The following is a 72,089-nucleotide window of genomic DNA, read 5'->3' as shown; positions in this document are numbered from 1 at the left end:
TTCCTCTAGGAGTGAGGGTTGAGTGCTTGTTATATATGTTCTTCACTAGGGTGTTGTGGTGATACTTGATATAAATATGGGTAGGTGTGGTGACGAGACATGCTAGGAGCAGATCCAGGTTAGGATCGGGAGCAGGAGAGCGCGGTCAGGGTGGGTCAGTACCACCCGAGGTTATTGGTCAGATGAGCACAGGCGAGTTGGATGCTAGGATTCGTGAGATCCTGCATGATGAGGTTGTTGCGTTGTTCCAGGCCTAGTTTCCGGAACTGTTTGGGTCGATCAAGACCACCATGGTTGAATATTTTGATGAGCTCTATGCGGCTCTCATAGAGACGGCTGCCGCGGCGGCTACAGCGGCAAGGGGAGGAGCCGGTAGAGGTTTTCAATATCGAGACTTCGATAATACGAAGCCCCTACCTTCGATGGGGTTTAGGATCCGATTGTTGCTATGAGATGGTTGTCGTATGTGTAAGGGTGTTTTTTCACGTGTTCATGCCCTGCTGATAAGAGGGTGAGGTGTGCTCTGAACCTGTTGAGGCTCGGGGCGAAGGATTGGTGGATATTGACCACGGGCTCATATTCGGATGCGCAGAGGGCTGCGGTTTCATGGGATCAGTTTCGGGATATGTTTAGCACTCGTTATGTTCCGCTGGTTGAGAGAGAGAGGTTGGTTCAGGAGTTCCTGGAGCTGAAGCAGGATTCGAAGTCGGTGACGGAGATCACCAGGATGTTCACTGAGAGGGCGATGTTTTGCCCTGAGTTTGCTTCGGAGCAGGCTCAGATGTCCCGATATCTGAGTATGCTTAAGAGGGATATTAGGCAGTTTGTGTCTACGCAGAGGTGCGAGACCTTGTTAGAGTTGCAGGAGGCCACCAGGCGGTGTGAGTTGGAGATTGAGTTGCAGTTGAGAGAGCAGAGGCAGGCCCCGACACAGTCGTAGCCGACGCCGAAACGGTCCAAGACCGTTGATTCTAGATTGGGAGATTAGAGCAGCCGCGCTTGTGGGAAGTGTGGGAAGGGTCACACCAGAGTTTGTAGGTCCGGTGGTGCATGCTGCAAGTGCGGAAAGGAGGGGCATTATGCGCGGGATTATCGGCAGTCAGCCCCAGTTCAGGATTTGAGGATTTGTTATCACTGCCATCAAGTTGGACACTTGAGGGTCAACTGTCCTCAGCTTGCTGCAGGACCGGTGCAGGCTCCAGCACCGGCAACTTTGAGGATTTCGGGTGGAGGTCAAGGTGGAGCGGAGCCCCCGAGGGCTCAGGGTCGTGCTTTTCAGCTTACAGCAGAGGAGGTCAGGGCAGTGCCGGATACAGCTGCGGGTATGTTTCCTTCTTGATATTTTGTTATCTTGTGATTATTATGGAGTATTGTATATGTGCTAGTCTCGTTGTGTGATTTTTGGTATTGGGAATTTCATTGGTTATCCAACACAAGCACTTATAGGCAGTGTACCTAGTCGGATTACAGTATAGCTTGGGTAAGTCGGGTGTCGATCACAGGGAATGGTGTTACTAATTAATCTATTTGCTATCAAATTAACCTAATTATTAACAAGTTTGGAAAGGGTTTTATCTAGATTTTACAATATCAGACGAACTTAACTCAAATTCAATCAATAAGTAAAAACACACTCTTGTCTAGTTTGAATCCACTTCGTCCTTATGGCTAGCTAATAATTATGGATTATCAAGTTGGTTTTAAATTTATTAGTAATTTAAGTCTAACTTTACCAATAATTAACTAATTCATGTCAAACTATGTATGGTCACACACAATTAAACACATAACCAATTATGAATATGAATATGCTATGTAAGATTTATTATGTAAACACAATTATAGTCATAATCTACGTTCTCTAGCACAGCTAAATTTATTTACTCTAGTTACTAACTAAGATTGGTCAATCCTAGCTCTAACAATTTAATGTTCACTAAATCATTAGGTAAAAAAGTTCATGCAGTTAATGGTCAATCCGTCCTTTGGTCTGAATGTCGGGGAGCATCTGCAGTCTGAGGAGTGGTTAGCTGAAGGACGGGTTTCTTTCGAGCCCGAGATGATCAGTGTTGATATGTAATTTTGTGAAGGTTGCTCGTTCTAGTGGGAATTAGTTCGCGTGTAAGGGATTGTATTGTGTAGGGTTGTTAAGGGAGGTCGGTGATGGCGACCGGTGTTGATAGTCAGTGCTCTAAGTAGGGAGAATTAGAAAATTCTCCGGAAGATCGATAAGCATGATAGGTTGATGTGCGCGAAAGTACCCACTAATTTTAATATTTATAACCTAACAAACTTAAACTAATTATGCACTTACAGGCAGTGTACCTAGTTGGATTACAATATAGCTTGGGTAAGTCGGGTGTCGATCACAGGGAACGGTGTTACTAATTAATCTATTTGCTATCAAATTAACCTAATTATTAACAAGTTTGGAAAGGGTTTTATCTGATTTTACAAGATCAGACGAACTTAACTCAAATTCAATCAATAAGTAAAAACACACTCTTGTCTAGTTCGAATCCACTTCGTCCTTATGGCTAGCTAATAATTATCTGATTATCAAGTTGGTTTTAATTGTATTAGTAATTTAAGTCTAACTTTACCAATAATTAACTAATTCATGTCAAACTATGTATGGTCACACTCAATTAAACACATAACCAATTATGAATATGAATATGCTATGTACGATTTATTATGTAAATGCAATTATAGTCATAATCTACGTTCTCTAGCACAACTAAATTTATTTACTCTAGTTACTAACTAAGATTGGTTAATCCTAGCTCTAACAATTTAATGTTCACTAAATCATTAGGTAAAAAAGTTCATGCAGTTAATGGTCACTAAGCTACACACAACATGACATTAAGAAACTAGAGAAACAAACACAAGCATGCTAGGTAACTATAAATCCAACACAAGCAATTCCCCAACTAAATAAATCCATAAAAATTAAGTTATTCATAACAAGGTTGTCAAGATCGGTATCCTACATATGATCGTTTTTGGGTTTGCAAGATCGGGATCGAGATCCTAAGATCCCACAAAATAAAATAGAATTTTAATTTATAATTTTTAATCATGAAAACTATTTCAAACAATCAATTTTTTGTTCAAAAGTTATAAAAACTTCAAAATATTAGTCATAAGTCACAATACAAATGATAAATGGTAAATTGGTAAAGGGTAAAAGACCTAAAGTGGTAAAAAAAATTCATTTGCAAAAAAATAAAATAAAAAAATAAAGGAAGGTAGGATCGGATCAGATCTCGATCCTGCGATCCTACCCCAAATACGATCATTTTACGATCCGGATCATTTTTCATACCTAGGATCGTAGGATCGTACGATCCTACGATCATGATCGCGATTTTGACGACAATGATTCATAAGTTGGAAGCTTCATCTAGCTAAAAAAGAGTAGCTAGATTCAGTTGCTCATAATAGAAACTAACACACTAACACAAATCAAAGTAATATGAAACATGTTCCTAAGTAACAAATAAGTAAACTAAATTATGGACCTTCACTCTTTTGGTGTTGAAACCCTCTTTCCAGGACTTTTCTTCTGCTCAAAATCGCCTTCTGGAATCCCTTTCTCCAGCCAAAAGTCTCTCTTATTCGTAATGGTCAAGGGTTTATATAGTTGCTGATTTTTATAAATTCACGTCGTGAATAATAAGATATTCACGTCGTGAGTTCCAGATAACCGTGCCCGTCAAGGATTCCTTCACCCGTGTACATATCTTTTAGAACTTATTCTCACGTCGTGAATCTTCAAGTTCTCACGACGTGAAGACGCTTTTTCCAGATTTTCTTTTCCTTTAATCTTTTAACTCCCAAAATTTCTTTCTTTAACGCTTTTAGTCCATTTTCTTCAAAATGTCTTCTTTTTTGCTGCAAATAACATTTAAACTCATAAGTACCATTATTCTAAACAAATTACCAACTTATTAATAAAAATGTACTCAAATATTGCCTAAAAATAAGTATAAATATGGCAATATCAAAATACCCCACATTTGGGCTTTGCTTGCCCTCAAGCAAATTTAAACTTAACCCTTTATTACTAACATCACATAGAACAATCCGACTCCAGCTCAGCCATTATGCCAAGACCTCAACACATGCATTTGTGTCTAAAATTTTCCTAAAGTACCCCCATACTTTAAATACTCACAATCTTTATAAACACTCGCCCACATGATGTATCTCAAAATAATAATAAAACACTGTGCGGAAAACTGTATCATATCCATGTCATATAAAAATCAAGAACTAAATCAACTCCCAGGCTAAAAGCTGAAGCTGTGGTGTGTGCGATGCCATCAACCCGAGCTCTTCCCTCTGCTAGCGGAAGTACCTGAAACCAAAACTGAAACTGTAAGCACGAAGCTTAGTGAGCTCCCCCAAACTACCACATACCATACAATACATATAAAGCACATACTGGGCCTTGCCCACTGCATCAGACCAAAGTCTGGAACTGGCTGCATCGGACCGAAGTCCGGAACTGACCGGGACCTTGTCCCCTGCATCGGACCAGAGTCCGGAACTAACTGCATCGGACCGAAATCCGGAACTGACTGCATCGGACCGAAGTCCGGAACTAACTGCATCGGACCGGAGTCCGGAACTAACTGCATCGGACCGAAGTCCGGAACTGACTGATCATGACATAGCATAACACATAACAACTATTATAATCACGTATACTGCATACTACATCAGACCGAAGTCCGGAACACATATCACAAATATGCTTGAATCACAAAGACATCAAGCACTCTAGCTACTGCATCAGACCAAAGTCCGGAACTACTGATAATTAAACGGGCCGGCATTGTGGCCGTAGACCCGTTCCTACTAAAGGGAAACTCACCTCGTGAACTGGCTGCTGAGTGAATAGCTCTGAGGGCTAACTGCTGCTGCTCCGGTATCTCCCCGGCTACAAGTCCATAAACACACTCAATCAAATACTAAACACTGCGCTGGGTAAAATGACTCTTTTACCCTTGGTCAAAGTCAACTGTTGGTCAAGGTCAACTCTCAGTCAAAGTCAACCCTCAGTTGACCTGACTCGCCGAGTTGGGCCGCCAACTCGCCGAGTCCCTATTCTCACTCCTCGACCCTACTCGCTGCTACTCGTCGAGTATGGCATCGACTCGACGAGTACTCATTCGATCCAGAACTCAGACAATCTTCATCCGACTCGCCGAGTCATATGAACAACTCGACGAGTTGTTCTTGAGCTTAAGAAGATTGCCTTGGACTCGCCGAGTTGTATGAACGACTCGCCGAGTCCCTCCATTACTGAGTCTACCCTCAAACTCGCTGAGTCCACTCCACTACTCACTGGGCCCACTCGACACCGCTCAAAAGGAAGAAATCGGGGACTAGCGACTCGACTCGCCGAGTCGTTCTTCCGACTCGCCGAGTCACCGCCATGCAACTATTCTACACTCGATTCTGCCCGAATCCAATACATACAAATGATAGATCTGAGTCCAATAAGCTGATTTACCACGTAAAGTTTCCAACTTTACGTGTACAAACACATGAACAAGGGAATAAAGGCTAAAAGATGCTTAAAAGGGGTAGATCTAGAGTTAATATGCAAAATAGCTCCATAAAGGCAATAGATCTGGGTTCTACAACTCCTAAATGAACAGATCTAAGGTTATCTTGGCATAAGAGAGCTTCCATATCAACATAAGGCTTTGAGAAAGGCATTAACAAGATCTAGAAAGGGTTTTAAGGCGTAAAAGAGAAGGAAAACGGAAGAATACCTCAAAGAGCTCTTGCTTTCCCTTGAATCTCTGCTCTACAGTCCTTCTCCTTGCTCCTTTCTTCTTCTCCTTCTTCAAGCCTTCACAATAGCATACAAAATCACTTAGAATCACTCAAGAACGAATTAGGGTTTTCTCACAGCTTTTGAGGGTGAAGGAGGCGAGATTGGGGGCTATAAGGTGGCTTAAATAGTGGGCAACCCGGGGATTTAGGGTTTCTCCCAGACGGACAGACTCGCCGAGTCCAGAATATGGACTCACCGAGTCGCCAGCTAACACGTGCTCGAAATCCCGACCCTACTCGGCGAGTCAGGCTATGAACTCGCCGAGTCCCTCCTGCAAAAATTCAAAATAAATACCAAGGAATTATCATACCGGAGACGGTTCGTTACAATTCTCCCCCACTTATCTCAGACTTCGTCCTCGAAGTCTGCTACGGCTGAATCTGTAAATATCTCTGGGTAGTGCTCCCTCATCTCCTCCTCAGCCTCCCACGTCCATTATGATCCCTTCCGGTGTTGCCACTGCACCTCCACTAACTGAATTACCTTGTTCCTCAAGGTCTTGGTCTTCCGGTCCAGAATCGCGACCGGCCTCTCAATATAATTCAGGCTACTATCAACCTGAATATCCTCTAGGGGAACGACTGCTGACTCATCCACCAAACACTTCCTCAACTGAGACACATGAAAAGTGTTGTGGATCTGACTAAGCTCCTTCAGAAGGACCATATCCCCCACCTGGAACTCCAAGTCTGAACGCCTCCTATCGGCGTAGCTCTTCTGCCGACTCTGAGCAGTTTGCAGTCTACTACGGACCTGCTGGATCAACTCAGTCGTCTTGAGCACCACCTCCGTGCTCCCGATGACCCGCTGACCGACCTCGCCCCAACAAATCGGGGTCCTACACTTCCTCCCATACAGCATCTCAAAGGGAGGTCAATCAATGCTCGCATGATAACTGTTGTTATACGAGAATTCCGCTAACGGAAGATACGTATCCCAACTGCCACCAAAATCTAGGACACATGCCCTAAGAATGTCCTCGAGAGTCTGAATCGTCCTCTCGCTCTGCCCGTCTGTCTGAGGGTGGAAAGCGGTGCTGAAATGGAGACGAGTACCCATCTCGTCGTGAAACCGCTTCCAGAACCTGGATGTGAAACAAACATCTCGGTATGACACCACCGATACCGGCACTCCATGCCGTGCCACAATCTCTCGCACATAGATATCGGCTAACTTCTCCGCCGATATACTCTCCTAGATCGGGATAAAATGGGCACTCTTCGTCAACCGATCCACTACTAACCAAATCGAATCCACTCCCCGTTCAGTCCGGGGAAGCTTGGTGACAAAATCCATGGTGATGTCCTCCCATTTCCACATGGGAATGTCTAACGGCTGCATCCTGCCGTGAGGTCTCTGGTGCTCTGCCTTGACCTTCCGGCAGGTCAGGCATCTCTCGACGTACCAGGCGACGTCCCGCTTCATGCAGGGCCACCAATAATCAGGTCGAAGATCTCGATACATCTTCGTCGCCCCTGGGTGGATAGAAAACCGAGACTTATGAGCCTCATCCATCAACACTTGCCGTACTCCACCCCAGTACGGTACCCACACTCTCCCGTGAAGCGTCAGCAAACCACGACTATCATAATCAAACGAGGCTACTCGGCCCACGATCCTCTCACACTTCTGTCTCCCTTCCTTGAGGCCCTCCACCTGAGCCTCCTTGATCCGCTCCAACAACAGAGTGATCACTGTCATCCTCAAACATAGATCTCTGATAGGGGCCGCCGACACTTTGCGGCTCAGGGCGTCGGCCACCACGTTGGCCTTCCCTGGATGGTAAAGGATCTCACAGTCGTAATCCTTTAGCACATCCAACCACCTCCTCTGCCTCATGTTCAGACTCGGCTGATCCATAAGGTACCTCAAACTCTTGTGATCCGTGTAAATAGTACAACGGACCCCATAAAGGTAATGCCTCCAAATCTTGAGGGCAAACACAACTGCCCCCAGCTCCAAATCATGGGTAGGATAATTAGCCTCGTGAGGCTTCAACTGTCTCGAGGCATAAGCTATCACATGACCTCGCTGCATCAAAACTGCTCCCATACCTGTGATCGAGGCATCACAATAGACTACGAAGTCCTCTACTCCCTCTGGCAAGGTAAGGATCGGAGCCTCGCACAACCTCTGCCTGAGGGTCTCGAACGCTGTCTGCTGCTTCGGACCCCAACGAAATACCACTGACTTCTTGGTCAGTCGGGTGAGCGGCACTGCTATCTTGGAGAAACCCTGAATAAATCTCCGATAATACCCTGCCAACCCTAGGAAGCTCCGAATCTCAGATGGAGACTTCGGGACCTCCCACTGCATCACGGCCTCAATCTTGGCCGAGTCTACCAAAATACCCTTCTGGTTGACGAGGTGACCAAGGAACCGCACCTCGCGCAACCAGAACTCACATTTGATGGAAGTAGTACGTAAGCACAAAGAAAACTTGTAGAGTTTTCGGCTAAAATCGGAGCAATGGGGACCAAGGGGGGACCAGATTTCGCTTCCACTTCGTGCGGTATAAACAAATGGAGGGTCAATTGGTTTTTTAGGGCTTTATTCTATGGTCCCGTGTCTTTGAAAACTCACGCCGTGAATTCGTAAAGATTCACGTCGTGAATTTCATCTGTGCTAAAATTGGGCCATGCACTCACGTATTGATCTTGGGCCTCTTAGTCTAATGGCTAAACTCTATTATTGAGTATTTATCCAGTTTTGATCACGATTCACGGCGTGAATTCCTAAAAATTCACGTCGTGAATATGGTCTGGAAGGAAAAATTTATACTAAATCAATTTTGGCTTTCAACTAAATTTTCAATTATTACTACTTCCATTTTAGGGTCCCCACATTCAGTGTTTAATTATGTTATAATCGAGTGGATGACATGATCTATGTTTTTAAGACTAAAATGCAAAAAGAAAAGAAAAAAATGCAAACCAAACTCGGGTTGCCTCCCGAGAAGCGCTTCTTTTTCTTGGAGTCTTGAGCTGGACTCCGTGCCTCCTACGTTGAGTCCTCGGAAGAATCCACCACTAGGATCTTTTGTTCCTTGAATCGCCTCTTGTAAGCTTGAACTCGTCTTTTGTACGTCTTCTTTGAATTCTCTTTTTTAGCTTTGACATCTTCTTCAAGCTTGCGTTTGGTCCCTTTAGTTTCTTCCCTGCACTTCATAGCATCCTCCTCCTCTTTCACTACTAGCTTTTGCACCCTTGAAGTAACCTCTTCTTCATCACTTGTTATCTCATCTTCCTTGCTTACCTAAGAAGGTGGACTCTTGTAAGCAATGACTTCAACCAAATATGGAACAAATTCTCTTGGTTTTGTTCTTTTGACTTGATGAACTGCCTTAATCTCTTCTTCCATAAGCTTTTCTAGTTCTTCTAGTTCATTTTCTTCATTAATTATGAACACCTCTTCTTGAACATGATTCCTTTGAAAGCCATCTTCTATCCCAAAAATTTCTTTTTCATCACCAACCCTCAAGGTGAGCTTAGACTCGCGAATATCAACAAGAGCTCCAGCAGTGTTAAGCAATGGACGACCAAGGATAATTGGAACATCAGGATCTTCTTTCATATCCAACACGACAAAATCTATTGGAAAAACAAATTTTCCAATTTTTACTAAAATATCCTCCACAATGCGCTGGGGTTGTGTCACTGAACGGTTCGCCATGTGAATAGTCATTCTTGTAGCCTTCATCTTCTAAATTTCCAACTTCTGATAAAATGAATAAGGCATCAAATTAATGCTAGCCCCAAAATCAGCTAAAGCATTAACCTTCATTTTGTTACCAAACTCACACGGAAGAGTGAGGCGTCCAGGATCTCCCATCTTCTTAAGTGTCTCTCCCAACACAGCTTTTGAGCTTTGTTCACTTAGAATCACCTTAGAATGCTTCTTTAATTGTTGGCGAGTGTCTATCAAATCTTGCAGTAATTTCTGATGCTCGGGAATTTTGGATAAGGACTCGACAAAGGGAGTATTAATCGGGATTCCCTTCACATGCTTAACAAACTCTATATGCTCTCTTTCCAGTGGACTAAGGGTAGCTCGGGAAGGAAAAGGCAAAGGCGGCTGATAAACCGAACCAGCTACATAATTTTTCTGTTCATGACGGGCTCACGTCGTGAACTTACATTGCTCACGTCGTGAATTCTGCAATTCAGCAACATCTTGATTTCGAGCTTGGGCTTCTTCAACTTTGGATCGGGCTGTTGTTGTTCAACTTCTAAGGCTTCTAAGAACTCAGAGATGGCCTCTTCTTCAGTATCTATGGCCATTACATGAGATAGGGCTTCGTTTCAGGATTTTTCGGGAACAACTTCTCATGAACCAGAGTGGCTAGTTGACCAAATTGTACTTCAAGGTTATTGATGGAGGCTTGTTGAGTCTTTATTAAAGTTTGTTGTTCATTAATAGCATAATCAGTAGCATCGTGTCTCTTTTTCGAAGCTTCCATAAACTTCATCAACATGGTCTCTAGATCGGGTTTCTTCTCAGCTGGTGGCTGCTCCTTTTGATAGAAGCCTCTACCTGTCTGCCTATACTTCTCTTCTTATTGCTTCTTATACTCTTCATATGGCAGCCACTCCTTCTTTGGTTTCCTCCAGTCTTCATCAAACTTATCCCCACTCGAGTAGCACACTTGAGCTTTTCTGTTCCCAAACTCATCTAAATTGTAGTCCTTGGTCAAGTGCGGACCACTACACCTCTCGCAACCCACTCTTATGGCATGAATTGAGTGGTCCATCTGTGTCAACCTCCGGTCCATATTATTTAGCATAGCCATCATGGTTGTTATTTCTTCAGTTTGGGCCCCTCCACCGCCTTTGATTCCATCTTGCCTAGGGTTGTGGTATTCGCGAGAGTGCTTCGCGAATTCTTTAATCAGCTCCTTGACCTCCCTTGGAGTTTTCTTTGTCAAAGGTCCTTGAGAGTCAAGGAGTTGTTTTGTCATAACGTTGACCCCATCATAGAAGATTGACACCTCTTGTTGCACATTTAGATCATGCTGAGGGCAATTTCTGAGCAAGCCCTTGTACCGCTCCCATGCTTCGTATAATGACTCCCCCGGCTGTTGCTCAAAGTTGGTTATTGCCTTCTTGAGTTTAGCTATCTTGGATGGCGGGCAAAACTGGTCCATGAATTGCTCACGCATTTGAGCCCAAGTGGTGATTGTACCCGGTGGAAGTGATTTTAACCACTCTTTAGCAGCTCCCTTGAAAGTAATGGGAAGCATCCTAATCAAGACAGTGTTTCTGTTGACATTTGGGACATTGAAGTAATCCGCAATGTCGTTGACTTCATCTAGATGCTTAAAAGCATCCTCATGATCTTTCCCAAAAAATGGGATATCCTTCAGTGCAGTCAAGATGTGCCCCTTCAGCTCAAATATGGCATTGGCAGGTATTGCGGGTTGGACTAAACCGGGACCCACATCATCTCGGACCCGCTTCGTGTAAGCTCCCAAGGACATCTCTTCAATTGCTGCCATCTCGTTCTTTGCCTCGTTCTCGGGTTCGCTCGTATGTTCTTCAAATTCGGGCTCGGTATCGTATTCGGATTCGGTTTGAACGGGTATTTGATCCAAGTGTTCAAAATTGCTCTTGTGCCTTGAGGATGAACTTGACTCTCCTGTCTTCTTTCCCAACTTTCTTGAAAATATTGACTTTAATTCTTGCAGTGGCGTCTTCTTAACAGTCTTCTTGTGAAGTGCAGCTTCGGGATCTTCAATTGGTGGCACCAAAGATGTGGTAGATCCTCTGGTCATGAACTCCTGCAAACTAAACACAATAAAAAAACGTAAAACTAAAATAGAAAAATAAACTAAAAACTACAACTCTCACGTCGTGAGTTTATAAAGCTCACGTCGTGAATTCTGTGACAGGAACAAAAATAAAAAATTTTGCTAAAATAATATGCTACTAAGCTAATAAACAAAAATAAATAACTAATTAACTTTTTGCAGAGTTTATCCCACAAAAAGGGTCGATTAATCTAATGCAACTAAATAAACTAATAAACGCGTCGTTCCTCGACAACGACGCCAAAAACTTGATGTGCACGAAAGTACCCACTAATTTTAATATTTATAACCTAACAAACTTAAACTAACTATGCACTTATAGGCAGTGTACCTAGTCGGATTACAATATAGCTTGGGTAAGTCGGGTGTCGATCACAGGGAACGGTGTTACTAATTAATCTATTTGCTATCAAATTAACCTAATTATTAAAAAGTTTGGAAAGGGTTTTCTCTAATTTTACAAGATCAGACGAACTTAACTCAAATTCAATCAATAAGTAAAAACACACTCTTATCTAGTTCGAATCCACTTCGTCCTTATGGCTAGCTAATAATTATGGATTATCAAGTTGGTTTTAATTGTATTAGTAATTTAAGTCTAACTTTACCAATAATTAACTAATTCATGTCAAACTATGTATGGTCACACACAATTAAACACAGAACCAATTATGAATATGAATATGCTATGTACGATTTATTATTTAAATGCAGTTATAGTCATAATCTACGTTCTCTAGCACAACTAAGTTTATTTACTCTAGTTACTAACTAAGATTGGTCAATCCTAGCTCTAACAATTTAATGTTCACTAAATCATTAGGTAAAAAAGTTCATGCAGTTAATGGTCACTAAGCTACACAGAACATGACATTAAGCAACTAGAGACACAAACACAAGCATGCTAGGTAACTATAAATCCAACACAAGCAATTCACCAACTAAATAAATCCATAAAAATTAAGCTATTCATAAGTTGGAAGCTTCATCTAGCTAAAAAAGAGTAGCTAGATTCAGTTGCTCATAATAGCAACTAACACACTAACACAAATCAAAGTAATATGAAACATGTTCCTAAGTAACAAATAAGTAGACTAAATTATGGACCTTCACTCTTTTGGTGTTGAAACCCTCTTTCCAGGACTTTTCTTCTGCTTAAAATCGCCTTCTTGAATCCCTTTCTCCAGCCAAAAGTCTCTCTTATTCGTAATGGTCAAGGGTTTATATAGTTGTTGATTTTTATAAATTCACGTCGTGAATAATAAGATATTCACGTCGTGAGTTCCAGATAACCGTGCCCGTCAAAGATTCCTTCACCCGCGTACATATCTTCTAGAACTTATTCTCACGTCGTGAATCTTCAAGTTCTCACGACGTGAAGACGCTTTTTCCAGATTTTCTTTTCCTTTAATCTTTTAACTCCCAAAATTTCTTTCTTTAATGCTTTTAGTCCATTTTCTTCAAAATGTCTTCTTTTTGGCTGCAGATAATATTTAAACTCATAAGTACCATTATTCTAAACAAATTACCAACTTATTAATAAAAATGTACTTAAATATTGCCTAAAATAGGTATAAATATGGCAATATCTGTCACACCCCGGCCGTCGGTGGAAACACCGGGCAGTGTAACGTCATTTCTCGTATCATAGTTATCAACTTCCTAAAAACACATGCAATTTAAAATACGTCAACATAAAGTTGGCGAGTCCACAGGTTTTGACTCCATATAAAACAATACATATTCCGAGTTTCAAAAGTATAGTTTTGAAAGTATAGTTTTGACTCTCCAACGTTTACTATATGTATCCAAGGTATAAAAGTTTACTTACCAAATAATTAGTTTGCCTATAAGTCTCATATACTATGGATATAAGTGTTTGTAATTCCATACAAACGAGAGTTGCTACGTATAAATCTTATTTCAATTCTATACGAGTAAAACCACTACGTATAAATCTATTTTAGTTCTATACGAGTATGTGTGATAGGTATAATTATCTACTTAATATACAAGTAGTACCTAGGGTATAAGTAGGGGAAACTTATACTTAACATTAATACTTGTATATCGATGAAGTATAATGTTTCTAACAAGTTGCTACCATGAGTCTGTAACCGCTGCTTGACAACAAAATCTCTGACAAAACAATACACTCATGATTTACCATGAGAAACAATACACTCATGATTTACCATGAGAAACAACACCGCGCGCTTCATCGACGCCGGAATAAAAATAAAAGGAACGAATCGTCACTCGCTTGTCTTGGGTTGTAATCAACCACGAGTGGGGTCGTCAACCCGTATCTTATTCATACATGACTTCCTCGCTCACATGGGATTAACGGTTACAGGTCAGAGGACTTCCACTAAGATCCCCAATCTTAGTTGATGAATGAGGTAGCTCATGTAGACTTTGACGACTTCCTATAGCTCTAACAACAAAAGCATTTTCATGTCTAAAACCTTAAGTTACTAGACTTTGCTTTTAAACATTACTCGTAACTTCATAATATTTAGGCAGTATAACAGCTATATCTTGAAGTAAAAACCAGGTTTTATCTTGACCTAAAACCAATAATAACAACATATAACGTTTCTAGTTTTATCTTGACATAAAACTAACAATAACAGCATATCCAGTTTTATCTTGACATAAAACTAAGAATAACAACATATAACATATCTAGTTTTATCCTGACATAAAACTAATAATAACAACATATAACATATCTAGTTTTATCTTGACATAAAACTATTAATTGCAACATACTATGTAACTTAACATATAAAACTTCCGAATATAACTTCGGAACTATATCGCACACAAAATATATATAGAATCCTAAGTATAACTCAAGATCTACATTAATATATTAACATACCGATAAGGTTATAATAGTTGTATATATTCAAAATATTATATTTAGAACAACTATACCCTGGCTATTATAACTATATACTATCATATAGACATAATAATAACATATACATAATATCTAGCATGCGTTTTCTCCCGAAATATTAGAAAGTGGGGCCGTGAAACTCACCTTAGTAGCGTGATTTTTATGATATCTAAGCGAAACAGTCAGCGTGCGAGTTTGTCGGGGCTCGGGATGCAAGAGGGCTTCAGCAAGTAAGAGAGGAAGAAAGGAAATGGTGTAAGGAAGTGAATGGGTCGAAGCCTCTATTTATAGTAAGATTTTATGACACTCACGTCGTGAGTGTCATAAAACTCACGTCGTGAGTCTCGTGACTCACTCCGTAGACTTGCCATTTGCGTCACTAGCTTCGAAAGGTGGCCATGTGACTCCTCACGTCGTGAATTTTGGATCTTATCCTCTCGCAGCTTCTGGATTCCAATTTATGACAGAATTATGCCTCACGTCGTAAGTGTCATAAAACTCACGTCGTGAATTCTGGATCCTATCCTCTCGCAGCTTCTAGATTCCGAATTATGACAGAATGTCGTGAGCGTCATAAAACTCACGTCGTGAATTAGCTAGTTTTGGGTTTTTTTTTAAAAGCTAAATTTTCGGAATGCCATAACTTTTGCATACGAACTCCGTTTTTGACGTTCTTTATATGCACGGATAGGTATTTATGAGTACTACAACTCTCTTTTAGACTTAAATAACTAGTTCTAAGTCTATTTTAACTTCCTCTTGTTATAGAGATTTATAGTGTTCGGTTTATTATAACTTCTTCATGCGAAGTCAGATTTAGATGTTCTCTATATTTTTTGGAATCGTGTGGATGTATACTTTGAGTTGTTTCATAAATTATGTATGAAATTTCATACTTTATCATGAATTACATAGAAAGTTTGTCACTTTACTCGTTTAACAAAATCACATTACATGATTGGCATAATCACACGTGATTGTTTTTGACCTATTTTGACTGGTGTTACAATATTAGAGGTTGATTAGCTGTTGGGATTCAGCAGTGGTTCTGTCAGCCAAGAGCGTAGGCTGGTATGAGTAAGTGACAAGCATACGAGGTGGGATACAGACCAAGGGTTTTGTGAAAAAGGGTGATTGATTGTGGAATGCCTGGGATCGGGCCGGGATTGAGTATGTAGGATGGAGATAGAGTTCGTAGCCTCTAGAGGGTTAGAACAGTATGCATGGGAGAGTTTTCCAGAAGGGATAATTCGGGATAATGAATGCTTGAAGAGCGATCCGGATAGACTGAAGGCCGGTGGGCGTACCAGTCAAACTATAATACCCTATTTATTTATTAGATAAATAAATAAATTAATGAACAAATGGTAGCCCTAAAATAAATAATTATATATCAAAGGATGGTCTCGAAGAGCTAATTGTCACAAGTTTAGAAGATGGAGGTTAAAAGTGTAAAATCTGGATTTAATTTATAAGTATTATGAAAGGTAGGGGCTAAATGGTAAATTGTGGGACTTCATTTGAAGAGATTATGAGGATAAGGGGCTGTTTGGTAAATATGAGATTAAAGTGAAAAGATTTTATGGGTCGGGGGCTAAAGTGTAAGTTTTGGGCTTGATTTGAGAAGAATTCTAGAGGGCATGGTGAAAAAGGTAATTTATGGATTTATTTTGAAAGAGAATATGAAGAGAGGGATTGATTGTGGCATTATGGAAATATGCTTATGGGCATTGGGTATATAGGGAACAAACCCTAACCCTATGTCTCTGATGTTGCAGCCGCTATGGTGGGGATCCTCCAGCCACCACCTCTCTTCTTCATTTTTTTTTCTCCGATCAGTCGAGTCGCCAAGAACCACCGACCACCCTTGCTCCTCCGACCACCAAGCCATTGTTGTATTGTCGACTCCCCATCTCCAGCCGCCGGAGCCAACCTCTACGTCGGAAGCAAGCAAGGCTGTCAAGAGGCTGCGATGGATCTTCGCTGCTGCCGTTCGCTGCTGCTATGCCGCCAAGGACCACCAAATATCCTCCTTCATTCTCTCTTGAAGCTGTCTTCTGCCACTGCTGCCGACGTGAACTGAAGCTGATGAGCCAAATGCCATGATAGCGAGAAGTCGGAGGAGCGTCGGCGGACGTCATTGCTGCTGTTCCGGTGGGTGTCGCCACTTCCTTCCTCCTCTGCCCTGTCGACCATACACCCCATCGGTACCTCCGAGCATGTACGCCGCCACTGATGTGGGTTGCTGCCAAGCATGATGACCACCAGTCGTGCCACCACTGCTGCCGTGGTTTTGTACTTCAGCCGTTGTCAACCGCCACCAGGAGGGTGGTTGGACCTGTGTGCAAGCAAGAAAAAGAGTGTGGGTGTTTGTTCTTTCTATAGCATGAGTTGTGTGTAGCTTGTTGGCCGGAAAAGCCGTTGCCACCACCCTAGGGTGGTGGCTGCCACCATAAGCCGCCATGGATGCGTGTTGATATCAGGAATTTGTCATCTAGCAGCTGGGGTTGAGTCTGTGGGACTTCAGCAGTGTGAGGTGAGTTACCTTCCAGTAGCGGTGGGTCTACAGCCATAATGTCGGCCCACCATTAGGAGTTGTTGTTAGATGATTGTCTTTGTGATAATTGTCTATGTTTGCTACTACCTGTTATGTTTATGTGCTAGCATGATATGATGTTATGTGATAGTGGTAGTAGGGGGTGAAATAGTCCCAGGTTACCGGTCGATAGGGCCGAAGGGGTAGATTAGTACCCAACTATGCTAGACAAATTATGATATATGTGATATGATATTATGTGGTAGTAGTAAGGGTGAAATAGTCCCCACTTACCGGTCGACAGGACCGAAGGGGTAGGCCAGCACCCAGATATGCTAGGCAGTATATGACTTATGTGTTTATGCTATGCTTTTACGTGGTAGTGTTAGGGGGTGAAATAGTCCCCGGGTACCCGGTCGAGAGAACCGAAGGGGAGCCCAGCACCCAGGTATGCTAGGCAGTATCCGGTCGAGAGGACCGAAGGGGAGGCTAGCACCTAGATATGCTAGGCAGTATCCGATCGAGAGGACCGAAGGGGTAGGTCGGGCACCCAGATATGCCAGACAGTATATGTATGTTATATGATCGTATGGTATGCGGTATGATGGGGGAACTCACTAAGCTTTGTGCTTACGGTTTACAGTTTTGGTTTCAGGTACTCGTTTTCAAAGGAAAGGAGCCGACTTGATCGCAGCGCATCACACTATGTTTTCCGCACATGAGATATTTGGGATTACACTCTGATATGGTTTTATGATAATATGTTTTGATTATTGACACTTTGGTTTTGACATGAGATATTAATATGAATGTTTTTATACTGATGGTTTTATATAATAATGTATTTAAAAATGAAATTTTTGGCCTTGAATTTTGGGATGTTACACAGACCAAAGGCTCGGAGGACGGTCCAGACAGGCTGAAGGCCCTGGAGGGCGGTCCAGACTTGCTAAAGGTTCTGAGAGTGGTCCAGATTAGCTGAAGGCCTGATAGGGTGGTCCAGTCATGCTGAAGACTCTGCATGTGTGATAGGTCTGTATGAAGAAAAGGAATGAGTTTGTCGCGATGTGATAACATCAGAAGGTCTGGCCCTGGGTATTGATCGTGATTAGTGGAAGGTAGTGCATGGACTCGAGAGTCCTTGCAAGCGGATTCAGAGCATGTGTGGTGCATGGGATAGCAGTTATGCTATAAGGGAATGGTGTAGTATTTGGTGAGCACCGTGGCACTTGTTGTAGCGACAAGGCGGCCAAGTAGATTCCTTGGATAAGGAAAGGGAAAGGAATGTAGCTCTGAGAGGGAGTGTAAGTTCACGGAAGTGAAAACAGTAGTACAGAGGTATGATTGGGGTGTTCCAATTATGGTCATTGAGCAGCGTGTTTACGGAAGTGGTATGGAATCACATCCGGATTGGATGTCTGCTGAGGTCACGGAAGGAATTCTGAGGGTGTAGAGCCAAGAGGCTCGGAAGGGATGCAGGGATGGAGTCTTGGATTACCAGTTTGGTTTTGATCAAGGAATTATGTATGTAGTGGTAATTCATCATGGGGGATGTTTGGAGGTGTCGTCAGTGTGTCGGGTCTTCCCAACCCGAGGATGCTAGAGCCAGTTCAGCATGTGTATGTGATTGCGGAGGAGAACTCATGGGAGTTGCTATGAAGCTGAAGGATGTGTCATCCTGTCAGCATGGAAGGGATAGAGTTGGACTCAGGAAAGGAGCAGGTTAAGCCTCGACAGTGAATTCGGTGAAAGATATGTCTGGAGAGGAAAATGATAGCAGTGTGGTACCGGGTCGGGATCCCAATGGTCCAGGGTTATTTCTAGCTCGTATGAGTCAAATGATTGTTGTGATCGGGAAAGGGTGAAGTATCATGGAGTGGTACTCGGTTGAAAAGTGTGGTATCAGGACACCGCAGGGGGAAAGTTGGGTTTTGGGTTTCGGTGGTTGTGTTTTGAGGAACCTGGTCTGGTTAATGCTAGGTGGTGCATTGCGAAAGTAGTTCTGGAGTTGTGTTGCCGCAGGCTTCGAGGACGAAGCCTAATATAAGTGGGGCAGAATTGTAACATCCCGAGTTCAGGAGTGCAAGTTCAGGGTTCAAAGTGAAAATGTGAATGGGCAACTCGGCGAGTCCATGGGTGGACTCGGCGAGTAGGGTCGCGATTCTGGTCGCATGTTAAGTGGCCAACTCAGCGGCTGGACTCGGCGAGTTGGTGCTGTGTGGAGAAAACCCTAATTTCGGGGGTTGAGCCCTATATAAAGGACATTATACCCTCTCCCCAGCCTCCTTACTCTCCCTTGAAGTCCAGAAAACCCTAATGCGCGTTTGTGAGTGATTTGAGAGCATTTGAACCTTGGAGGAGTGTTTCTGGAAGAGATCTTGGAGAGTTAAGAGGCTTGGAGCAAGGGGCTTTGCAAGGATTTGGATTACTCTTCTATTGGGGCTTTCTTTTGAGGTATTATTTCTTTGCTTGTGCTGTTATTCATCTAGATTCATTCATTTTGGGGTTTTTGGAAAGCATGGCTTGTGATATTTTGAGTTTGGAGGTTAGATTTGAGGTTGATACCTCAGATCTGGAATGGAGGAAGTCTAGAGTGCATAAAAGTCCCTGTTCTTGAGTGATTGGTGAAGCCATCTTGTCCCAAACACTAACCCTAGAGTGTTATATGCTTAGATCTCTTTGGATTCACGTAAAGTTTTCCACTTTATGTGATGGATGGTTTGTAGAAGGGTAGATCTGTGGTTTGGATCATCTGCATGGCCTGGAAAGCCTCTGTATGGAATAAGACCTAGGGGTACTCGGCGAGTCACAAGGGTGTACTCGGCGAGTTGCATGAAGATGGGCAGGAACTCGACGAGTTGGAAGAACAACTCGGCGAGTTGGTTGAAGATAGCCTTGGTCTCGGCGAGTCTGTTCTTGGACTTGGCGAGTCTGGTCATGAGGTCCTAACCTTTTTCTGGTTAAGCTGTGAATCGGTGAGTCAAGGGATGACTTGGCGAGTTGAGTGAGAAAGGGCTCAGAGTTTGTTGGACTCGACGAGTCTTGGGGCGACTCGACGAGATGAGTCGCAGATTGGGAAGTTCTGAGCATGGGGACTCGACGAGTCATCGGGTTGACTCGGAGAGTTGAGTCAGTCAGGAGGTTGACTTTGACCTTGACTTTGACCAAGGGTTGATGGTGGTTGTCGAGGCCAACACAAATAATAACCCTAAATATTACACACTAAAATAGTGTATAGTGGTAAAGGGATCGAATCCACGGAGATTGATAAAATTTATAACTCTATGAAAAATCTCTTTGTAAAAATACTTATAAAATAACAATAAAAATAAAATGGGGGGATTTGGTGTTTTGAAATACTTGAAACAAACTAGAATTAACTATGAATTAAATAGACAATTTCAACAAAGATAAGGGTTTGATGTAAAATCAATAAGGGAGAGATGGTTGACTTAAAGTTTCCTCACTTTGACTTTTGATGAACATATCATTAGAACCCAATGGTGCAATACTTTGATTTAAATCCTTAATTTGGCTATAGTAATCCAAGGAGCTTGAGATTACCTAGACTTTTCTTAATTGTTGAAATGGCTAGAGAAGCTCATAACAATTTCCTTAGTTAAAGTCACTAATTCCAAATAGCATGTAATTAGTGAAAGTCAACTAGCATTAAGAACCAAAAAGTCACCAAATCCAAGAGGGGTCAAATGCTTTCACCACCATGTTGGAGGAAATGTTTTTATGATTGTGTGAAGCAAAAACAACACAAAAATCATTTGTTGCTTGCTAATTTGAGGATCATTTACTTAATCAAGAAATTAGTCAACTAATCACCACAAACACATTTAAACTCATGAATAAAAACATACTAGTAGTGATAATATAATAAAGCATAAAACATTTCCATAAAGATTTAAGAACAAGTTCATGGATTCTTCAACATTCAACAAAAGTTCAAAGGATTCAACAAAAATTCAACCAAGATTAGTTTAGCCAAGCATGACTAAACTCAAAGAAACAAAGTTAGATGAAATTGTACCAAAACATTTTACAATAATCAAGAGGTGAAATCAAGATGTTCTTCAGGTGTTCTTGGCCTTGAAAAGCACTCCAAACTCCAGAGAGAACAAGTCAAACTCGGATCTTCAAGATAAGGCTAAAGAGGCACACCCACCTTCCCAATATAGAGCTCTTAGCAAAATCCCGAAATTTCCCTTGTAAGGAATCCACGCGGGCCGTGGGGAATTTTACGCGGGCCGTGGGATCTGACGGGTATTTTTGGGCTTCTTCAAGTTTTGGGCCCCCACAGCTAATCCATTGGCCCAGTTCGAATCCAATCAACTCCTAGCCCATTTTTCTTCAATATTTCTTCAATTAAAGCCCAATTTGTCTATCCACATCACTCTAAACTTCCGCAAACTCCCAAATATTGATCTTGCACACTCAAGAATTCTCCCGCGTCTTTCAAATTTAAAGCTCACTTCTTCCAAGCCTTCAAGCAATTGACAAGTCCACCCCATGAGTCACCTTCATAGCCATCAAGCATGAAATCCCCAATTCCCTTCAAGCCCAATCGCCTCCCAAGAGTGCCGCCCCGCTAGTTTCCAAGAAAATCTGCAATAATGCTCAAGAAACTAGAAAGTACCCCGAAATGGTCATAAAAATAACAAAAGGGAAAATATGCATGGAAGTTAACTAAAATGCGAATGAAATGTACTAAAATAAACTATAAAAAGAAGTAAATAAAATGAAGCTATCTAATCACCCCAAGCTTAAACCTTACTTGTCCTCAAGTAAGACAAGACTAAATGAACTTGGGACGAACTACCCTAGAAATAAAAAGAATGGATAGAACCATGGAACCTGTTCGATGTTAGTCAACATGGTCAGAATTGATCTCGCTGTTGTCTCACAACTTTTTCATCCGATGACAATGGGACCATAAACCACAGCCATGACAACTCCTCTAGGTGAATAAGGAGGGATGGTCAGTGGTAGTCTTAATGGAACATGCATACAATGAAGAACATCTGTAGTAGGGAGAAAGCAACTGGATGGGCTCGGGTGGAGCTCTTCTTTAAGTGCACACTCTGTTCTCACGTTGTAAATCCCTAATATGCCTGTGTATCAGTCGAATCCATTTGATGGTGTGGAATCCCAATCAAACGGATAATGTCAGATTAAATAAGAAGAGAAGGTGAAGAAGAATATTATGAATCTTGAATATATTGATAATATGAATTGAGTTCCTTACACAAGATTCACCCACACAATAGTTCTTCTGTCTCTCTGGCCGTAAACTCTCTAGGGTTCATCAATCACTACTCCTCACCCTAACACCTCTATTTATACTTATAGAACACGGGCCGGATAACATGGGCTGTAAACTCATAAACATTACAGAAAAATACAATTTCCTAAGTTCAACTCTGCCTAGTCATGTCCATTTAAAAATTTTCGTGCCTACCGACGCATCAAGTCAGAGCATAGACCCTTCAACTTCGGGTACGTTACGCAGACTCAGGTTGCCTGTTATCACTTGATAATATCACTTCCCAAAACATCTCCCTCAAACACATTTCATAACCAATATATTTTTTATTTTCTGATTTTCTGATGTTTTTGGATTTTTGAAAATTTTCTAATTTTTGTTTTGTTTTAATTTCTCCCCCTAAATTTGTGCATAGGAGAGAAACGAAAGTAAATGTGCAAATTTAAACTATCCTAAAACAAAAATTAGTCTTTAAAGCGAATCAGGTTAAGAAAAACTTAGGAGTATAGAGAAGAAAACGCAAACCGTAAGTCACCGATTGAATCTGCATTCAGAAGGTCTGAGAATAGCACGCGTAATCTCAGAACAGATCCGAAAATTCTTCATGTCATTAAGCACAAACCCCGTGAGTGATCTCTTCCTTTCTTCCCTTCCCGAAACAGACACATACTCTCAAATAATGTTCTGAGTGTTGTACAGTTGAGAGATGTCCCCAATCATATGCCAGGAGCAGCCACTACCAACAAACCGAAGTCTGATGATATGCCTCCATAGCTGCTCCAGCACAGAGCGGGATCAGTTGGTCTTCGGAACCCAATCCATTTTGAAACTGGGTCGACCTTTGTCATCCTTGCACGTTACTCTCTCCCATGACATATCCTGCTTGTCACAAACAGAAGATGTAGAAACGTTAGAAGCATTAGGAGATTTGGGAGAGTGAGCCTTTGGAACCCATTTGTAGTTGGGTTTAACCCATTTCTTTTTCGATCCGATGGGTGGCTTGGTACTTCATTTGGAACTTGAAGCCGTCTGCCTAAATGACTTTGACCTAACCGGTCTTGGCTTCATAGGAGCATGTCTTGAACTAGACTTCTGGGCCGACATTTCCTTCTTTCCCTTGGCATTTAGATGCTTGTCCTTTGGAGTTTGATTCTTGGCATTGGGAGTTACATTCTTGGCCTTCTTGGCATTCCAGTCGTCAATGTCTGAGCGTTACCTTGAGGGGTTTCTTTTGGAATATCTCCCTCTTGGCGCGTTCTGCCAGCCTTGCGCATAGTAAGGAACGTATGCGCGATTTGGACAATTTCGAGCAATGTGACCAGGTGTTCCACAGTGAAAACATGTCTTTTTCTTCACTGTGAAGTTGTTTCTTCCTGCCCCTGGTGGCGTATCCTTGCCTTGTCTCTTACTTTTCCCACACGCACAGTTGCAACAGGCACTCTGTTTAGCTTGAAATGGTGGCCTATATTTACCAACGGGAGGTTGATTAGAAGCAACAGATTCAGAGTTCAAGGGGTCGTTTGTTTGTTCAGAAGAACTCTCCTTGTTCTCATCCTCTGCTACTTTACCTGCACATGTAACAGAAGCATCAGTATTTTCAACATTAATAACTCCTCCTGACACAAATCCAGCTCGTTTGCCATATCGAAGATGTGGCTCCCTGTCAGTTTCGTCATGTGTTATAGGGAGGGATGTGTAGTTATGATTATAAGGAGGAGGTACACTATCATATCCTAGACCCTTGTTTTGATTTTCTTTGAATTTTAACTGGGTTTCATATAAGGACTCGACTGTCTGACTTGACGCAGTATAATTTTTGAAACTGACATCAGTTTTTCCACACTTGATTTTTAAAGCGTCAAGTTCTTCAGTTACAGTAGCAAGTTGACTCTTAACATAATCATAATTTTCACACTTGTTGCTATACTCTTCCTGAAGTTTCCTAAAGTCCTTGGTTTTTGCTTCTAATTCAGCCTTCAGGGGTTTCTGTCCTTTCCTGAATTGATATCCTTCTTATCTCAGGTCTTCAACTTCTCTTTTAAATATATCAATTTGTTCCCGAAGAAATTTAATCGTCGCCTCACAAGCTGGAGCACATGTAACTTCAGTGACCAGAATGTTTTCAAAACTCATTGTTTCTCTACACTTTAAAGCATCAAGTTCTTGAATAACATCAGCAAGACTAAGATGATTGAGATCTTTTGTCTTCTTGATGATGGCCACGTTCATATCCCACGATTTTGGAAGTGAATTTAGCAGCTTTTTGTTTATTTCGGATTTAGTCAAGAAGATTTCGGCTATATTCATCTCAGTAGTGAGTGTGGTAAATCGCTGCAACTGAGCTTCCAGGGTTTCTCCAGGGATATAATCGAACATGTTGAAATTTTGTCTTAAGATATCCTGACGACTCTCTTTCATGTTTTCAACTCCCTCGTAGACGTTAAAATCAATTAAAAAAAAGCACAACTAGAAGCTAAGATAAAAATTAAACGCCAAATTTAAAATGCCTTTTTTTTTAATAAAAAAATCAACCTTAAAAGTCAAATTTAAAAAATTAAACTTAAAAGTCAAACCGAAAAGTTAAATTTGAAATTTTAAAAGTTAAACGAAAAAGTCAAAGTTTAAAATCAAAGTTCAAACCTGAAAGTCAAAATCAAAATTTAAGGTCAAAAGTTAAAAAAAATAAAAGACAAAAATCAAAATATAATTTTTTTATTAATTTTTTTATTTTATTATAATGATTATTATTTATTTATATATATATATATATATATATATATATATATATATATATATATATATATTATTTTGGATGAAAAGGAATTAAAAAAAAAACTAAAAGAAATTGAATTTTGGGTTAAAAGTGTCAAATCTTGAAAGTTTAAACCGAGAAATACGACTGTGTAAGAATTAAAAGCGGGAGCAAAAGAACATCCAGCAGCTTGGATCAGATGGAAAAAGCGCTGAATTGATGAGCAGGAGGTCGCGGGTTCGAAACTTCGCACCTCCAATTGCGCTTCTGATTTTTTTATATGAGCGAAGCAAGGCTGCGCTTGCGAGGCCGAGTAAGCTGATGCGAGGACGCTGACCGCAAACCGAAGTGCGAGGCCGTAAACCACCGAGTCCGAGTCCGACGCCGTAAACTCCAAGCCGTAAGCTCGGACCGTGAACCTTCGGAACCCTAGCCGCCGGCCTCGCAAAAAACACCGATTTTTTGACTTTTTTGCTCCAAAACTCGATCAAAAACCCTTTTTTATGAAAAATACGAAGAACAAACCCCCCTTATTTTTGCGAAATCTATCCAAAGACGCAAAAATATTTCGAAAATAAGATCTAATAATGCCCCAAATCTGACAAAATTGACTGATACAACTTGGCTCTGATACCAATTGTAAGTCCCTAATCTGCCCGTGTATCAATCAGATCCGTTTGATGGTGCGTAATCCCAATCAAACGGATGATGTCAGATCAAATAGAAGAGAAGAAGAAGAAGAATAATTTGAATCTCTGTATGAATTGATTAGAATTTAAGTTCCAGATACAAGAGATTCACACACACATAAAAGCTCCTGTTTCTCTCTTCTGTTCGTAAACTACTTCGTGTTCATCAATCTCATCAATCTCTACTTCTCACCCTAACACCTCTATTTATACATGTTGGATATGGGCCGGAAACAAATGGGCCGTAAATGAGTTTACGGCCGTAAACTCCGCCGTAAACTAGACCATAAATTAATATAATATTACATAAAAATAATTGCCTAGAAAAGTAAAGTATAAACCATATTTTTGACCCAACACACGTTTTCCGGTTTCTCTCATGTGTAACTAGGTTTAATCGCTCGGGCACCGTTGTAGGAATCGGTTCACTTGGTGTTGGCCCAAACCTCCCGTAGTATCCGACTCGATAGTCTCTCTAACATCACCAATTTATGGAAAAAAAAAACAACTCAATCTATATACAATAAAACAGACCTATACAAATGAATATCAAACGCCGGGTGACCAAGATGTTGGGAAATTTGTTCAATAATTGAACCGGCCACCTATCTAAGATAGTTGCAACTGAAAATTTGCATGCTTCTTTTTGCTTTTTTTTATTATTTTTTTTATACTTGAAGGTAATGTATTAACTATCGAAATTTTTTAACAAGAAACCATTTGACTCAAAATTTGGTTCCCAAAGGTGTGTAAGTGGAACCGAAAGGGTAATGATATAATCTGAATGGCCTAAGTGTGAAAATGACCATGTGTGGAGCATAAAGATGTAATGTAAGCTCCTTTTCAAACTTGTGGTTTTTCAAAGATATTGAAAATGTCCAAATGTGGACTAAAAGACTCTCTAAAATTCTAAGAAAATCGCAAAAAGATATGGTGATGTAAAGAGACCGGATATGGATTCTACTCGGGGACAAGCACCAATGCTTCATCCTAACAGTTCAAACATGATCAAGTGTGATCCTCTCGGCGGTAGTGACCGCAAGGCTAAGACCATCCATTGCTATAGTATATCCTACAGTTGTTAGTATTGTATGCATAGTTTTTCATGAAACTACCTGGCCATGATCACTTATCCCTTTAAGCTACCAGCATCTGATCCCAAGTATGAAATCCCAAATTGCAGCTAATGGTCCCGGTTCGATGGGTGAGATAGCAACAAGATCCTGGACCAATAATGATACAATAACTGTGAACCTGTTCCATGGTATCCAAGAGAGGTGAGAATAAACAGACAACAAAAATGCATGAATGTTAATGCCTTAGGCTAAATGTTATGCAAAAATATAAAATGTGAAAAAGAAGAAAATAAAATCTTTTTGGAATTTTAAATAAATAAAAAAATGAATGAAAATTAGCTTAATACTAAAATGTTATGCAACCTAGTTAAAAATGCATGAAAAAGTAAAAGATAAGGGAAATGCCCCACCCCAAGCTTAAGAACAAGCTTGTCCTCAATGCTTAAGGAAAGGGCGGAAAGGACCTAAATCGGTGGGTCGGGTGGCGGGAAATGGGAGGGAAGGACTGCTCCAACCGATCAACGCGACTCGCCACATCTTGGATGGCTCTTGTATTCTCTTGCGTTTGGGTATCGATGCGCTGCACCATGGAGAACATTGTGGCAAATTGGTCAAAGAACGTAGGGGGGAAATATGGTGGGACTTCGTGTCCCCCCTGCTGCTGCGGCTGAAATTGGTGCTCGGCGAATTGCTGTGCAGGCTGAAACTGGTCATCCTCATCATCTACAGGTGGAGGGTAGTCTGATGGAATGATCCATTGCTCGGGATCGGTCGGCTCAAAACTCCCTATATACTCATGGGGGAGAATGAGGTATGGTTGGTTGTCAAGGATCCACATGGGACCGACGACCGAATCCCGGATGAGTTGCATTCGGCGAAGTGCGTTGCCATAAAGGCTAGAGGGGCCGGAAGCCTTCTCGAATGGAAGAGTAGAGAGATGAAGTTGAAGCGGTGGCCGGGATGCAATCAGGGTGATTATTCCCCCAATGAAAATGTCTCCTTTGTCCATAGTTGTGAGGTTGTAACACTTGGTGAAGAAAAAGGGGGCAAAATCAGGCCGCGGACCGTTCTCACGAGTCATGCACGAAAGAAAAAATAATTTCGCCTTTGAAATTTGTCCCACTTCGGAGCGGGCGAAAATGGTGCGTGTGAGAACTCGATGCGCTAGGCGCAAACATGGGTGGATTATGGAGGAGGCCTTTGACGAAGACGATTAGTATTGTGGCTCGTTGGTAATTTGTTGCCAAAAGTAATGCTCATTGAAGTTTCCGGGCCATGGTTCATGTTGGTAATATAGGTTGTCCACTGGAGTGCCCATCAGGGCGTTCACGACCCGATGCAGTAGGGATCGTTTCTCACCGAGCATTTGGAAGGTGACAGTTTGGGCTTCCTCCTCGGGATTGAATGTGGCAAGAAATTCCAAGGTGGGTTCAACATAGGTGGCGGCGCGGTTATAGAGGAATTGACCCCACCCGATGTTGTTAAATAACGCTTGGACTCCATCGAGCGCCCCAAGACTAGCAAAAGATTCCCTATGGAGGAATTTCGTTGACTTGACTTGACGCTTATTTGAAACAAGAAAATCATAAGTTTTACGGTCCTCACGATTCAACAAACGAAACGGGGGATCCTTGGACTTTCCCTTCGACCCTCCTTTAGAGGAAGTTGCTCCCGTCCCCGTTTTTGCAAGTTTAGACATTTTATCGGGACAAAATTTTACCAATAATAACTTTCAAGCCACAATAAAGGCACACAATACCAACAACAAATGGGAAATTGGGATGTAAACAATCAAGTTAAAGGAATGAGATTACCCAATTTCTTACACCCGGGATGAACTAGTGCCACCAAAAAGATTTCGTCAAGACATACCCCAAGCATGCAATTTTGCTCCGTATTTGACGCTTTAATCGCTAAAACAACCCCACAAACTAGCTTCAAGATGACTTTCCGGCGAATGGAGTGGTGGCACCCGGAATTAGACGGAAATTTTTCATGAGTTTTTGCGGGAAGATTGGTATGGCTAGAAAGCTCTTGATGAGAGAAACAAAACCCCGTGCTCGGAATCTCCAATGGTGGCCGGAGTTGGCCAGAAAACACGAAAGAAGGTGGTGGTGGGTGGCGGTGGCGCCCGGAATTCCGGCCACAGATCGGACCGGAATTTGGGTGGGGTTTGTAGAGGATGAAAAATGGAGAAGAATGGCGGTGGTTTCGCGAAATTCCGACCGGTAGAACTCCGGGAAAATGGATTTTTGTGAGAAGTGGGTTTAGTGTTCTTGAGCTTCTAGAGAGAGAATGGAGGAATTTGTTAGGTTAGAATGAAAGAAGAAGGGTGCTGGAGGTGTTTAATCTTTGGTCAAGGAAAGTCAAACCCGGTCAATGTTTGGTCAACTCATTAAACCTCTTGGTCAACGAAAGTCAAGGCAGTCAACAGCTCCAAGGAAACAGTCAAGCGACCAACACGCGGGCTGGGCGCGAGCCGCGTGCTGGCCGCGTCTAGTCCCAATTCTTCCAAGCCTCCAAGCAATTGACAAGTCCACCCCATGAGTCACCTTCATAGCCATCAAGCACGAAATCCCCAATTCCCTTCAAGCCCAATCGCCTCCCAAGAGTGCCGCCCCGCTAGTTTCTAAGAAAATCTGCAATAATGCTCAATAAACTAGAAAGTACCCCGAAATGGTCATAAAAATAACAAAAGGGAAAATATGCATGGAAGTTAACTAAAATGCAAATGAAATGTACTAAAATAAACTATAAAAAAAAGTAAATAAAATGAAGCTATCAGTCGACCAGCTGACTTCCAGGGGCATTTTGGTAATTATTGGCATTTGTTTTGAGTTCAGTGTTTTGGTGTTGGCTAGTGGTGGAGATCGTGTCAGTGGTCGGAGCAGCTTGGTCTTATCTCTTCAGTCAACAGTTGCAGGTGAGTTATCCTCACTATATCGACAGGGTCTACGGCACCAAGGCCGGCCCTTTATTGGATTGTAATCCGGGTATCGTTGTTATGTTATTGCTTTGCTATGTTTGCATCCTGGTAGTTAGGATGGTATATGTTAGAGACCTGGTTAAGGTCGGTATCTTGGTATATAGGATGATGTTATGCTAGTGACCGGTTAGGTCGGTATCCTGGTTAGGATGATGTTATGTTATGTGATCTGCTAGATCGGTTTGATTGGATGTGAATTGTTATATGATTGAATGTTTATGTGCACATGGTTGTTGGACTGGGTTTGGGTTGAGGCGGGTCATGCTTTGTGCTGTACGCCAACATACCCAGGGCGGACCGGTTATCCCGAAGGCCCAGCGAGCAGTCCGGATAGGCTGTAGGCCCCAAGAGGGCGGACCAGACATGTCGAGGCTTGGAGAGTGGACCAGGCCGACTGAAGGCCCAGTGCGGGCGGACCAGTCATACTGTAGACTCAGAGAGTGGACCAGGTGGATTGAAGGCCCGGTACGGGCGGACCAATCACACTGTAGACTCGATGTATATGACTAGACTCGGAGGGTGGATCAGGTGGATTGAAGGCCCGGTACGGCGGACCAGTCACACAGTAGACCTGAAGTGCATGGTTGTTCTGTGTTCTGTTATGATATGGCATGTTGTGCATGTATGGTATATGTGGTTGGTATTTTGGGGGTATCACACTAAGCTTTCGGGCTTACAGTTGTGGTTTAATGTTTTACAGGTTCTTCAGGAGATCGTGGCAAGGCAAAGGCGTGATCGTACCGCTCCTCATGATTATGTTTTATGATGTGGTTCTGGGAAGACTCTGATAATAATTGTATTGAAAACCTTTTTGTAAAAACTTTATGAAATTGGGTTGTTTTTGAAAAGTTTAAATTGGTTGAAATTTTTAGAGTGTTACAAGTTGGTATCAGAGCCTTGGTTTGAGTGAATTGGAGGAACATTCGTGTGAATCCAGTCTCAAATCAAGGAGAGTTTTCAAATTATTAATTTGGAAATTTTTAGAATCAGTCCCGCCAGGTTACGACAACTTAATCGAGTGCGACCAAAAGCCCTGTTTAACGTCGGTATCGGGTAGAATTCCACCGTGTCCCAAAACCCGAACTATATATAAGGTTGATTAAGCCTCATTTGAAACTTTTTCACTCTCTCTAACCTCTCTCCTCAAATCCAATCTAAGAGTCCAAAATCATCAAATTAAGGCTCCAAATCATCAAGGTAACTACCCTAACTCTTAGATTAGCATCCTTAACCTTCAATTTCGAGTTCAAATCATGGAATAGGACCATAGACATGTGTTTACGGCCCTGGAACATTCTTGGGCCGTGAACACATATTAGTGGGGTTTTTGAGCCTTAAAACCCTTCCAAACCACCTTTGGAGCTTAGATATGGCTTATAGACTTTATGGAATGGACTTAGAACACCTTGAACTCAACTTTTGGGGAGTAAACATGAGTTTACTGCCCAAGAACATGTTTGGGCTGTAAACTCATTATCATGGACAGTAAACTCCTTTTAAGGTGTTAAAATGCCATTTAAACACCTCCTAAGCCTTGGATTAAAGTATACAAACAACCACAATCGATTTAAGGGCCTTAAACTTGACTAAAATCACTCCTATAGGAGCTTACGGCCGTAAACCCCCCAAGGATAGGTTCTTGGGCCGTAAACTCCTATACCTTAGCCAAATGATGCCCTAAATCCATTCTATAGCTTGTAAAATAAGTTCAAATCACATATGATTAAATCTAGGGCCACCAAATCATGAGAAGAAAGGGTACTTATGAGCTTACGACCGTAAACTCCTAGTTCACGACCGTAAACTGCCATTGATGGTCTCTTTGGTGGTTAAATCCATTCCTATGTCTTAGATTAAATCTTAGCAACATTTCCCATGTGATATTTGACCATTTAGCACCTTAAAACCCATCAACCATGAGTTCATGGCTATGAAATCATGTAAACATCGTCTTAGGGTCATAAACTCCCTAAGGAGTTTACTCTTGAAGAGCAAACTCATTATATAAGCCCTATTCGTCCATAAACGCCACCCGGGTCACTCCAAACACTTGATTTGAAGTGTTTTCGCGTCTTGGAGTGTAAAATCATATCTAATTAGTGAATTAAAGTCTAATAAGATACATTTGTATATCATTCCATATTACATAGGAACCTCGCACGTTATCAAGCTCCGAACCGACATCTAGCTTCCAAACCGACTTGTTCTTCGACTGGTGAGTTCATACCCCTACACCTTTTTCCGTGTTTTTCAATGTTTTTAGGGGGGAATACAAGCAAAACAATGTCTGATTCAGTTTATCTCTGTTTAATTTAGAGCATATTGCCAGATAATTTCATTATATTTAACTGTTTTCACTGTATTATGTTTCAAAATGATTAGTATGTTTGATAACGTCTGAAAACACCATGAATAATTTAATACTAGCTTGTGAGATTCGTCATTACCCTTTTGGGTTATCAGTAAATCCTCCCCGGAAGTGTAACCAGAGTCTCCTGGAGGGAGAGCGTGGAATTTGTGAATAGATCTATTCGGGACTGACAATCCCACACCTAAACTGCTAGCTACAGTTAGGCGGGCACGCCTGGGGTGACAAATTATGGATATCGTCCGACGTCTGATGAACGTCAAGGAGGTCTCGGTGTCGCATCAGCATGGTTACCCGACTCACAATACGTAGTAATATAAGTTTATTCACGGATTTGATTTTATATCTATCTTCAATCTATAGTTCTTATATCTAGTACGGCATGGTAGTCCCATGGTTTTGAATCTATATCTAGTACGGGATGGTAATCCCATGGTTTTGAATCTATATCTAGTACGGGATAGTATTCCCATGACTTTCAATATATAGTTTTGTGTATTAAAAACTATTCTATATCTAGTACAGGATAGTATTCCCATGACTTTCAATCTATAGTTTTGTGTATTAATAACTATTTTATATCTAGTACGGGATAGTATTCCCATGGTTTTCAATCAATATTTCTATGTATTAAAAGTATCTACTGTTGTACTGGATGGTAATTCCCAGTGGTATTCAATATATAGTTTTATGTATTAAACCATACACTGTGATATTTAACTAAACTTTACTTTTAGGAAAAATAAGGGTTTTTTTTTTCCTGGGATAATTGAACTGTACATAATCGGATCGTATAATAAGCAGATAACTAAACTATACTTATAAGAAAATATGGGATTTTCTTGGATAACAAACTTTTTTGGAAAACCAAAGGAAACTTGTACATTTTCAGAAAGCAAACCTCTTATGAACTCACCAGCTTTATGCTGATTTTCAAATTGCATGTATTCTCAGGTCCACATTAGACAGGTACCAACGATCCTTTTGGCGAAGATGGAGTACGTAGAAGACACGTCTTTACTTTTGTTCATATGATATGTATATGTATAACACATGTAATTCTTGTTTGCAGACAATGTAAATGAATCTATGTAATGTAAAGTTTTGTGTTTACTATGCTTACTATGTACATTGGTTGTGATATTCATGATGTCCTCCGCCCCGGAACGTTTCCGCCTTTGGTTTCGGGGTGTGACAGCTAGTGACCGGTTAGGTCAGTATCCTGGTTAGGATGATGTTATGTTATGTGATTTGCTAGATCGGTTTGATTGGATGTGAATTGTTATATGATTGAATGTTTATGTGCACATGGTTGTTGGACTGGGGTTGGGTTGAGGCGGGTCCTGCTTTGTGTTGTAGGCCAACATACCCAGGGCGGACTGGTTATCCCGAAGGCCCAGCGAGCGGTCCGGATAGGCTGTAGGCCCCAAGAGGGCGGACCAGACATGCCGAGACTCGGAGAGTGGACCAGGCCGACTGAAGGCCTAGTGCGGGCGGACCAGTCATACTGTAGACTCAGAGAGTGGACCAGGTGGATTGAAGGCCCGGTGCGGGAGGACCAATCACACTGTAGACTCGATGTATATGACTAGACTCGGAGGGTGGATCAGGTGGACTGAAGGCCCGGTACGGCGGACCAGTCACACAGTAGACCTGAAGTGCATGGTTGTTCTGTGTTCTGTTATGATATGGCATGTTGTGCATGTATGGTATATGTGGTTGGTATTTTGGGGGTATCACACTAAGCTTTCGGGCTTACAGTTGTGGTTTAATGTTTTACAGGTTCTTCAGGAGACCGTGGCAAGGCAAAGGCGTGATCGTACCGCTCCTCATGATTATGTTTTATGATGTGGTTCTGGGAAGACTCTGATAATAATTGTATTGAAAACCTTTTTGTAAAAACTTTATGAAATTGGGTTGTTTTTGAAAAGTTTAAATTGGTTGAAATTTTTAGAGTGTTACAAGTTGGTATCAGAGCCTTGGTTTGAGTGAATTGGAGGAACATTCGTGTGAATCCAGTCTCAAATCAAGGAGAATTTTCAAAAGAGAATTTAAAATGGTTTTCAAAATGAGTAAAAGAGGACGCGGGGGTACGATCAGCCGGAGCCAGTAAGTAACCCCAAAATACCATACATGATATTTGTTTTTGAGCTATAATAGAATTGCATGCTAGTACTAGGCTAGGGATCTACAGGATTTCATGATAATGCTGCCTGATTTATGATGCCTGCTAGCCTAAGGTTTCTTCCGTGGGAGATTTCCAGTGTTCCTCTAGGAGTGAGGGTTGAGTGCTTGTTATATATGTTCTTCACTAGGGTGTTGTGGTGATACTTGATATAAATATGGGTAGGTGTGGAAGGTAGTATGGGCCCGTACTACTGAAAGCACAGGACCCATACGCATATCAAAGAAGCCACAACCTCTAGGGTTGGGTTGGGGGTTGGTTCCTGGGTTAGTGGGAAGTATATGAGATCTTGCGGTGTTTTTCAGTATGGTGGTTACGAGACATGCTGGGAGCGGATCCGGGTCAGGATCAGGAGCAGGAGAGGGCGGTCAAGGTGGGTCAGTACCGCCCGAGGTTATTGGTCAGATGAGCACAGGCGAGTTGGATGCTAGGATTTGTGAGATCCTGCATGATGAGGTTGTTGCGTTGTTCTGGGCCGAGTTTCCGGAACTGTTTGGGTCGATCAAGACCGCCATGGTTGAATATTTTGATGAGCGCTATGCGGCTCTCACAGAGACGGCTGCTGCGGCGGCTACAGCGGCAGTAGCAGCGGCAGGGGGAGGAGCCGGTAGAGGTTTTCAGTATTGGGACTTCGATAATACGAAGCCCCCTACCTTCGATGGGGTTCAGGATCAGATTGTTGCTATGAGATGGTTGTCGGACGTGGAGGGGTGTTTCTTCACGTGTTCATGCCCTGCCGATCAGAGGGTGAGGTGTGCTCTAAACCTGTTGAGGCTCGGGGCGAAGGATTGGTGGAGATTGACCACAGGGTCATATTCGGATGCGCAGAGGGATGCGGTTTCATGGGATCAGTTCCGGGAGATGTTTAGCACTCGTTATGTTCCACGGGTTGAGAGAGACAGGTTGCACGTTCTGCCATGAAGATTGGTCGCATAGGTAAATAAATATATTCTAAATTAAAATATGTTTGGTAGAATGGAATGGAATCAGATATTACATTCCATGCTTATTCTAATTTAACTTATAATGTGATTGCAGAGGACGTGACTCCAATTCCAACTGACAGTACACGTAGAAAGGGTGGAAGGAGAGGAAGGAGGTTGTAATTTGGATCTTTTACCAAACAAATGGATAAAAGTTTCATGTTTGAACTAGTTTTTTTGTTTACATTTTCAGGACATGTTTTGTTACTAATTGTCAGATTGATATTATGACAAGGCTGAGTTTACTATTCCCTATTAATTACCTAAATTTTGTGGAAATGATGGTTGTTATAATTTAAGTTTCATGTTTAAACTAGCAAGTATGGATCCGATATTATAAAACAAAAACTTATTTACTTTTAAACTGATATTTAAAGATTTATAGTTGGGTTTGGGTTTATCATCTAAGGTCACTAGTTTACCTTTGTGGCTTTAAAAAGATGACTATCTGTTTTGGCCAGACCATTTTGCCCCTCGGGTTTTACTTCTTATGTATTTTTTTAACATATTTTGGCGTTCTAATAAAAGTAGTTTGCTTTGGGTACAACATTGACTTCACGAGTGTCATGATACATTTTGTAATTCATTGATTTGAGCCGCAATCATTAAATCGCATTTTTATAATTATGCAATTAAGCCCTTGAATGTACCAAAGTGCTGTGATTTTAGCCCCTATCATTCAATCATAGTCATATAGTTCTATAGTTAAGTTTTGTATTTTTTAGGGTAAATTACACGAATGGTCCTTGTGGTTTGGGGTAATCTGTATGTTTGGTCCCTAAATGTTTTTTTTAACTCGGATGGTCCTTAAAATGTTGTTTTGTTACACGCTTGGTCCCTGTTTAACCTAAAAAGACCGTTATGCCCTTATCTATTTATTTATCATTTATTTTCTTCATTGTTTTTATTTATAGATTAAATGTTTATTAAAAAAGAAAACGAAGAACAACGATGGAGCTTCCCTCGTTCTTCTTGTCATCGAAGTTGCATTTGTTTTTCGATGGAGCCGGTAACTTCGTTCCTTTTTCGCCGGATCCGGTGACTTTGAAGATCATATCTAAAATCTTAAGCATGTCAAAGCTTTATTCTTTTGAAAACCCAAACTCCGAACCCCAGATCAACCCTTTTGAAATGAAGGTAAAATAGATTAAAGGTAGAAGACGGTGACCACTCATGTCCGACGAACACCTGCCACAATTTCTCCCTTCTGTCGGTAAATATGGACCGCCGACGACCACTAATCATGATTTCTGGAACATCTACAAACGATTTCTAAAAAAGAGATGGGTTTGCTTCAATCATCAAATCAAATGCCATCTTCTTCAAATCAACATCATAGCCCATTTCTCTCGGACTTGAAATTCTTCATTAGATTGGAGACCGATTCCTTCAAAATCGAAGATTACTTCGTTAGAAGAGATCTTAGAAGAAAGAATCAATGCTTGATTCGACTTTTTTGTGTTTTTTTCTGTCGCTTTTACTCCAGGGTTCAGGGGAGGGTTTTCCTCCATGGAAACTCAGTCGAAGGTTAAACAAAGGAATACGAGTGAATTGATGAGTGATAGACATCCAAAAGCCACTGGATAACTGTCAGGCAATTGGAAGGACTGGATTAACACCCCCGGTGGTGATGTTGGTTCGTCGGAAGAGAAGGATCGGAAGAAGAAAGTGAGGGGGTGGGGGGGGGGGGGGAATGAAGAAGGTGTATCGATCTTTTTTTTATGTAAGGAGGTGAGACCACATATATAATTTTGTTTAATAATAATAATACCATAAACAATAATATAAATTCGTCATAAGGGTATATTTGTCTTTTTATCTTGGTTAGGGACCAAAATCGTAACAAACACAAACATTAGGGATGATCCGAGTTTAAAATTCTTAATAGGGACCAATCACGCAAACTACGCAAAACCATAGGGACCATTCGTGTAATTTACCCTATTTTTTACTTTCCGGTGCATGTCAAGTTAAAGTGGACATGAAAATCTACAACAGACTAACTTGGCTATATTAAAAGATATTTATCCATAAGATAGTCGCCTCTAGTATTCTTGGATTATTTCTGCAATGATAGCGGGTACTTCTGCCTATTCATCTAATCTTGTGGCATGTATTTAGGACCTATCATCTGGTTAATTTACATTTAAATAGTCGAATATAAATAATAATCATTGTTTCCCTCTTTTTCAAAAAATATAGAACTCATATTCCAAAAATATGGAAATAATCAAGGGGTACTATAAATATCCTTTTTTTAGGTACGTTAAATTTGATATTTATGATGCTTATGTTTTTAAGTCAAGAAATGATGAAAGTATTCTCTTATTGATGATTGTTGTACACCGATTACATGAACATATAAATAGGACTTTGACTAAGACTATTTTCTACACACGTGTGTGTACTTAAGGTTATTGTTATCACCCCTACAAGCTTAAAGTCGGGTTGAATTTGAAGATTGTCTCCAAGAGTCATCAATCGATCTTTATGTAGAGGTTTGGTGAATTTTTCAACAAACTAGTCAATGGAAGAAACATAGTTGATTGTGAGTTCCTTGGTTTCAACTTGCTCTCTAATAAACTGAAATTTCAGGGCAATATGTTTGGAGCATGTGCATATCATTGGATTCTTAGTCATAAATATTGCACTGATAATATCACACAACAGTAACTGATAACGTAGGAGAGGAACATGTAATTCGGACAATAGTTGCTTAATTCAAATTATTTCGGCAACATTGCAGGATAAGGATCAGTATTCCGCTTCAGTGCTAGAGCAAACAATGACTCGTTGTTTGCATGATGCCATCTGATAAGATTGGAGCCATGGAAGATTGCAAAACCATACGATGATCGACTGTCATCTTTATCGGGAATTCATCCAATGTCTGAGTATACGAGAAGAGATGAAGTGTGAGTGGGCTTAAAGTGCAAGCATTGGCTGACACCTCCTTTGAGATACCTGAGAATTCTTTTGACAGCCTACCGATGTGCAATGGTATGAGAGTGTATATGTCAACACACTTGATTTATAGCGTATGGAATGTCGGGTTGGGTGATAATGGTGTATTGTAAGGATCCAACAATTTGCCTGTATAATGTTGGATCAGAGAAAGGATCACCATGAATAGTTAAACAAGATTGACTATCAATTGGTGTGGAGACAGGAGTTACATCAGGCAAATGGGTGTGATGTCGAATGTCAGTGATGTACCCTGTTTGACTCATAGTGAGACCATTGGTGTTGCGTGTAATTTGAATCCCAAGAAAGAAATGCATGTCACCCAAATCTTTAAGAGCGAACACATTGTTGAGTTGCGCAATGAACCGTTGAATAATTGTTTCATGTGTACTTGTGAACAGTGGCGCAGCCATGATTTTGTTTTAGGGTAGGCCAAATAATATACAAAATACAAACGTGTGGCAAAATTCTTCAAACGATAATGAAATGTAACAATGTATGCATTCTCAACTAAATTGTTTATTTTAAGTTGTACACGATGTTGTCTTACATCATTAAAATAATCTAAAGAGGAGTCTAATCGACATAGCCAACAATGTATTCTCTTCTACTAATTTCAACTTTTGAATGGAATAGGCAATATCACAACCCTAATTCCTTTTATTTAACAAATATATATATATATATATATATATATATATATATATATATATATATATAACCTAAATTTTGTATGGGTAGGCCAAAGCCCACTCTTTCCGTGTATTGGCTACGCCCCTGCCTATGAATAAACCAATATATAGATGGTTAAGGAAGATGAGTGATGAACAAACAAGTTTGTATCAGATTCACAAGCACATAAGCCTTAAGTGATGAGATAAGTCTTTAGTTTAGTGAACCAAGCTCGTGGAGCTTGTTTAAGGCCATAAATTGCTTTATGGATACGACACACGTGATTGAGTTTGGTGGGATCTTCAAAACCACGTGGTTTCTTCATGTAGACAACGTCTTGCAAATCACCATTAAGGAAGGCGTTGTTGACGTTAAGTTGTCGTACACACCACCCGTCAGAAACTGCTAATGACAGTACCAAGCGGATTGTGGTTGGTTTGGTAACTAGACTGAAAATTTCAAAGTAGTCAATTCCCTCCCTGAGAAACGAGACGTGCCTTGTATCTTTCAATTGTACCATTGGATTTCCGTTTGATCCTATATATCCATTTTCACCCTACAAGATTGATATTATTGGGACAATATACAAGAGTACATGTGTTATTTCACATAAGGGCATCATACTCAGTTTGTATAACATCTTGCCAACATTTGGATTTAATTGCTTGTTTAAAAGAATAAGGCTCAGTAGATAGTGGTGTTGTGACAGAGACATTAAATGCTTTAGTTTTAAGCGAATTGGTACCAGCACGTGTGACCACTGGATGTGTAGCATTGAGTGAGGGTCAATAATGAGAGGTGGATAGATTATTTTGTGTGGCACAGGAACTTATGGTCGATTATTGATGGGATAAGGATCGGTATTCCGCTTCAGTACTAGATCGAACAACAACTCATTGTTTGCGTGATGCCCTACTGATGAGATTGGAGCCATGGAAGATTACAAAACCATATTGTGATGAACTATCATCTTTATCAGAAATCCATCCAGCTTCCGAGTATGCGAGAAGAGATGAAGTGTGAGTGGGCTTGATGTCAAACAAGGTTCAATTTCTCTTTTCAGACACACCATTATGTTGTGGCGCTCTTGGTGTAGCTATTTGTGAGACTATCCCACGACTTCTAGTATGGTCATAGAAATCATCACTAAGATATTCTCCGCCCCTATCAGAACGCAGTATCTTGATTTTCTTGCCCATTTGGTTCTCCATTTCTCTTTGAAATTTATTGAATATTGCAAATGTCTCAGACTTATGTTTAATTAAATAAACATATCCATATCTACTGAAATCATCAGTAAACGTGACAAAGTATCTTTCACCATGTCTGGTGATATTTCTGAACGGACCACATACATTCAAATGGATGATGTCTAACAGGTGTATCCCTCTTTCACAATTACCTATGAAAAAGAGACTTTTTTATCTTCCCAGGCAAGCAAGATTAACAATCTCCATTGAATTCTAGGTTAAATGGTTCCAAGATTCCATCTGATTGGAGCTTGGCGATTCTCTTCTTGTTTATATGGCCTAGACAACAATGCCATAGACGTGATTTATCCAAACTAGATGAGCCAACATTTAAGATTAAGTTATTGTTTCTACTTACACCAATCATAAATTCATATATGCCATTGCAATGAATAACTTTAAAATAAAGTGCATTATTGTTGTAAACTGTAACGCCCGCGTTTCCAGGCAAGGCATTTTCACTGATGTAATAGTCCAGTTTAACCCTTGTAACTTTTTTGAAGTATTAATGATGAAATATTTGAGTATTATGTGAATTATGTGTATTTGTGTGCTTATTACTTAATTATAACGATATAATTAATAAAGGATAAAAATAAGCAACAAAATTAAAGTGTGAGATAAGCCCGATATTTTTACATAAAGTTGTAGTGGTCGAAACAAGGATTCCGGAGATATAAAGAACGCCGAAATCCGAGTTATAACGAAGAAGTTATGACCTGTCGAAGTTTCGCGACAGAACCGGCACGACGCTGAATGACGTAAAATATGAATTTAAGATAGAGTGGTATCTAGCCTTAGTGATCTAAACGAAAGTCGTAGGGTTCGTTAAACCGAGAGCGTGCATAAAAAGAACGCCCAAATCTGACTTCGTATGAGGAAGTTATGATTTTCCGAAGTTTCGACTTAGCAGTATGCAGCCCGAATCCTCGATTTGAGATCGAGTGATTTTTAGCCGAAACAATCTAAATGAGAATCGGAGATCTCATTGATAGTAGTGAAACGCTAAAAAGACAGATGAAAACGGAGTTTAGATGAAGGAGTTATGAATTTCGAACGGAGTTTACATGTCCCTGCCTACTAAAAATAATATATTAAAATTAAAGTCAAAATTAGCCAATGGAGTCTAAACGAGAGTTGTAGATCATAATCTCACCTACGTGTGGATATAAAGAACGCCAAAAACGGAGCTCGTATGCGAAAGTTATGAATTTCTGAAGTTCGGGGTGCGAAACCCAAGGTGGTGTCAGAACTCACGAGGTGAGAATTGCAAAACTCACGAGGTGAGTAGTTGATGGACGTCTTCCAGGGCAAGTGGCCATGACGAACGCAATGACATATCGAGCTCACGAGGTGAGAATTGCAAAACTCACGAGGTGAGAATTGCAAAAACTCACGAGGTGAGCCTGAAATTTTTGCCCTATAAATAAAATTCAAGGGGAAGCCGATTTTGGTTGCTCCATCTCTTCTCTCCCACTCCCGATACTCTCTCTAAGCCCTATTTTAACCCCCCGAAGCCCCGATGTTCATCCTGAGACCTGAAGCAAGTCCCGAAGCTTGAAGATCCCGAGAAGAAAAGAGTTTACGAGCCGAAGCTCTGCCCGCGAGAAGCCCGGTGTGTGAAGTGATCCCGGTTTCACCAAAGAATACTACTCTTAGAGCCGTAGTGTTGTCCGATCATCTTCTGATCAAGTGAGTGTGTAGTTACTTTCTTCTAACGCATAATTATGAAGTATTTTATATAAAATACGTGTTATGTGTATATTTTGTTGTTATAAGTGTGAATGTATATTCACTTTCTTCTATCTCATAGATCTGATTTATTCTCTATGAAATACGTGTTATGTGTGTGTGCCTCATCTGTTATATGGCATATGTATTGATTGAACATGCTATACTGGTTTTAAACTATGTATAAAAATATATATTTTTATCTACTAATATGTTGGGTAAAACATGGGTAGATAGTTGATGTGTGATAAACAAATGAGAGGCCTTGATGTTGTTGATTTTGACCTAGTCATCTAGCGGAGTATGGATGACGACCACGGACTCTTTCTAGACAGTCCAGTTGAACGCTAGCAGGTTCATAACCTGTAGGTGTTGTGAACGATGTGTTCACCGGTGTACTCTATCCCCTCATGGTTGCCTTTAGGATATCTATTGTTGAGGAAACCCCTTAGCAGTAATGTCCGTCCCGATGAAAATTCTAGATTAGGTCCCTTGAGATAGATGTTGTTTTAGGGACATAAAGTGAGGATAACGGGAATGGGTAATCGGGTTATTGTTGGTTGGTGAAATTAAATATAATTATTTATTGTGGGTTGAAAACCTTATATGCTCACCAGGCTCACAAGCCTGACCCACTTAGTTTATTCGTATTACAGGTAGTGGCGCGAGGGCATAAGATGGATGAATCATCAAGTTGTTTTGTTTACAAGTCTGTATATGTATATATATTTATTGAATGACTTGTAATGTTATCGTTTATGTTTTATGGTCTGTATCGGAACATGACATCCCGAGTTTTTAATTATATAATGAAAACGCATCTCTTGATGAAATGCTTTGATAAATATTATTTTATCATATTTTGTTTTTGGGAACAAATTCCGCAACTCTTTTAAATCAAAAGGATTTACTCTGAAATTATTTTACAAAGCATAAATGAAATCGGTATTTTCTGGTCGAGATTTTGGGGATGTCACATAAACCAAAATAAAAACATCATTATTATCAAATCCAAAAGAAAAACCATCAATGCACAATGCATAAATTAAATAATGTTTCTTTCCAAGTAAGGTAAATAACTACAATCTTTTAAAACAACTAAAAAACTAGAAGGACATGAAAGCTTGTAATCTCCAATCTTGGTAACAACCACTATGATCTTGTTCCCCATCATCAAGTTAAGCTCCCAATGTCTTAGTTGCCTACTTCGTCTTAGCCCCTGCACATCATAAAAATATGGGTTCCACATCTCGTGTCAAGTATCCAATTATTAGAAGTAGAAACCGAATGTAATTCAACTGTAAACATACCTGAAGTGTCAACTCCCTTGGCCTTGTTCTTCTTAAGACCCTCCATATACTTAGGAAAACAACGTTTCCAATGCCTCTTCTCTTGGTAGTAATAGCAAATGGCTTCTTTAGGGTCATGCACTGGAGGTATGTTAGAAACGTCCTTCTTAGGGTTGGAATTACTAAGGTGTTGTTTGTTTTTTTCTGAGACAAAATGTTTGCAGTCTGCGGACCTTATCTGCACATCTCTACAGTAGAAAAGGTGGACTAAACATCTACAGCCTGCAAGAAGAAGACTGTTTGTTTTTTAACATTTGCAGACTGTTAAAACTAACCAAATTTTAAATAAACTAATTTTTTTTAACTTAAAATAGTTTTTCAATACTAAATGTTTTATCAAAATAAAATTATTTTCAATTTCAATTCATTTAAAAGATCTATATTGAAATCATACGTATCCTTTCACTTTTGTTGTAGTTAAAATTAACAAATTATACATAAAAGACATTTGAATAGAAAATATTAATCATTTTAATCGTTGGGGGTCACACTACTAGAAAAAGGCCTTTTATGACGCTCATTGCGCGTCGTAAAATGCTCAGACGACGTGCAAATGCGCGTCAAGGAAGGCGCTGTCATAACGAGAGATGACACGCATTTACGACGCGCATTTATGACACGCATTGCGTATCATTAAAGCCGCTGTCAAGAAAGGTCATGTCATAAATGAAGATGACACACATTTTTGCGTATCGTAATTTTTATTTTTATTTTTTAAATAAATTATTTATAGATTTACTAATTTTCAAATTAAATTTTCATTTCATGTCTCATAATAGAAAATAAAATACCATATACAAAAAATACAATCCATTGCACAAAAATTAATGTCATACAAAATACAATAAATAAGAAAGATATATTCATTGCAGTAAAATGTCAAATACAAATAATCATCGCTAACTATATAACCTAATACTACATTGTTATTAAGGGACATCATCATAACTCACTGAAGATCTTGGAACAATGTTCTCATCATCAACTCTTACACCAACCTTGGTTTAGTAGATGACTTTCACACAATCAATTTCAAACAATTATACAAATAATCATACAAGGCATACAAGTTATTAGAAATTTATAAGATTATCCAACCAAAATAAAATAACATAAAAGAAACATACCTTTTTATGTGGCAGTGACAGCGGGATTTCTCCGGGTTGGCTTCAATGGTGGTCTTCTGGTGGTGGCTGGTGGTCACCGAAAAACAACACATCAGTAAAAAAACAAATCAAAGTATCCTTACCTGTTCTGTGGGTAGTGGTAGTGGCCACCGGATTTTGGGGGTGTTCAACGGTGGTCCTCCGGTGGTGGCTTGTGGTCACCGGGGATATACTGGAACACAACAACAAACTTCAACAATTGTATACCAACAAGAAATTACTAACCATAACTCTATATGGATGATTGCTTTTATGAGGATAAACCTCAGCACCAACAGAAAAGCACTCAACAAATAAATCAAAATCAGAGCAACAAGCACTCAACACAAAGAAGAGGACCCAACTTTAACTTCATGTAATTTTAGTTAATAATGGAAAAGAATCCTCTCCATTTGTTACTTCCTTTTCCACAACAGCTCCCTTTGTTTTTGCTCTTTCACCAACACCAGACTACTCCCCCTTTTCTTTCTTTCCACTTTTATCTGCAAACATTATTAAAATTAAATAAAATAATAATAATAATAATAATTACCAACCCTTTTGCTTTATCACTAAATATTCAGAGGTTCATGGTTTTCAAATCAAATGTTATATAAAGTCAAAGATAGGGACAAATTTGCCAAGCATAAATAGTGCCTCAAATCAAAATTTCTATAAATAAAAATTAAATATGAATACGTGTTTTGCAAGTATATAAACAAGAAGGGGGAGTTAAAAGAAAAGAGACTCCAATGAAGGAGTAAATTGATTAGTGCAAGTAAATAATCCTGAACTTAGGGGTGACAAATCGGGCTATCGTGTCCTGTTTTGTCTGACACGACACGACACGACACGATAAAGTTTTATGTAACACGAACACGACACGACACGATCTCCGGTTTTTTTTAACTAACACGAAAACGAACCGATTAAAAAACGACAAACACGACACGACACGACAAAGATAAGATGAAATAACAATTAATGTATTTAATTAATATTTATTCATAAATAACACGGAAAACACGACAAAAAAAATGTTACATCGTGTCAATTTCATGTCAAATATTGAACACGAACACGACACGACATGACGTCGTGTTTTTTACACTTGACACGAACACGAATTTGAATTTCAGTTTCGTCTCAATTTCGTTTTGTGTCGTGTATTTTTGTCGTATCGTGTCATCAATTGTCACCCCTACCTGAACTTTAAGATTTATAATCATTTTAATCTCAAATATAAATTACAAAGGCAAAAACATATAAAGAAATTATGGAGAAAATATAAAACCAAATACAAGAATGTAAAGTGGTTCACCAAATGAATTAGTTCGCTAATCTTTAAAGGTAGATTATAAATGTAATTCAATTTACACAAATTTCTTCATAAAAAACTTTTGAATTTCTTATTTTTTCAGTAAAAATAAGTTTTCAAATAAAATCGCAAATCTATATAACCAACCATGTTTACCGTTTAATATTTTGCAATGAATACCACATAACATACAAAAAAATACTTATATCAGTGGAAAAAAATGTAAGAATATTTTTTTATGATAGAATATGTATGAAGATGTTGAAAGACTCTAGTCCACATCTGCACCAATCAGAGGACGCACAAACTTTTTTATGTTTGTGGTTTTCTGAAAAACAAACAATCTACGAAGGCTAATGTCTCCGCATGGTCTGCGTAGTGCAGGAAAACGAGGTCAAGAAGATTTGCAGACAAAAAACAAACACCCCCTAACTTTCCCTTCCCTTTTCCTTGAAATTAGGATGATAGGACCTCTTTCTCTTGATCCACCTTACCTAATAGCTAGAACATGAGTGCTTGGACTTGTGTTCCTAGGTGGAACATTTCTTTCCTCATATGTCTTGAGCATCCCATGAAGCTCCATAATACTCTTCTCTATACCATTCATATAACAGCTCATAGTGAACTGCTTTTACGCACTAGTCAGAGAGTTAAGAATGACATCAATAGCCAATTCTTGAGTAAATTGGAAGCTAAGACGATCAAGTATATCAAAGTACCTTTTCAGTTTTAACATATGGACACTCAAAAAACCACTATCCTATTGCTTGTAACCTAGAATATTGCATCACCTTCAATCTTTCAGTTCGAGCTTGCTCTTGAAACATGTCCCTGAGCTTCTCGTTCATTTCATATGCCCCAAGGTTTTCATAACTCTTTTGGAGTTTAGAATACATGGTAGCCAACATTAGACACAAGACTTCAATTGAGTGATAACGATGATTTTCATGTTTGGCTGCTTCTTCTTCAATAGCATCACTAGGAAGATCCTCTTCTCGATACTCGTCCAATACATACTCCTTCTTTCCATACCTCAAAGTGATCCTTAGGTTATAAATCCAATCTAGGTAGTTTGGACCAATGAAATTATATCGCGAGAGAAGTTGGATTAGAGAGAAGTTTGATGAAGTGGTTGGTGCAGTAGGAGGAAAAGAAGGAGTAGCATCTGAGCCATTTGACATTTATTAAGAAAAGAAACATAATTTGTAACGTCCCAAAATTATGAGGTAAAATTTTCATTTTTAATTCAACCAAAACAATAATTATCTTTAAGTAAACATTCAATATCCTTTTCCAAATATTCAGAAGTACTTTATAAGAAAACAATTATCAGAGTACAATCCAAAAATCATCATAATGCAGAAACATGGGTGGATGCGCTGCGATCAGGCCGGACCCTTCCATTTCGAACTGGAAATACCTAAAACCATAACCATAAAAATCGTAAGCACAAAGCTTAGTGAGTTCCCCAAAATACCATATACCATACATAATAAACTCATACTTGGCCCCCGCCCTTCATCGAGCCCCGCCCGGTATCGAGCCCCGCTCATTATACATATTTGTTAGTCATCAGGCCCCGCTTGGCATTAGGCCCCGCCCGGTACATGTATAATCATATAAACATATAATCATACGAACACATACGATAATCACAAATACAATAACATACTATACAGTCATCAAGCCTTGCCCGACATTGGGCCTTGCTCAGTAAGCATAAAAACACAAACTGATAACTAGCATACAATATACTCATCAAGCCCCGCTTGGCATTGGGCCTTGCCCGGTAAGCATAGCATCACATAACACATGCAAGAGTCACACAAACATCTAGAATCCTAACATATAAACCATGGGCCACCATTGGTGCCTTCGACCCGCTAACTTAGTTAGGAGACTCACCTATATCCGCTGATACTCAAATAACTGCTTGGGCCGCTGAACCGGATAACCTCGCGCCAGCTAATAATAAATACAATCTTAATCAATAATTATCCTGATAACCCAAAATCCAAGGCCCACTCCATAAACCAACTTCTTAAGGGTAAAAGACCATTTTACCCTTTTCTTGTTCCATTACGAAGGTCCAGCCCAAAATGGCGACCTAAAGCCAAAAACAAAAGCAATAAAAGTCCATTATGGCTCAATAACTCAATTGGGCCCCAAAACCATCATGGACCTACTTCTAAGAAAACCCTTAATCTATCCTTGGCCTAAAGTTAGAAGTCTAGTGTTCCAATAAGACCCAAACCTCAAAAAGCCCAAAATAACATTCTGGGGAGTACGACCATCGTACCATAATGGTACGTACTCACCTTAGAAGCACAGAGTACAAGCTAATAATGCATGAAACCTTCATTACGCTGAGCGTACTTCCTGCGTATGCCCAACGTAGTCATCAGGAACCAAAAATCCATATTAATCTCTTAATGGTTAAGACAATGACTTCCAAACTCATATATGACCCTAATGAGATCTCTTAACACGTAAAGTTGGCAACTTTACTCGTTTGCATGGCTTAAGGGGACCAAAAACTTAATAAGATACATAGAAAACACCCAAATTTATGCATGGTCCAAAATAATTCATCAATATGAAATTTTTATGAATAAGGGACCTCCTAAACGCCAAGATCCAATATTCTAAATGTTTTGGTCAAAAATTACACAAGTACTAATCAACCAAATTGAATGAGAGGTTGTGATGTTTAGATTGTGTAATAGCAAGTAGTCAAAGAAAAGTGACACATAGGTTTACAAGGAAAGCCCTTGATCCTTGCTAGGATCTCCGACATAAAACCTTGGGAGGTGATAATGATCACTTGCCTTGATGATTTTATTGATATAAAATAAAGATTACAACGAGTTCTTAGTAAGAATGAGTATAGAAATTCGTAGAGTGAGCTTAGATAAGAGAATAGTGTCTTGTGTGCAGATTACAAGTTTCAATTTATAGTCTAATCTAGCCAACAAGATGTCCGATATTTTTAGGATCCTCTATGACTAGCTTCCTGAACGTTATTTGACCAAGTATTTCGAGTCTTTAGCATTGTTGAGATGATTCTTCGCTGAGAATTGGTCTTCCCTTTACTACTTATGCACATGTGTTAGTTATAGACAAAATATGACCATTATAAATATTAATAAAATTAATAACGGTAGTTAGTCGGGATCCTGATGTAGCTGAGGATCCTGGATATTTGAGGATCCTAAAAATTGTAAGGATCCTGGCCCTAATATTAAGCTCTTGGAGTAGCTCATACTCACAAGGATGACTCTAAGGACCAAAATGAACCCTAAATACTCCTTAAACTAGACCTAACACCTAGAGTCATCAAGATAGAAACTTTATACCTCCAAAAGGTAGATCAAGATGCAGCAAGCTTGGATCCAAAAGCTTCAAGAAATCCTAAACTTCTCCAAGAAGTTCCTTAGGAAGACCATTGTATGCTCGGGGTTGTGATTGTGTCCCGAGGGTTGTCGCGCACGCCGGGAATGGTAAGAAATTATTTCGAGGACGAAATTGAATTTAAGTGGGGGAGAGTTGTAACACCCAGGTTTGAATAGTTTCATTGTGCGGAGTTGTAGCCCAGTTATCAGTCATCAGAAGGCTTTGGGGCTTGGGGAAGGAAGGATTTGGCCCTTCTTGAATTCCATTGTTATTGTTTAAGCAATCTAAGTGTTCAGTGGTGTTCCATAGTCCAAGGGTATAATCGTAATTTGATAACTCGGTCTTTTATGAATTTTGGGTTTTTGTTCGGGGAGTTATAAGGATATGGTGTGTTGTTAGTAGCGTAGGGCTCCTCAACACCTTTTCGTGGATATAAAGTTCGTTGGAAACGGGCTTATAGCGAAGAAGTTATGGTAGTTTGAAGTTTTGGCAAGTTTGGCCCTTAGTGGAATAAGTTGGCAGATTAGTCCCATGTGTTGAGCTAAGGGACGCGTCGGTGGACCAGGTACGCCCAGTGTACCTAATGGTACACCCCGCATAATGGGTAGAGTGCCAAACCTTATTGTTTAGGGTTTGGGCACTATATAAACATCATTATAACCTCAAAACTCCCTCATTTATCAGCCTCTATTGTTCTAAAACCCTAATTTCGAACCCTAGCCTCCTCCAAAGTGTTGTGAGCTCTTTGTGTGCATCTTTAGTGGGTTTTGGTGTTTATTTAAGAAATGGAACTTGATGCAAGGTGATGGATCGAAGGAAGGTTTGTGGATCTGGACTCTCTTCTTCATTTCCAGCTCATTATAGGTATAAAGCTCTAACCTTGCTTATTTGAAGCCTAGATCTAGTATTATATGAGTTTTGGTCCTATTTTGGTCTCATGGTGAGATTTAGTGTTTTGTCACCATTCTATGAGCTTTGAGTTGCTTCTCTTAATATCTCTGAGGTCATTAGTTCATAAAGATGTTTGCTTGATGTTTAAGGATGGACCATGCATGTGTTAAGTTGGTTTTTATGGGTACTACATGATTAATTTGCATGATTGGGCCTCATTAAAACATGAAAACTGATAAAGTTTGTAACAACCCAAAAATCATGACTAAAAATTTTATTTGAAAAACATTACTTAAACCACGATTTTCAATCCATAACATAAGTTATAGCATAAAATCAGAGTGTTAACTCAAAACATATTCTTATCATCAGAGTAAAACATCCCAGGCTGACTAACTATGGTGTATGCCATGCGATCATCTCGAGCTCTTCCCTCCGCTATGGGAAGTACCTGAAACCAAAACTAAAAACTGTAAGCACGAAGCTTGGTGAGCTCCCCTAAACTACCACATACCATATAATAACATATAAGGTACATACTGGGTCTTGCCTACTGCATCAGACCGAAGTCCGCATTAACTAGGGCCTTACCCCCTGCATCGGACCGAAATCCGGACTAACTGGGGCCTTGCCCCTTGCATCGGACCGAAGTCCAGACTAACTGGGGCCTTGCCCCCTGCATCAGATCGAAGTCCGGACTAACTGAACATAACATAGCATGATCATAGCATATAACATAAGCACATATACTGAATACTGCATCGGACCGAGGTCCGGACTAACTAACAAATAAACATGCCTGAATCACAAAGACATCAAGCATACTGAACTACTGCATCAGACCAAAGTCCGTAACTACTTCTATCTAAACGGGCCAACATTGTGGCCGTAGACCTGTTCCTACTGGAAGGAAAACTCACCTGAACTGCTGAACTCTGCTGATAATCCTCTGGCTGCTAATCGACTATTCTCTGAAGCGCTGCTCTCCTAGCTCACCGAGCTACAAACACCAAATAATAGAACTTAGCCTAAACTGTCCTCCAGAGGTCAACTAAGTCAAGGTCCTGGTCAAAGTCAACCTTCCAATTGACTTGACTCGCCGAGTTGTTCTACCAACTCGCCGAGTCCATGCTCCTTAAATCCTAAACAACCCCGACTCCACTCGTCGAGTCTAGCGAGAACTCGACGAGTTCTCCTTCATCTAACACTTCGGGACTATCTTCAGTCGAATCACCGAGTCTATCTTCATCGGCTAAGGAGATTGTCTTGGATTCCCCGAGTTCCTCCTTGAACTCATCGAATACCATGATCTTCATGTCCCTCACGGGCACAGACTAGCTGAGTCCTTCTCTAACCCCATTCACTGATCCGACTCATAAATAGAAGGGTTTGGGTTTTGCGACCCGACTCGCCGAGTTCATGAGCTGACTCGCTGAGTCCTCCTTGTGACAACTCTATTATGTCGATTTCAGTCTATTCCAACACTTCCAACTCATAGATATGGACTCCTTATGCTAGCATTGCACGTAAAGTTGTTAGCTTTACGTGCATGCAAGGTGTTATGAGGCTAGAACACCCTATTCTAAACTACAATGGAGGTCTAAGTCATGAAAGGAAGCCATAGCTGAGTAAAGCTTCTCACTCAGAGCTTTTAGAGTTCAGAAATGTTGAGATCTAATCTCTATTCATCCTCAAAGGCTTAATACTCAGGTTAGCCTTGGAAATGGTCCCAAAAGCGACAAGATACTAGCAAAGAAGGGGATCTAGATGATTAATAGCCAAGGTATGAGCTTCATAACTTCAAATGATCTGAGATCACCCAAACTTTGGATCTACACTCCTTTCCTTGCTCCTTTCTCCTTCAACCTTCAAGACGCACTCAAAAGGGACCTTAATCTTTTCACATAAGCTCAAGAATGAAGTCGGGTGGCTAGGGTTTCGTCTTTGGACAATGGAGGTTGAAAATGAAACCCTAGAAATGAGAACAAAATGCTTAAATAGGGTGCCAAGTCTCGAAATTAGGGTTTCCCAACCCATACCAGACTCACCGAGTCAGTCTCCCCGACTCGCCGAGTCGGTCACTTAATCCGCGATACGGGTCATGCTCTGACTTGTCGAGTTCCTCCTTGGACTCGATGAGTTGACTCCTTTGACTTAGGGCTTTTCTTTCCTTCCCTGATCTTCCTATTATGGGTGTTATAATGTAGCCAACTTTATCAGTTAAGAGCTTATTTCGAAGGTTTCATGAGGTTTTGGGCCCAAGTGCTTAAGGGATTAAGTCATTAATCAAGTTTGGTCAAGTCACGTTTACGCCCAACGTAAATGATAGTACGCCTCGTGTACGGAGGGATTTGGTAGTACGCCCAACGTAAATGGCCTAGCGTCATTTTGGGCTCATTTGGCATGTTTGGACTTTGGGCTTTTGTTTTGGGTCTTGGGCTCTGAGAGTTGGATTTCGTGGTCTGGGTATTTACTTTTGGATTTGGACTCCTCTTTGGATTAGATTATGGGCTTTCCTTGTTGGGCATTTGTAGACCCAATGGATTTGGGCCTTAGTGGGCCCAATGGATTTAGACCAATAGTGGGCATGGTTAATTGGGCTATCTTTGGGCCTAGTGTTTGGGTCTAGCCTTGTTTAGTTATTGATTATGATGTTGGGTTGTTTGGCTCAGTTCGGTAGTCGGTTCGCAGTAGCAACGATAGTGTAGGATTATTCGCGTAGCGTTTGAGGCGAGTCTTCTCACTATACCAATGGGTCGAAGGCACCAATGCCGACCTATTATGTGTTATGTGGTATGCTAGTTGTCTTTGTGATACTTGCATGGAAGACCTTGGGGGAGCCCGTGGCAATTGGATATTAGACCATGGGGGGAGCCCATGACATTTTAGGTAAAGACCATAGGAGGAGCCCATGACATTCTAGATAAAGACCATGGGGGGAGGGGGCATGGCAACTATATGTATGTTGCATGATAATATGTGGTTGTATGTTGTATGGTATTTTAAGGAACTCACTAAGCTTTGTGCTTACGGTTTTTAGTTTATGTTTCAGGTACTCTGATTTTCAAATGGAAAGGCTCGGGATGATTGCAGAGCACACACCACATGTTTCCGTATTTTGTGAATTACTCTGTTTTAATGATGTTTAGCTAAAACTTGTTGACCTTGGTCCTATGGAAAGATACGTATTAACGATTTATTAACCTACAAACACAAAAAAAATTATGTCTTGATTTTCGGGACGTTACATTGATTGTCTCAAAGATTAACATGTCATATTATTTATTAGATGTCACATACTCAAGACTTATACTAGTTTTTTTTTTCCTTCATTTTAAAATACACAACAAACACTGATAATACAAAAAAAAAGAACCATTGACTTACTAGCTAACATGCGCTTCCCCTTAAGGAGAAGTCACACTTTAAACTCTTTAGAAATATTTAGTTTCTCAACAAATATGTCATTGGAAATAGCCAATTGTTTCATAGATGAGTTGTGAATGAATTATAATTTTGAATGCCCAAAGATTAGCATTTGGTATTGTTTATTATATGCTACAGACTCAAGACTTACACTAGGTCATTTTCCTTCATTTTAAAATACATATGTATATTAAATACAACAAATACCGATAATAATAAAAAAGAGTGTAATTGACTTAGTACGCAACACACCCCACTCCTCAAGGAGAAGTCATAATGTGGAATCTTGCCTTCGTCTTTTCTTTATTTATTTCTTTCTTTTTTCATTTTAATTTATTACGTTTTAAAATATCTATTCGTGAATGACCAATAGCTAAAATGATTTTTTTTTTTCTAAAAAATAATGGAAAATGAGAAACAAAAAAAAATGTTGGAGCTAAATGCAATCTCATGTGTAAATATATTAGGATAAATACAAATTGAGAAAAATATCAAAAAGATACGTCATCGTGACCCGTTGGTGGCTGGCCAAGGGTTCGAAAATGAAACATTTTCTAAAATAATGCAAATGAGGAACAAAAAATAAAAGTTAAAACAAATACAAAGTTGTATATATAATAGCTTTTATAGCATAAATGGACAATGACTTAAAATAATAATATATTTTTGATCTGTACACATTTGATTACATATTTTTTTTCGTTCACATTTGTTCCTTCAACTTGTTTAACTGTACACATTCAGTAAAAAATATATATAAAAAAGATGTTCATACATACATTTATAAATAACACATATATATAAAGATCATAAGTAAAAGATATTACTTTTTAATGAGGGTAATCTAAATGAAAGTTGTAGTAAACTCAAATGGATATAATGATTGTTAAAATCTAAGATCGTATAAAACAGTTATGACGTTCGGAACACAAGACCTAAGCAACCAAGCAGCCAAGGACGTTGTGACTATAATCATCAATAGTCCTGAACACATCATTAATCATAAGTGTTAAATGTGTACAAAACAACAATGACTTATTTTGCAACAAAAAAATATTAAGAACTAAATGTGTAAAAATATATTAAGGACCAAATGTGTATAAAGTGAGAAATATATTACCTTCTTAAATCATTTTTTCTGACTTATCTGGAGTAGCCGGTCATAAAGACCAAATGTGTATATATAATAAGTTGAATGAGACAAATATGGACAAAAAGAAAAAAAAAACTCAGTAACCAAATATATAAAAATTAAAAATATATTATCCTACTAAGAGTAAAGTACATGTATGGTCCCTATGGTTTAGGGTAATTTGGACGTTTGGTCCCTAACTTATTTTTTTAACATGAAAGGTCCTACTGTTTGTTTTTGTTGAGCGTTTGGTCCCTCTCTTACTTAAAAAACTATTTTTCCCTTGATTTTTTAATTTATTGTCCCTACTGTTTGTTTTTGTTACACGTTTGGTCATTGTCTTACTTAAAAAACTATTTTTCCCTTGATTTTTTAATTTATTTAAATAAACACACCCCCAACCTCACATCCTCGCCTTACCTTATCTACACCACCACTTTTCCTTATCTAAATAATAGTTTTTTTTAGGTAAGATAAAAGACCAAACGCATAATAAAAATAAAAATTAAGGACCAAACATGTAACAAAAACAACCAATAAAGACTTTTTAACTTAAAAAAATAAATTAGGGACTTAAGATACAAATTACCCCAGCCCATAGTACCACGTATAATTTACTTTTTAAGTAATTATCCGTAACATATTCCCTGAAATCAGCTAGTTTGTTTTCCGGTTTTTGTTTTGCGTTTTAATACTATAGTGTACACAACAAATTTTCTATTATTAAAATTATCGAATTTCTTTTTATAACTTGACCCAATACACTTACAATCTACGGGCCCAAATCGTCCTAATCCAACCCAAGTTTTATTCTTTTTCGTTTAAATAACACAAAACCCTAAATCCACCCTAGCTGCCATCGGACATAACTTTTGCGATACAGGGAGAGAGAGAGGAGGAAGAAGGAAAACGCAGCCATGGTAATGAATCTCTATTTCGCAATTGATCTGTGAGTCTTTGGAGCTACTTGTTAAAACGTCGTGGATTGTATTTGATTGAAGCTTGTAAACATAACGTAATGATTCGAGTAGATTGGAATTGTTAAAATTAGCGACATTTTATTTCAGTCCTATGGATCTGTGATCTTTAGGAAAGTTTTCCTTTTGTGAATTATAGATGATTTCATGTCGACATGAAGTGAAATATAGTAGCTATATGTGATTTTAGGCACATATTCGTTAGATTATATCGTAAAAATGTTTTGGTCTCGACATACATTACATACGTGAGGCAGCTAATTGGTTGAATATAGATATTTTGTGTATCTAGCATATCTTTGCATCATCTTCTAAATTTACTTCATGTCATTGCATTTATAAGAACACAAACAGGTGGTCAGTCTATGGGTTGGGGTAAATTGGTCTCTGTTTGATTTTGATTGAAAAGGAATTATTGGTTATTAATTAATATTTGATTGTGGTGTTTTGTTTGATTTTGATAGTCTAAAAGAAAGGTTCGGGAACCAAAGGAAGAAAATGTCACTCTTGGACCTGCTACTCGTGAAGGAGAGCTTGTATTTGGTGTGGCACACATCTTTGCATCCTTCAATGACACCTTCATTGTAATAATAAGCAATCAAGCAGCTCAAAATTTGGTTTATATGATTTCTTTGTTTTCAAGATTAGATTTATAATGTATATATTCTTTGTGTGTGTTTTGCAGCATGTGACTGATATCTCTGGAAGGGAAACCATGGTCCGGATTACAGGTATCATCATCATCAATTTCTAGCTGCAAATAATCTTTTTTTTTTTTATTTTATTTTATTTTGTATATGTATACCAGGTGGGATGAAGGTGAAGGCTGACAGGGATGAGTCGTCACCCTATGCAGCTATGCTTGCAGCACAGGATGTCTCTCAAAGATGCAAGGTTTTTTTTTTTATTTTTCAGTTTTTTAAATCAAGAATTGCAAAATATTTAAAAAGGTTTTTTTGCTTGATTTATGATTTATAGGAACTTGGCATAAATGCTCTTCACATAAAGTTGAGGGCAACTGGAGGTAACAAGACAAAGACACCTGGCCCAGGTGCCCAATCTGCCCTCAGAGCTCTTGCTCGTTCTGGCATGAAGATTGGTCGCATAGGTAAATAAATATATTCCAAATTAAATTATGTTTTGGCGGATGGAATGGAATCTGAGATTACATTCCATGATTCTAATTCAACTTATAATGTGATTGCAGAGGACGTGACTCCAATTCCAACTGACAGTACACGTAGAAAGGGTGGAAGGAGAGGAAGGAGGTTGTGATTGGGATCTTTTACCAAACAAATGGATAAAAGTTTCATGTTTGAACTAGTTTTTTTGTTTACATTTCAAGACATGTTTTGTTATTAATTGTTAGATTGATATTATGACAAGGCTGAGTTTACTATTCCCTATTAATTACCTAAATTTTGTGGAAATGATGGTTATAATTTAAGTTTCATGCTTGAACTACCAAAGCATGGATCAGATTTTATAAAACAAAAAATTAGTTACTTTTAAACTGATATTTAAAGCTTTATAGATGGGTTTGGGTTTATCATCTAAGGTTTACTTTTGATGCTTTAAAGAGATGACTATCTGTTTTGGCCTGACAATTTTGCCCTTCGGTTTTTACTTCTTTTGTATTTTTTTTAACATATTTTGCTGTTCTAAAAAAAGTAGTTTGCTTTAGGTACAGCATTGACTTCTCGAGTGTCAAGATACATTTTGTAATTCATTGATTTGAGCCGCAATCATTCAATCGCATTTTTATAATTATGCAATTAAGCCCTTGAATGTACCAAAGTGCTGTGATTTTAGCCCCTATCATTCAATCATAGTCATATTTCTATAAATAGGTTTTTTATTTTTTACTTTCCAGTTCATTTTAAGTTCAAATGGATATGAAAATCTACAAAGACTAACTTGGCTATATTCACAGATGAAACAAGTAAAAGATATTTATTCATAAGATAGTCGCCTCTAGTATTCTTGGATTATTTCTGAAATGATGGCAGGTACATCTGCCTATTCATCTAATCTTGTGGCATGTGTTTAGGACCTATCATATGGTTAATTTACATTTAAGTCGTCAAATACAAATAATAATAATTGTTTCTTTTTTTTTCTTCAAAAAATATAGAACACTCATATTCCAAAAATATGGAAATGTTCTTTAAGTCAAGAAATGATGAAAGTATTCTATTATTGATGATTGTTGTACACCGATTACATGAACATATAAATAGGACTTTGACTAAGACTATTTCTACACACGTGTGTGTGTATACTTAAGGTTACTGATATCACCCTTACAAGCTTAAAGTCGGGTCGAATTTGAAGATTGTGTCCGAGAGTCATTAATCGATCTTTATGTAGAGGTTTGGTGAATTTGTCAGCAAACTGGTCAATGGAAGAAACATAGTTGGTTGTGAGTTCCTTGGTTTCAACTTGCTCTCTAACAAAGTGAAAATCCAGGGCAATATGTTTGGAGCGTGTGCATATCACTGGATTTTTAGTCATAAATATTGCACCAATATTATCACACAACAGTAACTGATAACGCAGGAGATGTACATGTAATTCAAACAATAGTCGCTTAATCCAAATTATGTAAGCAACATTGCAGGATAAGGATCAGTATTCTGCTTCAGTGCTAGAGCGAACAATGACTCGTTGTTTGCATGATGCCCATCTGATGAAATTGGAGCCATGGAAGTTTGCGAAACCATACGATGATCGACTATCATCTTTAACGGAAATCCATCCAACGTCTGAGTATGCGAGAAGAGATGAAGTGTGAGTGGGCTTAAATTGCAAGCATTCGTTGACAGTTCCTTTGAGATACCTGAGAATTCTTTTGACAGCCTGCCAATGTGCAATGGCATGAGATTGTATATATCGACACACTTGATTTATAGCGTATGCAATGTCGTGTCGGGTGATAGTGGCGTATTGTAAGGATCCAACAATTTGCCTATATAGTGTCGGATCAAAGATGGGAGTTACATTAGGCATATGGCTATGATGTAGAATGTCAGTGATGTACCCTGTTTGACTCATAGTGAGATCATTGGTGTTGCGTGTAATTTGAATCCAAAGAAAGAAATGCATGTTACCCAAATCTTTAAGAGCGAACACATTGTTGAGTTGCGTAATGAACATTTGAATAATTGTTGCATTTGTACCTGTGAACAGTGACGTAGCCAGAATTTTGTTTTAGAATATGTCAAATAATATACAAAATATGAACAAGTGACAAAATTCTTCAAACGATAATGAAATGTAACTATATATGCATTCTCAACTAAATTGTTTATTTTAAGTTGCACACGATGTTGTCTTATATCATTAAAATAATCTAAAGTGGAGTCTAATCGACATAGACAACAATGTATTATCTTATACTAATTTCAAGTTTTGAATGGAATAGGCTATATCACAACTCTAATTCCTTTTATTTAACATATATATATATATATATATATATATATATATATAAGCTTAATTTTGTATGGGTGAGCCAAGGCCCACACTTGCCCTATATTGGCTATGCACCTGCCTATGAATAAACCAATACATAGATGGTTAAGGAAGATGAGTGATGAACAAACATGGATGTATCGGATTGACAAGCACATAAGCCTTAAGTGATGAAATAGGTATTTAGTTTAGTGAACCAAGCTCGTGGAGCTTGTTTAAGGCCATAGATTGCTTTATGAAGACGACACATGTGATTGGGTTTGGTGGGATCTTCAAAACCATGTGGTTTCTTCATGTAGACAACGTCTTGCAAATCACCATTAAGGAAGGCATTGTTGATGTCAAGTTTTCGTACACACCACTCGTCAGAAACTGCTAATGATAGCACCAAGCGGATTGTGGTTGGTTTGGTAACTGAACTGAAATTTTCAAAGTAGTCAATGCCCTCCTCTTGACTATATCCCTGAGAAACGATACGTGCATTGTATCTTTCAGTTGTACCATTGGAGTTCTGTTTGATCCTATAAATCCATTTGTACCCTACAAGATTGATATTAGTGGGACAAGATACAAGAGTACATGTGTTATTTTGCATAAGGGCATCATACTCAGTTTGCATAGCAAATTGCCAACATTTGGATATAATTGCTTGTTTATGAGAGCATCATACTCAGTTTGCATAACATCTTGCCAACATGTGTTATTCCGCATAAGGGCGTCATACTTATTTTGCATAGCATAAGGGCATCATACTTTGATACCAACTTGTAACGTCCCAAAATTATGAGGTAAACATTTCATTGTTAATTCAACCAAAACATTAATTATCTTTAAGTCAACATTCAGTATCATTTTTCCAAATATTCAGAAATACTTTATAAGAAAACAGTTATCAGGGTACAATCCCGAAATCATCATAATACGGAAATATGGGTGGATGCGCTGCGATCAAGTCGGACCCTTCCCCTTCGAACCGGAAATACCTGAAACCATAACCATAAAAATCGTAAGCACAAAGCTTAGCGAGTTCCCCAAAATACCACATACCATACATAATAAACACATACTGGCCCCTCGCCCTACATCGGGCCTCACACGACATCAGATCCCGTCCGACATTGAGCCCCGCTCGATATACAGATCTGTCAGTCATTAGGCCCCGCCCGACATCGAGCCCCGCTCAGTATACAGATTTGTCAGTCATCAGCTGCAAACCACGACATGGTCAAGAGGCCACTAAGACGTGGCGATGAAGACAATCGCGATCCATGTAGATACCATGACGTGGTGGAAAACTAGTCACGTTGAGGAAAAGAGGCAAAACGACTAAAATCGTTGTTTTAAAGCATAAACAGATTCAATATTAATCAAGGAAAATTTCTAGACTTTTAGAACAATTTAAAACAAAAAACCCTACACATACAAACCCTATCAAACTCAACGGACAAAGTCTAAGTGCAATAGACTTGAGTTAGCCATGCTCTGATACTAATGACGATAGCATAAAACAGAATTAAACAAATCTTTTCTAAACTCAAAATAATGGATCTAAACTCAACTAATATGTGAAACTTATAGAACTCAGTGGATAAAAAACATACCTTTGATTTCTTAGATAGTTTTTTCTTATACCGAGACAGCAGATTGGACTAGAGAACCTAAAGGATAGTTCATCTTCTAAAATTGCACCCAATAAACAAACAAGAAACATATCCAAGCAACCATCGAAAAATGAGCTTCAAACATAATCGAAATCTCAATTATATTCTTCAATCACGATGTGGAGATCATGTCACACCCCCGACCGAGGTGGCGAAACATGTCGGGCTGTGCGATTTAATTAATGTATTACATGTAAATTGAATATATAGCACAAGTACAACAATAAACAAAACAATATTTGTATTCCATCTTGATGTTTGAATACATGGTTCTTATAGATAATAATATAGTACATGAATTGTTTTAAACATGTAGGCAGACATAACAAAAACTAGTAAACTAGATTACATGAAATCCATGACTATCCGTAATCTGACATGCTTAATTATTGATTCCCTAAGAATACATGTAGTTTTGAGGGTCTACACAAGGTTAGTGAGAGTTACAAGTTTTCTGCTAACAACAATAATACTTTTAAAAATTCTAAAAAGTATTTTTCTTTGTAAGTAAAACCATACTTGAAACTGTGTTTGTAAAGAGACCTTGAGTAAACTTTGAAAAGCAAAATGTACATTTATATAAGTAAATTCATACTTAAAATAGTTTTGAAAGAAACCAAGCCCATAGTTTCTAGTTAATGTTTATAGTGAGTCCTATAACCAAGTTATGTGAATGAATGTATCCCCCTACAACGCTTTATTGTACGTTTTCGTAACGAGCTTATCACCTGCTTTGATTGATCAGTCGAGGTTGTAGCTAGCAACCGCAGGTGGGGATGTCAACCCCGTATAGATCTATACATCCGTATCTCGCTCCGAGGATTAACAGTTACAGTAGCGTGGGTATGCTAAGTGTTTAGACTTAGATAATGAATAATGTCTCACTATAAAGACCTTAACTGAGGTATGTGAATAAATCTCATACCTAACTTATCGGTGGATAAGTTACTAGGCATAATGAATTGTATAGAGTTTATAAAAGCCGAGTATATCTGGTATGTATGTATAGTGTAAGGTACTCGCTTTTATAAAGAGGTACGTCTCAAAGTAATGATCACAAGTACATGTATAAACTTTATGTATTTAAACATATAAATATACTTGCATGGTTATAGTTTGAATTCTTGAAATACTCTAAAGTTTTATGACATGGATTGTCACATAATTTATAGGGTTTTGTAGTAAAATGACATATGTTATTTATATTAATTGTTTCATTTTTAAAACAAAATAACATAAGTGTATCAAATGTATGGCTAGTTTATGTGTACATAATATGTATTTGTCAAAATAATATTTCATCAGTTAAGGTTTTTAAATATTTTCACATAAAATAATAACATTTTATGTACGTTTTTCAAGAAAATTGACGTGAGAAACCGCAACTAGATGCTTTTAACACGAACCACCCGGACTATTTTTGTTACCTATTTAACCAAAGGGTAAGTTTTGATATTATTTAATAAGTGTGAGGCTGTTTTGTATCCTAATTAAATCATAGGGTTGATTTGTTAAACTAATTGAATGGGCCTAATTTGTTTAAAATAAACCAAAGGAGGGGCTAGAATGGTTTAAAAGAATCAATGTTTGAGATTGAGACTTATTTTGTCAACAATTTACTAGGTGGGGACCTTTTTAATTAAATGGAAATGGAGTTTGAGGAGGTACTTCCCCTTCTGTTTACATATGCGTGAACGCGACAACCCAAAAAAATGGGTCTCTCATCCCTTGAATTTCGACTAAGTACAAATAGAAAAGAAGAAAAAAAAATGGTGGTGACTTACGATGGCAACAAAACGGTGGCAGGGGGTGATGGCTGAACAACAACACCCAGCGGCAGTGGGGTGGCGAGGGGCTCCGACAGCCTCTTGTTGCCTCCTTTTTCATTTTCTGCCAGCAAAAAAAAAGGAGAGAGGGGAGGAGAGGCAGTCGGTTGAAGGGAGTGTTTGGGGTGGGGCTTGATCGACCAAAGCAGTGGAGGATTGAAGATGGGTGGCTGGTGGCGATTTTATGGTGGTGTTGTGGTGACTATTGGTGGTGTTTTCTAAACCAAGAAAGAGAAGTGTAGAGGGTAGATAGAGTTGGTGAATTTATGATGATTAAAGGAAGCCTTAAGCTTCTATTTATAGTGTTGAAGGCCATCTCACAAGCCATGCACCACCATGCTCTTTCATTTAGTAATACACTCAAGGTGAAGCCATGCCTTGTACAATTGGAGAAGGAGTGTAAGCAAGAAGGAGGAGGTCACGTGGTCAAGGGGAAAGAAGATCCAAAATCTGATTTTTTTTTTTTTTTATCTCTTGCACACATATATAGGCCCAAGCTCATGTCATGTTTAGCACACAGTCCCAAAAACAACATTAGTTTTGTGTATCGAGATCCCGACAATGAATATTACTTTTGAAAGTGGCGATAGAGTCAAGTTTAAGGATTCCAAAAACTTGAACGGGTTAATTTTTCGAGTTATAGAACTCTGGGAAATCACGTTTAAAGTTTCGCGTGACCCGAAACGCTTAATTTTTTGACTTTTGCAAATACATTCGCTAAAAATATTTCAAATATGAAATTAAATATTAGACCATAGTTTGAGTCCAAAAACACTTTCGGGATTTCCATATGAGGTGTGCGAGTGCCTCAACAGATCGATTCAGTTTTAGTAGTTTAAAAAAAATCAGTGTTTTACTGGTTTGTTTTCTTATAACTGTCGTATTTTTTGCATACGAACTCCGTTTTGGACGTTCTTTATATTTTTGGAAACAGGAGAACATGTAATATTAAATTAGAATATTTTCTTCGCTCACAACTGCTTAATACGAATTTTCATTTTTCAGACGTATTAACTAGGGTTGTAGTTTACGATGTTTAATTTGTTTGAGATTTTCCAAAAATGGAAGTAAGATACCATTCATTATCTCATAACAGTTTTAACGACATTATTTATTTTTAAAAAGATGAACTAAAACTCAATAAGTTAAATTACAAAGAGGTTCGCTGTAAATTGACTGTTTACCCTTTTAAACTTAAATTCTGGGATGTCACAGATTAATAGGCTACGACGTGGGATCGATAATTCGGGATTCTTTAGGGTTTTGAGGAATTTGAACTTTTGATAACTAAGATGTGTTTTCACAAGTTCCAAAACCGGATTTAGAGCCCTTTATTTATAGGGAGGTGATTTGAAATCCTAGAGATAATTACCAAATATAATAGTAATTATCTATGGTATTTAGATCATTGTGAAATATTTCATATTCCATTTATTTACTATTAATTAGGTAACAAAACAAGTCCCTCAAATAAATATCTTTTCAGATCTGCTTTATTTTGTTCTTGTGTGTAACCCAAAAGGACAAACTTGGTCAAAACTCTGGTCAAAGGTCAAGGTCAACGAGTTAACTCGGTCAACTCAACTAAGTATATGGGGCGTACTCAGCTCCTATGTTGGGCGTACACGAGCCTTGATCGATATCACGAGGTTGGCTTCATACGTGCGACGTACGCACCGAAACCCCTTTTTCCTTAATAAGAGCTTAATGCGTTAAGCTCTTACGTTCCAATTGTAGATCCAAGGCCAAAATACCACTGAGAGTCATAAATTTTCCAACTTTATGGCTTTTCATGTCCCTTAAGTGCTTAATATCAACAAACTTAACTTCTTAACACCTAAAGACCTTCTAGAGCATACATGGGGAAGAAATAAGCATCAAAATCTCATTTTTATGACTTAAGACCCCTCATTGGGTCTGAAAGGACAACTTAGTTGGTTAAGAGCATGCTATGCTCAAGAATCACAAGGGTTGGGGACTAAAAATGCCCTAAATGAAGAAATAACTAGATCCATAAGAAAGGGTGATCAAGCTAGGAGCTTTTTACTTCTTGGTGGTTGCTAGCAAGTAGAGAATCCTAAATCAAAGCTTATTCCAAGCTCCAATGTCCTTTTACCATCTTCTCTTTCTTAAAGAACACCACCAAATCACACAAATGAGCTCAAAGTTCACTCTTCTCACTTAGGGTTAGCTAGAGGGACGATTTTTAGGTGGAGGCTGATAAGGGTGAAGGTATTGGGGCCATACAGAGGATTATATAGGGTGCAAACCCTTAAAACTAGGATTTTGGTCTTAACAGCGTACGCATTGCGTACCTGATGAGTATGTCGGGCGTACGCGTGCGAGATCTAATTCCTTCATACATGAGTACGCCATGTATACACCCCGAGTACGCACGAATTACGGACCAGAATGTCAATATTTTAAAATTTAGGGTTAAATATGTACCTTCTCGGAACGAGTGTTACATTCTCAGTTTGCATTTAGCCCCAACATTTACGTATGAGTTTGCATTTAGCCAAAATATTTTTTTTGTTCCCCATTTGCCATTATTTTTTTTGAAAAAAAATCTCATTTTAGTCATTGGCCAGTTATGAATAGGTATTTTAAAACGTAATAACTTAAAATGAAAAAGGAAAAAACAAAGGCAAGAGTCGAAACTATGAATTCTTCTTGAGGGCGGGGCGTGTTAGCCAGTAAGCCACTGACTCTCTTTTCGTCTTATCGGTGTTTGTTGTATTTAATATACACATGTATTTTAAAATGAATAAACAATATGACATGTTAATCTTTGAACCAATATAATTTGTCATTTCTTTGGTTTCTCAATAAATGTCATTAGAAATACTGGTTTCTCAAAAAATATGTCATTAGAAATAACCAATTGTTTCTTAGATGAGTTGCAAATGAATTAACAATTTTGATTTGCTTAAAGATTAACATGTCATATTATTTATTAGATATCACATACTTAAGACTTACAATAGGTCTTTTTCCTTCATTTTAAAATACATGTGTACATTAAATACAACAAACACTGATAATACAAAAAATGTGTCATTAACTTATTAGATAACAAAGCCTCACCCCTCAAGGAGAAGTCACAGTTTCGTGTATTTATAAATATTTGGTTTCTCAACAAATATGTCATTAGAAATAACCAATTGTTTTTTAGATGAGTTACAAATGAGTTAACAATTTTGATTGTCTCAAAGATTAACATGTCATATTGTTTATTAGATGTCACATACTCAAGTCATACACTAGGTTTTTTTCATCTATTTTAAAATACACAACAAACACTGATAATACAAAAAAGAACCATTGACTTATTAGTTAATACGCCCTTCCCTTCAAAGAGAAGTCACACTTTCAACTCTTTAGAAATATTTAGTTTCTCAACAAATATGTCATTAGAAATAGCTAATTGTTTCATAGATGAGTTATGAATGAATTATAATTTTGATTGCTCAAAGATTAGCATTTGATATTGTTTATTAGATGTTACAGACTCAAGACTTACACTAGGTCTTTCTCCTCCATTTTAAAATACATATGTATATTAAATACAACAAATACTAATAATAATAAAAAAGAGTGTCATTGACTTAGTAGCTAACACGCCCCACCCCTCAAGGAGAAGTCATAATGTCGACTCTTGCGCTCGTCTTTTCTTTATTTCTTTATTTCTTTTTTCATTTTAATTTATTACGTTTTAAAATATCTATCCGTGAATGGCCAATAGCTAAAATGACTTTTTTTCCTAAAAAATAATGGTAAATGAGAAACAAAAAAAAAATGTTGGAGCTAAATGCAAACTCATGCGTAAATATTATGATAAATACAAACTAAGAAAAATGTCAAACCGACACGTCATCATGACCCGTTGGTGATTGGCCAAGGGTCCGAAAATGAAACATTTTCTAAAATATAAAACAAATGAGGAACAAAAATTAAAATTGAAGTAAAAAATAAACAAACTTGTATATATATAATAGCTTTTATAGCATAAATAGACAATGACTTAAAAGGGTAATATATTTTTGATTTGTACACATTTGCTTACATATTTTTTTCGTTCACATTTGTCCATTCAACTTGTTTAAATGTACACATTCAGTCCTTATGACCTGCTTACTCTATGTAAGCCATAAAAAATGACTTAATAAATTCAACTTGTTTAAATGTACACATTTAGTCCTTTAGCCCTTAATAATTTTTTTGTTGAAAACAAGTTGTTGTTGTTGTTGTACACATTCAATTATGACCGGTTTCTTTAAGTTTTTTTTTTTTTTTTTTTGCGATATCCTACGTGAGACAATCATTAATGAGATGTTCAAGGCCGTTAATGTTTATGGCCACCGCGACTTTGGCCGCTTGGTTGCTTAGGTCTTGTGGTTTTGTCTAGGTCTTCTGTTCTAAACGTCGTAAATTTTTCATACGATCTCGGATTTTAACGATCTTTATATCCAAACGTTCGTATTTGAGTCTATTACAATTTTCTCTTAGATTACTCTTGTTAAAAAGTAATATATTTTTACTTACGATTTTATAAAAAAAAATGTTCATACATACATTTATGAATAACACATGTACATAAAGATCATAAGTAAAAATATATTAATTTTTAACGGGGGTAATCTAAACGAAAGTTGTTGGTAACTCAAATACGAACGCGTGGATATAATGACAGTTAAAATCTAAGATCGTATTAAACAGTTATGGTGTTCGGAACACAAGACCTAAGCAACTAAGCAGCCAAGGACGTGGTTGATATAAGCATCAATAGTCCCGAACACATCATTAATGATTGTCCAACGTATGGTACCGGGAGAAAAACTCAAAGAAACCGATCATACGTGTTGAATGTGTACAAAACAACAATGACTTATTTTGCAACAAAAAAATATTCAATGGCTAAATGTGCAAAAAATATATTAATGATAAAATGTGTATAAAATGATAAATATATTACTCTATTAAGTCATTTTTTCTGACTTATCCGGAGTAGCCGATCATAAGGACTGAATGTTTATAGTTAAATAAGTTGAAAGGGACATATGTGAAAAAAAAATACAAAAATTAAAAATATATTATCCTTTTAACTAATTATCCCTAACATATTCCCTCAGATCAAGTAGTTTGTTTTCGGTTTAATATTATATTCTATTGATCTGATCAGTACACAACAAATTTTTTATTATTAAAAATATCGAATTTCTTTTTATAACTTGACCCAATACACTTACAATCTACGGGCCCAAATCGTCCTAATCCAACCCAAGTTTTATTCTTTTTCGTTTAAATAACACAAAACCCTAAATCCACCCTAGCTGCCATCGGACATAACTTTTGCGATACAGGGAGAGAGAGAGGAGGAAGAAGGAAAACGCAGCCATGGTAATGAATCTCTATTTCGCAATTGATCTGTGAGTCTTTGGAGCTACTTGTTAAAACGTCGTGGATTGTATTTGATTGAAGCTTGTAAACATAACGTAATGATTCGAGTAGATTGGAATTGTTAAAATTAGCGACATTTTATTTCAGTCCTATGGATCTGTGATCTTTAGGAAAGTTTTCCTTTTGTGAATTATAGATGATTTCATGTCGACATGAAGTGAAATATAGTAGCTATATGTGATTTTAGGCACATATTCGTTAGATTATATCGTAAAAATGTTTTGGTCTCGACATACATTACATACGTGAGGCAGCTAATTGGTTGAATATAGATATTTTGTGTATCTAGCATATCTTTGCATCATCTTCTAAATTTACTTCATGTCATTGCATTTATAAGAACACAAACAGGTGGTCAGTCTATGGGTTGGGGTAAATTGGTCTCTGTTTGATTTTGATTGAAAAGGAATTATTGGTTATTAATTAATATTTGATTGTGGTGTTTTGTTTGATTTTGATAGTCTAAAAGAAAGGTTCGGGAACCAAAGGAAGAAAATGTCACTCTTGGACCTGCTACTCGTGAAGGAGAGCTTGTATTTGGTGTGGCACACATCTTTGCATCCTTCAATGACACCTTCATTGTAATAATAAGCAATCAAGCAGCTCAAAATTTGGTTTATATGATTTCTTTGTTTTCAAGATTAGATTTATAATGTATATATTCTTTGTGTGTGTTTTGCAGCATGTGACTGATATCTCTGGAAGGGAAACCATGGTCCGGATTACAGGTATCATCATCATCAATTTCTAGCTGCAAATAATCTTTTTTTTTTTTATTTTATTTTATTTTGTATATGTATACCAGGTGGGATGAAGGTGAAGGCTGACAGGGATGAGTCGTCACCCTATGCAGCTATGCTTGCAGCACAGGATGTCTCTCAAAGATGCAAGGTTTTTTTTTTTATTTTTCAGTTTTTTAAATCAAGAATTGCAAAATATTTAAAAAGGTTTTTTTGCTTGATTTATGATTTATAGGAACTTGGCATAAATGCTCTTCACATAAAGTTGAGGGCAACTGGAGGTAACAAGACAAAGACACCTGGCCCAGGTGCCCAATCTGCCCTCAGAGCTCTTGCTCGTTCTGGCATGAAGATTGGTCGCATAGGTAAATAAATATATTCCAAATTAAATTATGTTTTGGCGGATGGAATGGAATCTGAGATTACATTCCATGTTTTTTCTTTTCTGTGATTGCAGAGGATGTGACTCCAATTCCAACTGACAGTACACGTAGAAAGGGTGGAAGAAGGGGAAGGAGGTTGTGATGTGATGTGGGTATATGCAGCAGCTGTGTATTCAAATGGATTTATGTTGGGCCAAGTTTTGTTTTTTGGGTTGACATTTAATGGGCAGATAATTTGTTGAATTTTGGTAGACATGTTTTGTTGTTATACTCTTTCTGTGCTGTATGGAGTTTAAGATGTTTTTATTACTTCAAATATTTTAGTTTCATCCCCTAATTTTCGGCGGCTAAAAACTTTTTAAAACGGTATTATATATATGTTTTGGTAGTTAAGAAAAACTTATTACTGAATCTCACTTTTTGAAATATGTAATTTTAGAGTAAATTATAGAAATGGTTTGTCAAAACTGACATATAACTCATAAAACCATTGATTATATGCTTTTCTCCATAGACATGGCAATGGAGTTGTGTTGTGTCGAAACTTTAAACGGGTTGAAAGTGTTTGACCCTAATCCGACTCGTTTAATTAATCGTGTTAATCTGTTTATTTTCATGTTGAGTTTGTGTTGGGTTTCGTATGAGGAAAAAATTTATAGTTGAAACACTAAACATGTTGAAATAGTCGGAGTTGGGTAGGCGGAAAGAGTAGGAGACGGGGAGGCAGAAGATGAGATTATGAGAATGAGTAGTGGTCAAAGAGATTGTGTAGTTTGGGAGAAAACGAAAAAATTTAAAATGAAGTTTTCATCTAGACAACTAAGTCATTTACACTTATAAAACGACTAAATTCAAAAGTTTTTTTTACTTATTGTTTTGGTTTTGGATCTTTTTATTTTATTTAAAATTTTTAAAAAACTTGCATATAAATAAACGAATCATTTTCAAGTTGAAATTCTCAACTCTAACATTACCAGTTTAGTTTTCGTGTCGTGTTGTGTCAACCCGTTTATTTAAACGGGTTGAAATATCTTACCTAACCCGTTTATTTCGTGTCGTGTGAGCTTTTACCACCTCTATTTCTCCAAACTTCAAAGCTTTTCTCAATTCCATATTCCTTCTTTATGTTTACTTGCCAAAAGGGATTGAGTGATCTTGAACTTTTCAAGCCTTTGAACTTGTGGGTTAGGGAGAATAATTGGAGGAAGAGGAAGTGAAGCATGATCTCTTGTTCCTCGATCGAATCGTGGAATATCATCTTCATGTGGAATGCTTGTTCCACGGGATTTGAGAAGACCATAGTTGTCAAACTTTGACATCTACAAAACGGGAGAAAACAAATTCAAGTTAGTTGATTGATTGAGTCCTTAGTAAATCACCCAAATGAAATACTAAGGCTAGGACCCAACACAATATTCTACAACTCGGGAGAGGGATGTCGTAACCCTACTTGCATAATATTTGAAGGTAAGTGAATGACGATTCACTAATTTCCACCATGAAAAACGAAAAATAAATTTAAGTTTTAAATCTATGAAAACTCCTAGACCCTTTGAGATTCATTGAACATTTCAATGACATGTTTTAATCTCGATATGCCCCTCTTGTTTGTGACTGGGATGCCAAGGATCACAAAGCGGGTGTGAATAACCATGCAAATTTACATGGTGCCCTCACATGTTACAGTCACCTATTCGATGTGCCGGTAAACCACACACGCTCCACCGAACTATGACCAACATTGAGTCACCCTTTGCTACCTTTGCTTAGAACCATTTAGTGTGCCGGTAAACCACACACGCTCCCTAACGTCTTCTCAAGGGCACAAAGTGTAATTTCATAGAATTGCATCAATTCACTTTTGCCTAAGTAACTAAGATTGGGAATTTTATGAAAACATTTAGTTACTTTTATACTTCATTATACTTATAATGGAAGGTTTCGTCCTATCCTACCCGTTCGGCTAACGACCCTCCACTAGTCAAGAGTGCGGTGGGTAAGAGTTGATACCCATTCAATCGCCATTTTATAGGCAATTTCCTTAAACACCCCTTATAGACCAGCTTCGTGAATGAGGCCTACTAACGGTAAGACAGACTTTTACTCATACATATATATATATATATATATATATATATATATATATATATAATGTTAGACTTTTAATGTTATATATAGTATAGGGTGTATTTTATACTTTTAAAATATTAGGTGGTCTAATTTAACAATTATACTTTTAATTCAATTAAATTTTAAACCTAAACTTTTATGGATTTATTAAACTTCTTTTAATTATACACCTTAATTAATTAGTAAAACCATAAGGGTGTGATTTGAACCTTTTCAAAACAATGCTAGGGTTTTAGAATTTAACATTCCTAATTAAACTTTTAATCAACTTTTAAATTCCAAAACTTGAGGGCAAGTTTTGATACATTTCAACACATTAGGGTTTAGAATTTAAATATACATCAAAATTAAACTATTTAATCAAAATTTAAATTCCAAAACTTGAGGGCAAGTTTTGAAACCTTTTTCAAAACATTAGGGTTTTAACTATTTAAATTTCAAAACAACAAAACTATTGGGTTCAAATTTAAACTATAAAACCTAAAGGGGAAAATATGAAACATTTCATAACAACAAGGATCAAATAACAAATAATCTAAATTAACATTTAATTACATAATTATCCATATTTGATTTATTTAATGATTTCTTGCAAAACAATTTATCAATTTATTCAAAATAATTAATCAATTATCACATAAGGAAACAATTATCTTATTAATTAATAAATATCTTCAATTAGATCAAAAATATAGTCATATATATCAAAAAATCAGATTTATATTGATCTAATATGATAAGGTAACTAT

The 72,089-nt window shown here is 38.4% G+C and overlaps 2 protein-coding genes, 1 long non-coding RNA gene and 1 other non-coding gene across 4 annotated transcripts; all 4 read left to right on the top strand.

The window, feature by feature from the left end:
- Positions 1–10,860: 10,860 nt before the first annotated feature.
- LOC111914222 (small nucleolar RNA R71) lies at positions 10,861–10,967 on the top strand. The gene has a single exon (XR_002857724.1). It is a non-coding gene; the product is annotated as a small nucleolar RNA R71 (small nucleolar RNA).
- A 24,371-nt stretch (positions 10,968–35,338) lies between these two features.
- Positions 35,339–35,697, top strand: LOC111914077 (uncharacterized). Its single transcript, XR_002857697.3, has 2 exons — positions 35,339–35,371; positions 35,474–35,697. It is a non-coding gene; the product is annotated as an uncharacterized LOC111914077 (long non-coding RNA).
- A 19,753-nt stretch (positions 35,698–55,450) lies between these two features.
- LOC111914190 (40S ribosomal protein S14-3) lies at positions 55,451–57,096 on the top strand. The gene is made up of 6 exons (XM_023909949.3): positions 55,451–55,609; positions 56,131–56,250; positions 56,352–56,397; positions 56,475–56,560; positions 56,645–56,774; positions 56,874–57,096. The coding sequence occupies exons 1-6, from the start codon at positions 55,607–55,609 to the stop codon at positions 56,939–56,941; spliced, it is 453 nt and encodes a 150-aa protein (XP_023765717.1). The 5' UTR covers positions 55,451–55,606; the 3' UTR covers positions 56,942–57,096.
- A 10,773-nt stretch (positions 57,097–67,869) lies between these two features.
- Positions 67,870–69,547, top strand: LOC111914189 (40S ribosomal protein S14-3). The gene is made up of 6 exons (XM_023909948.2): positions 67,870–68,027; positions 68,549–68,668; positions 68,770–68,815; positions 68,893–68,978; positions 69,063–69,192; positions 69,285–69,547. The coding sequence occupies exons 1-6, from the start codon at positions 68,025–68,027 to the stop codon at positions 69,350–69,352; spliced, it is 453 nt and encodes a 150-aa protein (XP_023765716.1). The 5' UTR covers positions 67,870–68,024; the 3' UTR covers positions 69,353–69,547.
- The last annotated feature ends 2,542 nt before the right edge of the window (positions 69,548–72,089 follow it).

Source organism: Lactuca sativa, chromosome 6 (genome assembly GCF_002870075.4).
Source record: "Lactuca sativa cultivar Salinas chromosome 6, Lsat_Salinas_v11, whole genome shotgun sequence".
NCBI lineage: Eukaryota > Viridiplantae > Streptophyta > Magnoliopsida > Asterales > Asteraceae > Lactuca > Lactuca sativa.
The sequence above is the reverse complement of the archived record's forward strand: the minus strand, read 5'-3'. Positions and strand labels throughout refer to the sequence as shown.

Excerpts from the sequence above, each read along its gene's own strand:
- LOC111914190 (XM_023909949.3), top strand. Across the intron at positions 56,251-56,351 it reads CCTTCAATGACACCTTCATT|CATGTGACTGATATCTCTGG; the intron begins GTAATAATAAGC and ends TGTGTTTTGCAG. Across the intron at positions 56,561-56,644 it reads ATGTCTCTCAAAGATGCAAG|GAACTTGGCATAAATGCTCT; the intron begins GTTTTTTTTTTT and ends TATGATTTATAG.
- LOC111914189 (XM_023909948.2), top strand. Across the intron at positions 68,979-69,062 it reads ATGTCTCTCAAAGATGCAAG|GAACTTGGCATAAATGCTCT; the intron begins GTTTTTTTTTTT and ends TATGATTTATAG. Across the intron at positions 69,193-69,284 it reads CATGAAGATTGGTCGCATAG|AGGATGTGACTCCAATTCCA; the intron begins GTAAATAAATAT and ends CTGTGATTGCAG.